This window comes from Malania oleifera, chromosome 3 (assembly GCF_029873635.1).
Source record: "Malania oleifera isolate guangnan ecotype guangnan chromosome 3, ASM2987363v1, whole genome shotgun sequence".
NCBI classification, from domain to species: domain Eukaryota; kingdom Viridiplantae; phylum Streptophyta; class Magnoliopsida; order Santalales; family Ximeniaceae; genus Malania; species Malania oleifera.
Genome location: NC_080419.1, coordinates 27,102,872 through 27,174,960, shown reverse-complemented (window position 1 = coordinate 27,174,960; position 72,089 = coordinate 27,102,872). Strand labels below are relative to the sequence as shown.

General features: G+C 33.2%; 2 protein-coding genes and 1 non-coding gene across 3 annotated transcripts; 1 reads left to right on the top strand and 2 right to left on the bottom strand.

Annotated features, from left to right (window-relative positions):
* Positions 1 to 36,545: 36,545 nt before the first annotated feature.
* TRNAT-AGU (transfer RNA threonine (anticodon AGU)) lies at positions 36,546 to 36,619 on the bottom strand. Its single transcript has one exon. It is a non-coding gene; the product is annotated as a tRNA-Thr (tRNA).
* Positions 36,620 to 42,605: 5,986 nt separating this feature from the next.
* Positions 42,606 to 46,122, top strand: LOC131150763 (protein DEHYDRATION-INDUCED 19 homolog 4-like). Its single transcript, XM_058101698.1, has 5 exons — positions 42,606 to 42,887; positions 42,988 to 43,133; positions 43,949 to 44,026; positions 44,747 to 45,009; positions 45,724 to 46,122. Exons 1-5 carry the CDS (start codon positions 42,815 to 42,817, stop codon positions 45,830 to 45,832), a joined length of 669 nt encoding a protein of 222 aa, XP_057957681.1. The 5' UTR covers positions 42,606 to 42,814; the 3' UTR covers positions 45,833 to 46,122.
* Positions 46,123 to 54,205: 8,083 nt separating this feature from the next.
* LOC131150762 (uncharacterized) lies at positions 54,206 to 60,100 on the bottom strand. Its single transcript, XM_058101697.1, has 6 exons — positions 59,152 to 60,100; positions 58,588 to 58,799; positions 55,545 to 55,818; positions 55,366 to 55,451; positions 55,176 to 55,267; positions 54,206 to 55,087 (listed from the first exon to the last, which is right to left on the bottom strand). Exons 1-6 carry the CDS (start codon positions 59,443 to 59,445, stop codon positions 54,831 to 54,833), a joined length of 1,215 nt encoding a protein of 404 aa, XP_057957680.1. The 5' UTR covers positions 59,446 to 60,100; the 3' UTR covers positions 54,206 to 54,830.
* Positions 60,101 to 72,089: the final 11,989 nt, after the last annotated feature.

The window sequence follows — 72,089 nt, the reverse complement described above, 5'->3', positions numbered from 1 at the left end:
AGGATTTGTTTAGGCTGGCAGGGGAGGCAAGGTGGTAGAGCAGAGTGGAGCAAGGGTCAGACTAATGGAGTTGTTTGAGGCAAGGGGTTGGAGTGGGGGAAAAGGACCCCTATGGGTAGTCTTGGGGGGATGGGGTCTTAGAGGGAAATGGGCCTAAGCGGAGTTGGGGCTTGGTCTAAGCACAAGCCCACTTTGGGCCTGAATTTCCTAATTGAGCCCATTATGGGCCTTAAACTCCAAAATAAACCCAACTGGGCTTTTACTAACTTGGGCCCTTGTTTTTGTTTGTGCAGGTGCTCGGAAGGCTAGCCCGTCGAGTTTCGACGATGGTTGAGAGCGGCCTATTGGCCTTATAAGGCTTAACATCTTGTTTTGATGCTAGCAAACAAGAGAAACTTAACATATTTGGTTGAGTAATGATATTTCATGACTCACAAGGATCAAGCATGTAAATGCAAGGTCAAGGATCCATTGCAAGCTTATACTTCAAATAAGGATGATCATATGAAGCTTAAAGCATGGATTTCAAGATGATATTTTAAAGCTTGAAGAATATGAGAACATGGACGTTAAAAAGCTTGAAAGTATATCAAAGCTTAAAGAAAAGCAAAAGAGCCAAAAGAAAGAACCAGAGAAAAGCAAAGCGAGAAAGCTCAAAAGACAAGGATGAAGACTTAAGCTCCAAGAATGTTCAAAGTGCTAGAAGTCTTTATGTAAGTGCTTCATATTTTAAATATCTTTTGAAATATTTTTGAAACTCTTTTAGGGTTAAAGATGGACTTAGAGACCAGTATTTTAAAACCCTAGAAAATGTTTTTGAAAAGTCACATTCAAGGTTTTCAAATAACAAAAGGTTTAAAAGCTTTAAAAAATAGAAGTTTTGTGAAAATTGATTGGTCAGTCAACTGACCAGAACACACTGAGTTTTCCCAGCCAACTGACAAATATAACCATTGATTAACTGCCCAGCCGACTGACTATTTTGAACTGAGATCAGTCAGCCGACTAACAAGCCCAGTCAACTGACTCTTTTTGAACTGTGTTCCGTCAGCCGACTGACAATTTTCTGGAATTTTTTTCTAACAGACAGAAGGGTCTCAGTCGCCTATCCAACCGACTGACCCTACGAGAATTTAAATTTTGAACTTCAACAGGAAAATTCTAAAAATTAGTTTTTCAAATATGAACGTTATAAAAACTTGGTGGACACTCCAAGTAACTTGGGAAACAAGGAAACTCACTCTTAAAAGTCTATAAATACTCCTTTAAATCCAAGAAATCAATTAATTAACCAAGTAATCACACAACATTCAAGCATTCAACTCTCAATCTCTCACAAAGCTCTTTCTTGCTCACACTCTTGTTGAGAGAATTCTACTGAACTACAGCTGATATTCATTTAGAGAAGGAATTGGTGATATCTTATAATTAAGCTTTAATTCTATTTCATCTTGATATTTAAATTCTTGAAGTTTATAGTGCTGAATATTGTACTAATCTGCTCTGTTTGAGAATATTCTTGTACTCAACGTTTACTTTGTATTTCTTGTAGTTCTTAGATGATTTAAGGTGTTCGGATCATTGACCAAGTGTAGGGTATCGCTTGGAGAGGTGACTACTCTAGCCTATTGAAGGAGTGACAGAGTGTGGGGTATCACTTGGAGAGGCCGGCTCTGACCTTTTAAAGGAGTGTGTAACGGTTTTGTTCCACCCGAAAAGGAACTGGTTTAGTGAATCCTTTGGTGGTTTGCCAAAGGCGAGGACATAGGTTGGGATAAGCCGAACCTCGTAAAAAATCTGGTCTCACTCTCTTTCCCTTACTCTTTAATTTTCAACAAACATATAAACAGTGTGGATGTTTTAAATTCCTTAATCATAAAAACTACATGGATTGGAAATTAAATAAAGCAAAATTTAATTTTGATTTGGGATTGCGAAAATCGTAAGGGAGTACGCTGGTTGATCAATACTTTGTGGAAACCTCAAAGGGAGTACGTTGATTGGTTAACACCCAAAGACAAATTAACTAAGAGTTTATTTAAATTTTGAGTTGTTGGGAATTTGAGTTGTGGTTTGCATTGAAGAATCAATTTCATTCTCTACAAGACTTGCATAAAATTCATATACACAGGGTTGTTAACAAACGCTGAAAGGTGAATATTATATTTTTTGGGTTGAACACTTTGATTGTTGAATGGTTGGTTGATTGTTTAAGATTTATTTACTTGTGTTGTATTGGTTACTTTTTTGGTATACGGTTGTGGATTGAATTTTGTTTTAAGTATTTGTTGTGTATTGGATAAATCAACCAAAAGTCAAGAATTCATTAAAAGAATTAAAAGAGGTTAAGGATTCTTGAAAAGAATTAAAAGAAATTTTAAAAACCCAATTCACTCCTTCTCTTGGGACTACACCTTAGTTTTCAATTGGTATCAAAGCGGGATTATAACAAATCCTAATAAGTAGTTATATAATGATCTAGATGGTACGCTTAGGCGTAGCTCCCTTTGGAGAGGAACAATTCTCAACTAGGTCTCCTATCTTTTGTGGTTTAAACTATACATTTTGGAAACAACGCATAAGAATCTATCTACAAACCATGGATTGGAAATCTTGGAAGGTTGTCACACATGGTGACTTAATTCCTACTAAAATCATAGATGGTAAAGAAGTACCCAGAGAAGAAAAAGAATGGACCGACCATGACCATAAGATGCTACATATAAATTCTAGTGCTATGAATGCATTGTATTGTGCCTTTGATATGAATGGATTCAATAGAATCATGGCATGTAAATCAGAAAAAGAAATTTGGGATAAAAGAAGTAACCTATGAAGGTACTATTGATGTAAGGGACAATCAAATCGATATACTCACTAGCGAGTATGAAACTTTAAGGATGAACCCGGAAGAATCCATCACTAATATGTACACTAAGTTCACCCACATAATAAACTCCCTAAATGCATTAGGAAAAACTTGTACCACTTATGAAATAATTAAAAAAATTCTTAGAGGGTTGTCACCTATATGGGAACCAAAAGCCATTGCAATAACCGAAGGAAGAAATTTGAAAAACACTTCCCTAGATGAATTAATAGGTTCTCTCCTCACATATGAAATGACAATGAATGAAAGAAGTGGTAAAAACTAAAGCCCAAGAATCTATAGCCTTCAAAGTTTCAAAATAAAACTCTAGTAGTGAAGATGAAGAGGATGAACTAGCCTTCATATCTAAGAAACTTACAAGAATACTAAGAAGAAAAAAATAAATTCAAAAGAAGAATCCAAAATTGCGAATCAGATGAAGAAGAAAACAATACAAATAAGTCAAAGAATAAAATCCCCACATGTTATAATTGCAAGAAGGATGGACACATAAAACCGAAATGTCCACTACTTAAAAAAGATTCTAAAAAGAAAAATAAAAAGACAATGAAAGCCACTACTTGGGATAATATGAATACAAGTAGTTCCAATAATGAATCAAGTGACCAAAAGGTTTCTTGCCATATGACTTGGGACGATGAGGAAAGCTCCTTATCCAAATCCTTAAATAGTTCTTGTGATGATTTAGTAGAAGAATCTAATAATGAGTGTATGTCATCTTATGAAGAACTTCAAAATGATTTATTCAAGGTGCATAAGATGTTAGTTAATGTGACTAAACAATACACATCATTAAAAAATCAAGAATGAAGGAGTTATGAAAGAGTTAGAATCCCTCAAACTTGTTGAAAGAGAAAAAGATTCAAAAATCAAGAAAATAGAAAATAAGAATGAAGCTATGATGAATGAATTAGAATCTAAAAATCTTGTTGAAAAGGAAAAAAATTTGAAAATCAAGAGATTAGAAAGCAAGAATGAAAATTTGATGAAGGAATTAGAAGACTTGAGATCCCAATCCTCTATGGAAAATGAGAAAAATCAATATATCTCTGAATTAGCGAATAAAATCACAAAAATGTCTCAAAATCAAGAAAAGGGTAAAAACATACAAAATTCAGAAATTTATGATCTTAAGAAAGAAATTAAGGATCAAGCCAAAATCATTTACAATTTCACAAAAGGAAAAGAAAATTTTGACAAAATGATTGGCTCACAAAGAATGTCTTTAAATAAAGAAGGCATAGGATTCAATGGAATTGAAAATAAAAATAAAAAGAATCTCTACATGAGATATTTTACAAAAGCATCCAAAGATTACGCTAGCACTTCTTCAAATGCTTACACTCACACCACATGCTACCTATGTAAGAAAAAGGGACATATAAAGTTTGAATGTCCATTAAAGTGAAAGGGTGTGAAAACTAAACAAGTATAGAAAGTAAAAGAAACATCTTTTGTTAAACCATTCGGACCCAAGAAAGTATGGGTACCAAGATGAAATACTATGACTAAATCCTTCAATTGATATCAAATCTATGAAAAATCATACAAGGATATTGAACAAAATTGAAATATAGAATAAGGATAAAATTATTTAAGCTTATTAATGCTTATCTTATTGAAACTGATGAAAATTGTTGGCCTCAATCAATGAATGAATCATGCAAGGCTTAAATTAGAAAGCATTAAGATATATGAAGTTTGGACGTTTATATGAAATCAAATGAAAAGAAAATCTGAAGCAAATTGAGCTTATCGCATGAGTATTTTGATAAAGAAAAGAGTTTGGCGAAAAAATTATGAAAGAAACAAACTTTAAAAGAAAACAAAGGTCACTCAACTGACCATAAGCTAAGCCGACTGACATAACAAACACCTTAAGGAGAAAGATAGGTCAGCTGACTGACCATAAGCTTAGCCGACTGACTGAAGGTAAAATTTTTAAACTAGTTTAATATCAAATACTTGAGCAACATAAGAACAATCTAAGCAAAAGTGTAGTACAATGCACATGATAATGATATACTCCATGCTTATATGATATGCAATATGCTACATGTGTATATCATGAAATTGGTATCTTGAAAACTTTAAAGACAATGAAAATATTGATGATTTATGGCTCACTATATCTTGAAAATCTGAGCATAAAGTTATTAAGCATAAATTTTGGTATGATATTGATATATGAATGTGAAATTATTTCTTGACCATGTATGCTAATAATGGATCACATGGATAAATTGAAAAATTTGCATCTAATTAGTTTAGTATCCATGAGCAGTGCATAATGTGACATTTAGATTGGTATCTATAAAGTATATTGGTATCCATGAATATATAAATTAATGTTTGAGCATGACAAGCATAATTATATCCATGAGCATGTTATGACATTGACATGATATTGGTATTTGATATTAGTATCCATGAGCATATACATGATATGAATCAAATGTTTGAAATATGGATGATAAATTTAGAAAGCATAATTGGTATCAAATCTGAATGTATTAAATTCAGGGGGAGTATTATGACTCATTGCTTGTATTATGATGTCTCCCTAATTTTTCAATTGATATCATGAATTAATGAATTGTTCAATCATTATTATTCTTTAATGTTTTAATTGGTATCACAAAAGTTCAATTAGTATCATGAATTAATGAAATTTTAAATTAGTATCATGACTATTTGACTATACACATGCTATATTGAAAAATAATGAATTGAGTGTGTACATATGCTTGATATGCATGTTTGATATTTATATGCTCAAAATATGATTTTATTTGAACCTAATCATTTTTTATATCTTACCCTTTTTTATTGATGTCAAAAGGGGGAGAAATTTTAAGCAAAAATTGAGCATGATATTGAAAAGTTTGAATATAATATATGTATTAAAAGGGGAAGAAGTATTTGATATGGAATGATCTTGAACTTGAATGATGTAATGAGCATGATAGTAAAAGAGTTTTTGAGATTGATCTTTATATTGCTAAGTTTTTCAAGATGATGCTCATTGTAAGAGGGGGTCTTTTAAAGGCTCACTCATATTTTTGCTCCTTATTTATTATCATCAAAAGGGGGGAGATTATTGGCCTTACAAGGCTTAACATCTTGTGTTGATGCTAACAAACCAGAGAAACTTAACATATTTGGTTGAGTAATGATATTTCAAGACTCACAAGGATCAAGCATGTAAATGTAAAGTCAAGGATCCATTGCAAGCTTATACATCAAAGAAGGATGATCATATGAAGCTTAAAGTTTGAAGAATATAAGAGCATGGAAGTTAAAAAGCTTAAAAGTATATCAAAGCTTGAAGAAAAGAAAGAGAGCCAAAAGAAAGGAAAGCAAAGAGAACCAAAGAAAAACAAAGTGAGAGAGCTCAAAAGACAAGCATGGAGACTTAAGCACCAAGAATGTTCAAAGTCCTAGAAGTCTTTATGCAAGTGCTTTATATTTTAAATATCTTTTGAAATATTTTTGAAACTCTTTTAAGGTTAAATATGGACTTAGAGACCAATTTTTTAAAACCTTGGAATATGTTTTTGAAAAGTCACATTCAAGTTTTTCAAATAACAAAAGGTTTAAAAGCTTTAAAAAATAGAAGTTTTGGAAAAATTGACTAGTCAGTTGGCTAATCAGAATGCACTAAATTTTCCTAACCGACTAACAAATATAATCATTGATTAATTGCCCAGCCGACTGACCATTTTGAACTAAGATCAGTCAGCCGACTGACAAACCCAGCCGACTAGCAATTTTCTAGAATTTGTTTCTGACAGACAGAAGGGTCTTAGCCGCTTGTCCAGCCGACTGACCTTCTGTAAAATGCCTACACATTTGCCTGTCCAACCGACTGACCCTACGGGAATTTAAATTTTAAAATTCAACGGGAAAATTCTAAAAATCAGTTTTTCAAATATAAAAATTATAAAATCTTGGTGGACACTCCAAGTAACTTGGGAAACAAGGAAACTCACTCTTAAAAGTCTATAAATACTCCTTTAAATCCAAGAAATCAATTAATTAACCAAGCAATCACACAACATTCAAGCATTCAACTCTCAATCTCTCACAAAGCTCTTTCTTGCTCACACTTTTGTTGGGAGAATTATACTGAACTATAGCTGATATTCATCTAGAGAAGGAATTGGTGATATCTTATACTTGAGCTTCAATTTTATTTCATCTTGATATTTAAATTCCTGAAGTTTATAGTGCTGAATATTGTACTAATCTGCTCTGTTTGAGAGTATTCTTGTACTCAGCGTTTACTTCATATTTCTTGTAGTTCTTAGATGATTCAAGGTGTTTGGATCATTGACCAAGTGTGGGGTATCGCTTGGAGAGGTGACTACTCTAGCCTATTGAAGGAGTGACCGAGTGTGGGGTATCACTTGGAGAGGCCGGCTCTAACCTTTTAAAGGAGTGTGTAACCGTTTTGTTCCACCCGGAAAGGGACTAGTTTAGTGAATCCTTTGGTGGTTTGCTAAAGGCGAGGACGTAGGCTGAGGATAAGCCGAACCTCTTAAAAAACCTAGTCTCACTCTCTTTCCCTTACTCTCTTTGATTTTCAACAAACATATAAACTACGTGGATGTTTTAAATTCCTTAATCATAAAAACTACATGGATTGGAAATTAAATAAACCAAAATTTAATTTTGATTTTGGATTTCGAAAACCGAAAGGGAGTACGTTGGTTGATCAAAACTTTGCGAAAACCTCAAAGGGAGTACATTGATTGGTTAACACCCAAAGACAAATTAACTAAGAGTTTATTTAAATTCTATGTTGTTGGGAATTTGAGTTATGGTTTGCATTGAAGAATCAATTTCATTCTCTACAAAGCTTGCATAAAATTTCATATACACAGGGCTGTTAACAAAAGCTGAAAGGTGAATATTAAATTTTGTGGGTTGAACACTTTGATTTTTGAATGGTTGGTTGATTGTTTAAGTTTTATTTACTTGTGTTGTATTGGTTACTTTATTGGTATATGGTTGTGGATTGAATATTATTTTAAGTATTTGTTGTGTATTGGATAAATCAACAAGAAGTCAAGAATTCATTAAAAGAATTAAAAGAGGTTAAGGATTCTTGAAAAGAATTAAAAGAAATTTTAAAAACCCAATTCACCCCCCTATTGGGACTACACTTTAGTTTTCACTACCCTTTTGTTGTTTTTTTTGTTTTTTGTTTTTTGTATTTATCACTTTTGTTGAGAATTTCACTTGTGAGTTTGTCCTACAATAGAAAAATTGAGTGGATAATGGGTGCTTATATACATGGTTTGGCCCAAGACCCAATAGGCTTAAGCTTTTGGGTCAAATTGGTGTTCACCCATGTGTATCAAGCCCACCCATGGACTCCTCCGGTGCTAACAAGTGGTATCAAAGCCGATGGTTTGTAACTCCGGGTGAGTGACATCATAAAAATCGAGACGTGAAGTTAATTCTCCTGACGTGCTAATAGTTGGAGGACCAAGTGTGTGACTGAGGCAAATGAGGTGTTGTTTTTTGTCCCACATTGGTAGAGTAGTTCCACATTAGAATAAAAGGTTGTTTTGAATTTGTTGACCTTATAGGTCACACCCTGGTTTTGATAATGACAAATACAATTGTATTTAATAAATATCTAGTTCATGTGCAGGTTCATATTAGCATATTTTCAGTGGCACGTGAAAAGCTTAAAGACTTGAAGACAATTTCATACTCTTAATTTTTCATATTAGCATATCTTCAGTGGCACGTGAAAAGCTTAAAGACTTGAAGACAATTTCATACTCTTAATTGTAATAGTTTTTAAATGAAATTTGTCTGTAATAGTAATTAGGGTTTTCGGTTTGTAATAAGCTCACACACATCACATGCATGATTTAATTTGTAAGCTCAAACCGAACCATAGAAAGACCTTAGGGTGAACCATCGGTCGACCGACACCGGACTTTTTCGGTGTTTCCAAATTGGACCCAAGTGACCTTAGGACACTCACTTTTGCACTTGTATGTAATAGGCACTTGAATAGGGTTTGAATGTTGCAAGAAGGGACCGAAATGCACACTTGGTGCACTTTCGATCGACCGACCAACTAAGTTCAATTTGGCCCGGTCGACCGAAACCGGTCCGGGTCAACTGTTTGACCCAGGCCCGGTCGACCGAGCCCTTATAGGTCATTTAACCTCGGTCGACCGAACCTCCTGGGAGTCAACTTTTTGACCTCCCGGTCGACCGACCATATTTGTACTACAGCTACCTGGTCGACCGAGGGGTCTTGGGAGAATTCCCAACAACCTGGTCGACTGAGCCCTGTAGTTCAAAAAGGCCCCGGTCGACCGAACCTCGGAAATTTGGCAAATCGCCCTTTCTCGGTCGATCGACCATTCAGTTCAAAATGTCCCCGGTCGACCGAGCTACTTAAGTCCCGATCGGCCGAAACACTTTTGGTCGACCGGACCTCTCGGGTTGCTCCCATTTTTTTTACCGCAGTTAATAATTTTTTAACGGGGTTAAATTATCTTAAGTGTCATTAATCTTTTCCAAAAATCTCTAATAAGTCCCCAACGGTCAAAATTTTTAGTATGTATATATATACTCCTTCATTTGGTGATTTAAGCACGGATTAGCAAAAAGATTAACAAAATTTCTCTCAAGCCAAAATACTCATTTTTGCCTCTCATTACTCACACTTCTTTTGAAACCTACTCAAGCTTACACTCTTCATCCATCTAAATCATTTTTGTAAGTGTATTGAGTACTTTTACTTAGAAGTTAGCTCTCCATATTGTTGCATATTTGAATCGATTTTTGAGAGCATAACCTAAGTTTTCTTAGGAGGCTTTGCCAATAAGCCTGCCCTAAGAAAGACTCTTTGTGACATCTCAAGTATTGCATTCTCGTTGCAATATCTTAGGAAGTTCATTTTTGTTTGGAGATTGCAAAAATACTTTCAAACATATCCGAATATCTTGTGGTGTTCATATTGATATATTTGTGAAAAGATATTTGTGTGTGTGATATATAAATCTTTGTGGTATTATTTATACAAGTATATATATATCATTTGCCGAAAACAAAGATTATCTACTTCGCAATACAAGCATATACGCATTCTATTGATTGATAATATTGAGGCTTGTTTGATATTCTGTGTGAACACTCTTGACTGAATATTTTGAAGTATACAGATTATTATTGACACTCTCACATACTTGCTACACAGATAGAAAACATTGTTGAGAGATTGACATATTTAGACCACACAGAGCTTACATTATTAAATCATCTGTGGTGTTTGTGTTTGTGCGCATTTGTGGTACAAATCTGCTTTACGTGAAAGCACTCTTGTATTGTACCTTTGATTGTATATCTGAGAGATTCCAGGCGTGGTCTGAGGGGGCGGTAATCCAGCCCGGTAAGGATTGGTGTAAAGGTTGAGGTCAGCCCTGTGTTAATTTGACCTGGTTTGTATAGGTGCCGCTCCACCCGTTTAAGTGAGCAAGGTATTGTGATAATCCTTGTGCTGGTTAGCCAAGGCGGGGACGTAGGCAGTTGGCCGAACCTCGATAACATATCTCTGTGTCATCCTCTCTTTACTGCTTTCTAGTGCTTATATGATTGTTAAACTGCCTTATTTAATTTCAGGTATATTTACATTAATTGCATTAGATTGACCCTAGGCTTGTGAACATACTGTTGTTAGAAAGGAATACCTAGGAGGTAAAATTAAAAAATACCAATTCACCCCCCCTCTTGGGATCACGGTAAAGCTAACAGAATTTTTTATATTATTTATGCCACATTGGAGAGAAGTGTTTTTTGGACTTGAGGTTGAAGCTATATAAAGAGCTCAACTCTTCATTTGTAAAACACACCTCAAAGTTGTACTTTGTCAAGAAGTAGTAGATTGATCATCGGCGCCCGAGGACGTAGATAATTTTATACCGAACCTCATAAATTTCTTGTCTTATCTTTTTACTGTTTTATTATTAGTTTCTGCATTACTTTAATTTCTTATATATTCAATAGCAATAGCTGTAGTATTGGTGTTTGGAACAAGTGGGGTGTCTGATACAACAATTGGTATCAGAGTTAGGTTGAATAGTGTTAATACAAAGGTGTTCCTCTATTAGTATCCTTGATTCCACGTTTGATGCCTAAGAAAGACCTTGTCTAAGTAAGTGCTTAGAGACCATTGCGGCTTAGTCGCTCCCTGAAGGTCGACCTGGTCAAAGTGGAATTTCATAAGATAAAACAGAGTAGACACAGTTGGTATGTACTATTCATCCTAGGGCTTTTGTTTTGTTGGTTGCTATTGAATATATAGAAGATGGCAGAAACTAGTGCAACAGTAGAAGAAACTCTGTCCATACGAACTCCAACCCCTTCGGCTTCGACATCATCATCGAAGACGATAGCTAATGCTCGATTTGAAGTGGAGAAATTTGATGGTACCAATAATTTTGGTATGTGGCAATGTGAGGTGATGGACATCTTGTATCAGCAAGAACTAGATATTGCTTTGGATGATAAACCAGTAGATATGGGTGATAGAGATTGGGAAAAGATCAATCATCAGGCATGTGGTACTAACAATAAGGGGACGTTCTCAGAGTCGTAAGCTTGGAAGGAAAAGTAAATCTCATGGGAGGAGTAAATCTCATGGGAGACCTGCTAAAGATGAATGCGCTTTTTGTCATGAGAGAGGGCATTGGAAGAAAGATTGCCCTAAATTACAGCAGAAGAATAAAAGAAAAGCACATTCTAATGCCAATATAGCCAATGATTATGGAAGCGAGTCAAATTTTTCTTTGGTTGGAACATCTTCGTTACATTATTTTGGTGAGTGGATTTTGGATTCTGGTTGTTCCTATCACATGTGTCCCAATTGGGAATGGTTTTCTAATTTTGAAGAATTAGATGGTAGGGTTGTTTTTATGGGAAATGATAATACTTGTAAAACAACTAGAATAGGATCAATATAGTTGAAATGTCAGGATGGAACTATTAAGACCTTGACTGATGTTAGGTATGTTCCAAGCCTAAAGAAGAATCTGATTTCATTGGGTGCCTTAGAATCTAAAGGGTTCACTATCACTTTGAAATATGGAACCTTAAAGATTAAATCAGGTGCGCTGGTGGTGATGAAAGGAATAAAGAAAAATAACTTGTATTATTTACAAGGTAGTACGGTTATTGGCTCAGCAGTTGTTGTATCTGAGAAAGAAACAGGTTCAGATACAACTAGGTTATGACATATGCGACTAGCACATGCAGGAGAAAAATATTTGCAACAATTAGCTAAGCAAGGTTTGTTAAAGGGTGCAAAGGTGTGCAAACTTGAATTTTGTGAGCATTGCATTCTGGGAAAACAAACTAGAGTGAAATTTGGCACAACAATCCATCAGACTGAAAGTATTTTAGACTACATCCATACAGATGTATGGGGGTCCACAAAAACGGCTTTGTTGGGTGGTATGCATTATTTTGTCACTTTTGTTGATGATTTTTCCAAAAGAGTTTAGGTGTATTCTATGAAGCATAAAAATGAAGTGTGTGATATTTTCCTTAAGTGGGAAAAATTAGTTAAAACTCAAACTGGAAAAAAGATTAAACAGCTCAGATCAGATAATGGTGGTAAATACACGAGTGACCCGTTTATGAAGGTATGTCAGGATGAAGGTATTGCACGACACTTCACAATTCAAAATACACCACAACAAAATGCGGTGGCAAACGTATGAATCAGACTTTACTGGAGAAAGTTCGATGTATGTTGTGTATGTTGTCTAATGTTGGGTTAAACAAAAGGTTTTGGGCTGAGGCTGTTACATATGCGTGTCATCTCATCAATCGTCTACCATCATCTGCAATAGGGAGAAAAACACCCAATGAGGTATGGTCTGGAAAGCCTGCTAGTGATTACGATTCTTTACATGTATTTGGTACTATGGCTTATTATCATGTTAAAGAATCTAAGTTGGATCCAAAATCCAAGAAAGCAATATTCTTGGGGATAAGTTCAAGAGTCAAAGGATATCGTCCTTGGTGTCTAGAGACGAAAAAAATGATTTTAAGCAGGGATGTGACTTTTGATTAACTTGCGATGATGAAAAAAACAATATGCAAGTAGTCACGAGTTGAAGAGAAGACCAGTGGTACTCAATAACAGGTGGAGGTTAAGACAATTTTGGGAAACCCAGTGAGAAATGAGACTACATTAGGTAACTCTCCAGTTACGGTGGGGAATAGTGTACAAGAAAAGGATATTTCAATTCGAGAATCTTTACAGCAACTTGAATTAATTGTTTCTCAAAGGCCAAGACGAGAAATTCGAAAACCTGCTCGGTATATTGATATGGTGGCCTATGCACTTCCATTTGTGGATGATAATGTTCCTTACACTTTCAAAGAAGTAATGAGGAACTCTGAATCAGACAAGTAGAAAAAAGCAATGGATGAAGAAATGCAATCTCTTCATCAGAATCAAACTTGGGAGCTAGCCCAGCTACCCAAGGGTAAGAAGCAATTGGTTGCATATGGGTTTATGTAAAGAAAGAAGGATTTCCATATACAAATAATGTTCGCTTCAAAGCTAGATTGGTAGCTAAGGGCTACGCATAGAAGGAAGGCATTGATTATAATGAGGTATTTTCTCCAGTTGTTAAACATTCTTCCATTCAAATTTTGTTGGCTTTGGTAGCACAATTTGATCTTGAACTAGTTCAGCTCAATGTAAAAAATACATTTTTACATGGTGATTTGGAAGAGGAAATCTATATGACTCAGCCAGATGGATTTCAGATTGCTGGAAAAGAAAATTGGGTATGTAAACTGGGTAAATCATTGTATGGTTTAAAACAGTCTCCAAGATAGTGGTACAAACAATTTCATTAGTTTATAATGGGTCAAAAGTGCATCAGAAATGAACATAATCATCGTGTTTATTTTCGTAGACTACAAAATGGATCTTTTATATATTTACTCTTGTATGTTGATGATATGTTGATAGCTTCAAAAAATAGGGAAGAAATCAACAAGTTGAAAAGTCAGTTAAATCAAGAGTTTGAGATGAAAGATCTTGGTGAAATAAAGAAGATACTTGGCATGGAGATTCGCAGAGACGGAATAAGAGGAAGAGTTAGTTTGTCTCAGAAACACTATTTAAAGAAGGTAGTACAGAGTTTTGGCATGTCTGAGCAGTCAAAACCAGTAAGCACTCCTCTTGCTCCTCATTTCAAACTTAGTGTGGCTTTATCTCCTAAATCAGATGAGGAACGTAAGTATATGTCATAGGTTCCTTATGCAAGTGTTGTTGGTAGTCTGATGTATGCAATGGTTTGTACTAGACCTGATATTTCACAAGTTGTTAGTATGGTGAGCAGGTATATGCATGATCCAGGTAAAGGACATTGACAGGCTGTGAAATGGATTTTGAGATATATTATGAATATGATTGATGTTTGTATAGTATTTGAGAAAAATAATACTATTGATCAACGTGTTGTTGGATATGTGGATTCTGATTTTGCAGGTGATTTGGATAAACGTCGATCAACGACTGGATATGTTTTTACATTTGCTAATGATCCAATGAGTTGGAGGTCTACCTTATAGTCTACCATTGCCTTGTCTACAACAGAAGTAGAGTAAATGACAGCTTCAGAGGCTATCGAGGAAGCTATTTGGTTGCAGAGTTTACTTGGAAATTTGGGAGTTGTTCAGAAACACATTGTTGTGTTCTGTGATAGTTAGAGTGCTATTCATTTGGTAAAGAACCAAGTCTACCATGCACAAACAAAGCACATCGACGTTCAGTTTCATTTTATGCGGGATGTTATTGATGGAGGCAAGATACTTCTTTAGAAGATTGCTACAACTAAAATCTTGCAGATATGTTGACTAAGATTGTGACAACAATCAAGTTCAAACATTGTTTGGACTTGATCAATATCTTGCAAGTCTGAATATTTTTGGAAGGCGCCGATGATGTGGAACTCCAGAAAATGTTAGTGACTGAAAAATTTGTTGAATTTATCGTCAAGGTGGAGATTTGTTGTTTTTTGTCCCACATTGGTAGAATAGTTCCACATTAGTATAAAAGGTTGCTTTTAATTTTTTATATTATTTGTCCCACATTGGAGAGAAATGTTTTTTGGACTTGAGGTTGAAACTATATAAAGAGCTCAACTCTTCATTTGTAAAACACACCTCAAAGTTGTACTTTGTCAAGAAGTAGTGGATTGATCATCGGCGCCCGAGGACGTAGGTAATTTTATACCGAACCTCGTAAATTTCTTGTCTTGTTTTTTTACTATTTTATTATTAGTTTATGCATTATTTTAATTTCTTATATATTCAATAGCAATAGTTGTAGTATTGGTGTTTGGCACAAGTGGGGTACCCGGCACAACATAAGGATCATCTAGGCTAGGGATGGATCCGAATAGGGTCAAGATGTGGGAGGTAGGATTAGTTCGAAGGCACATGGAATGCAATCTAAGGCACGTAAGGCTTCAGTGGTAAAGCCCACTTAAGCAACTGTTTAGGAATGGTGCTTACTCCCATAACAGAGACAGTTTCCGTTCAAGGGGAAGCAGTTAGAACTCACCAGTAAGGGGGAGATTGTTGAGAATTTCACTTTTGATTTTGTCTCACATTGAAAAAATTGAGTGGATAATGGGTGTTTATATACATGGTTTGGCCCAAGACTCAATAGGCTTAAACTTTTGGGTCAAGTTGGTGTTCACCCATGTGTATCAAGCCCACCCATGGGCTCCTCTTTTCCTAACAACTTTTGATTGTTTTGCCAAAAAAAAAAATGCCACAAAAAGTTTGTACAAATCCTAGTGCATGGACACTTAAACGAAAACGATGAGGTTGAGTGAAATGGAGTACCCAGTCGGAGAGTGTTCGCCGCTTAGGCAAAGACTTTAGACGATGCTCCAAAACATTTTTCAAAAACTAAATTTCAAAAACAACCTAAAATGCCTTAAATTGAGATGAAAATAGGATAAAAAAAACCTTAACTTTTGCTCTATAATGACCGAACCAAATCGAGTGTCTACAGTCTTCATTTTCAATAATCCTTGTAGACACCCCATTTTGTTTAGGGCATTTATATAGCAAAATATTTTTTTCTAATTTAATTTTAGTATTTTTTGGAATCTTTTATTAGGTATAATTTCTCATTCAGTTTTGAATTTAGCATACGGTTTTTTAAATATTCATTATAATGAAAATGGAAAATATAGGGAAAATGGAAAAAAGAAAAACTAAATACTTGGAAAATGAAAAAATATAAATACATTGAAAATGTAAAAAACAAAAAAAGGAAAAAAAATGAAACAAAAAATTTAGTGAGCTAGCATCTTCATCTTTAAACTTGCATGCCCAAAAAGAAAATGATAACTAGACATGTAGGAAATTGTACAATTAAACATGTAAGTGAAATCAAATTTTAAGGCAAACATAAATGGATCAATTCAACGTAAATTTGATTGATCAATTGAATTATGATTAATCAAATCATAATTAATTGAATTGTTTCCCTAGGCCTATAGTGCGTATTTAATTCATAATATATATCATATTTGTTCGTGTATTGCTAATGGGTAGATAGGGATAATAAATAATTTATTTTGGAAAACAACAAGTGAGAATTGGAGAGAATAAATAGGAAAGAGTGATGAAGAAAATTGGACCCTTATTGATTAGTTTTAGATTTTTTTTTCATTTTAATATTGCTTTAGGATTAATGTTTTAATTGTATTATTATGCTTTAAATTATTTAATGTTGGAAGAATACATTTTTAATTAAACTACAAGCATTGAAGATTGTTAATATGTTTTTTTATTAGTAGTGGATATTAAGTGGAATTCTATTAGTAAACAGTTAAAAACTACTTTAACGAATTTTAAAACATTTCTTTTATTATTATTATTATTATTATTATTATTATTATTATTATTATTATTATTATCAATTTTTGAATTAATTTTCTATTACTCACCTTATAAACAAGTTAAAGAAATACTTTCACATGCAAATTATTTTTTTTTTTAAGTCGTAACGCTATACATTTTTTTTTAAAAAAAAAAAGATAATATCTCAAGAAAACAATCTCGAATGGTGTCCTCATTAAACACGGGAGTGAATCTCACACCTACACGAATTCTGCCTATCTTATCAAGAAAAAAAAAATACAAAATACACTAATTACACTAGTCGGAATCAATCGTATTCTCATATATATAAATATATGTATAATAGAAGGGAGACTCGTTGGTTTTGATTAGACTGCTCATTGACGCCTGTGTATGGTTTGATACAGCTAACATGTATCGATCATCGTGTTAATTCTTACATCAATCAATATGTGTGATATTTTTTTCAAGTGTTCGAGATGGACTTTTCGAGATAATATGGCTAATTTTGCTTTGAAAAAATGTGGAGGGAGTGGTTGGGAGAGGAGGCAAATGCTACAAATCCCGTGTGTGGTTGTGTCATGGGGGTGGGTTGATTGGGGTCACATGGACTCATCAAGGCCACGGTGGGGGTTGCTTTTTGCCCACACCTTAAACCATTTTTGGAAACATTTGCCATTAGAAGCAATCCTACAATTATGAAATTGTGGGGGACGGTCGGTTGGGCATTCACCACGTGGCAGTCCAAATTTTTTGTGCCCCCTAAATTATTGAACTACCAGTCAAGAAAAAAAACACACATTTTCTTTTCTTTTCTTTTCTTTTCTTTTCTTTTTCTCATCTTTGAATGGGCAGCAATTGGAATGCCATTTGAACACATTTTGGGTTTGACAAGTTAAAAAAGTGACACCACTTTCGTATAATGTTCCCAATGGAAATGGGTTTTTTGTCGGCAAAATTGTAAACCAAAGTTGTGAACAAAATTTAAAGGTTGAGAAGTCAAAACTTGGGGATTGATTTATACTTCCACTTGAAAAGATGAAGTTATGTGGACAAGATTTATTATAGTTTTGGATTTTCTAATTAGTCAAAGCTAATTGACAAAGTAAGTGTATAAACTTTTTGTACATGAAATTAAGCGTATTCACCTGTTATGAGTCTCATTTAATTATATATTTAATTTAGAGTTTTTCTTTTCTTTCTATATTTACATATGGATGCATACACGCATTTTAAAGTATTTTCTTTCTTGTCATCACTAATCACGTATTTTCACTTATCTTTCAATTTTTATTTTATTTTATAGAAACACAAATCCAAATACTAAACTTTCGATTCCCAAAAGACTAAAAAGCTCGTCTGTTTATTTAATTAGGTTTAATTTTAAAGTTCATTAGTATAGAATGAAAATTTAACAAGATTAAACTTGACTTATTTAGACTTGTTTCAATTTTGATTAATAAATGAATCGAACATGAATAAGGTTGAGTTGAGCACATTTAATTAATGAGTCCATCTTGAGCTTAATTTTAGAAGTAATTTTTTTTTTAAAGAGTGGAACCTCGACACGCCAAAACTCGGCTAATCTTGGCCGAATTGCTGCGCAACTCTAATTATATGGTCATATGAGACGCATTTTATGCATGTTTGGCTGTAGCAAATGAAGGGGCCGGAGTAATGATGGCAAGTGATTATTACGCATATACACAAGTTTCGTAGTGAAATTATGAATAACTAGAGCCTGTACTCTACTTTATCCTAGGAATATTAGAATGTTTATAAGAATTTAGGAAAACGAGATGCTTATTGGCCTTTCAAGAAAATAATTTAGCATTTCACCTTTATTCTATGATATAGTGAGTGGCATAGTAACCCTTTTGTGCCTACAATTATTCCAACCTTGCATGAGTGAGTAGACATTTCTCCCTACTATTCTTATCCCTCTTCCACTTTCGCCATTAAAAAAAAAAGAGAGAAAGTAATAGTGAAGTGAGGAGAGTTGGTAATCATGTTTAACAAGAACTCTCTCTCTCTCTCTCTCTCTCTCTCTCTCTCTCTCTCTCTCTCTCTCTCTCTCTCTCTCTCAACTAGGCTTTGACCTATATTTATAAGTGATAAGACTATCTATTCGTTAATTAATCACAGTGCACCATATGAATATAGAATTAATAATCTTTATATTATTGACCAATTTATTTTTGTAACAAATGATCATATTTAATTATGCCACACTTTTATTCAAAATCTCCCCATCATTCTTTGTCAAATTTTAAGTCTTTTAGAATAAAGACTGACTCGTAGTTACAAAATTTATCCTTTCATTCTTGGAATGACAACAATGCTTTCCTAAAAAAAATAAAAATTATAATTGGAGAGGGAAGAAGTTCGGATAGCATTGTAGCAAGTCTAGGCGTCATCATTTTATTGGAATGCCACTTATCATATATAGCATAATATACATGTGGACTAACTATTTTTAACCTTAGTGTATAAAAGAAAAACAATTATGAAGGGAAGGTTTAAAATTTTCCTACATATATAGTTTAGTGAAAAACAAGAAGTGATCAAAGATTATCATGTTGGCAAATTTTTTTTTTATTTTTTTTTATTTTTTTTATTTTTTTATTTTTTTATGTTTTTATTTTTTTATTTTTTATTTTAAAGAAAAGAGGGCAGCACCTCCATTTATTTATTAATATATCCTCACTTTTGGTAGAGAAATACCGTGGTTACAAGATAAAACAAAAAAGAGAGTATAGAAAAACCCTTCCAAAAAAACCAACACCAGCAACCAACCAAACTTTGTCAACAAAACTAAATATAACTAACAAAGAAGATAAGAACATAAATACAACCAAAATCAAAACAAAATACACCAAATGAAACTCTAGAGATGAATTACCGACGAATAGAAACGAGACCCCACATATCCATTCGAAGAATACCTTTCAGATAACGTGATAGAAGGTGTTGTTCTTCGTAAATTACATTATTTCTCATTTCTCCTTCTTTAGTAAGAAAATCAGTCGCACTATTGTCTTCCCTATATTGATGCATCATCATGACGTTCACTCCTTCTAACTCCACCACAAGCTTCTCCCAAAATTCTCAAAGATATCACAAAGTACATCTACCTTTCTGAAGTCAATCAACTACAATTCGCAAATCACTTTCAATAATCACATTAAAATAATGCAAACGTTTGCACAAATAAATTTTTTCCCTAATTGCTTTTAATTTCGCACTATTATTCATACCATTGTCAAAAATACCTTGAAAAAGTCATTTTTACCATGCCATGGCAATCCCGAATAATTCCTCCACCTCCTGAAGTACCCAAATTGCTCCTACAACTCCCATTACAATTAAGTTTTATCCACCCTACTGAAGGTTTAACCCACGAAATAATTTTTCCAAACTTGTCACAAACTCCCTGATGCTTAATTTGAAACTCATTCAAAATCTTAATGTCTGACTTCTTCAATCTTTTAAAAGAATTGGTACTCTCAGTAATAAAACTAACCCAGAATCAAACATTTCTCCATATCTGATATACACTTTGATAAACTCCTTCCATTCTCGTTTTACATCTTTGATTCCAGAGGCACCACGTAATCAAACACGGAATCAACCCGATTAAAATACCTTTAATAGACGATTTTTGAGCATAGTGGAACCAATTTGCCATTTTATTTTTCTAGGGAAGGGATCGTTGGAAAGGAATCCCCAATGCCACACTAGCCCGACGCCAAACCTCTGAAACCACCTCACCTAAAGAAAGAATATGATCAATGTTTTCTTGACTTCTCTGAACGCAGCAATCACAAGTCGAAGTCATCGATATACCTTTGACCTGAATTCTATCATCTACCGCCAAACGTCTAAACTAGACTCTCCATAAACACATTGAGATTCTTCTGGGTAATAAAGAATGCCAAAACCAGTCATTCCACATAAAATTATCACTTCTTTTCCTCACTGCCTCCCAAGCCATTTTTGTAGAAAAATTACCGTCAGGGGCAGGCTTCCAAACTAAAATATCCTGCCCACTTTTACCCGCCGGTACCTAGTGCAAAATTTCCCTTGTTTTATCGGCACCAACCAATTCCAGAACTAAATCAGAGTTCCAATTATTATTTAGCCTGCAATCCTTAATACACAGTTTCTTATTCAAAATATCCTCAGTGCTCACAGATAACGGGCCTGATGACAGTCACCTGTCGAACCAAAAAGAAGAGTTCTCACCTCTCACCAAAATTTTAACATTATTCATAACTTCTGGAATGATAGCTATAATTGATTTCCAAAACGGAGAGTCATTTGGTCTCCTCTTTCTTATTAATAAATGATCATTTCTGCAATATCATGTTGGCAATTTGGAGCATAATAAATTATAGTTTTTAGGTCTCTCCCTCTCTCAAATGCATATTTACTTTAATTAATTTACAACAGTAAAAAAGAATTATGTATTCCATTAAGTATGTACGTGGCATGCATTAAAAGTAGAAAAACTTTACCTGCGCCTTTTTAGAAGTCTGTGCACATTCTTCTCTTAATTTCTAATTTTTATAGGAGGAAGAAGATTTGAAATACATTTGTTTGACTCCGAGCTCGATCTGTTGTATCTAAATAGAATCACTATTTAATGGGATCACATCGAACCTACATAATTGGAGAACAAAGAATTTTTCTCTTATTAGAATTTTAACTCTTTCTGAATCGAAAACATCGATATTTTACTACATCATGCTTTTTGTTCAAACTCTAAGCTCTCTCAATTTCAATTTTCAACTACTGTCAAAGAAAAATAAAAAGAAAAAAAGTTAGAACAAAAAATCAAAGAATTCATAATTTTTTATAGATAAATTTATCTTTTCATTAGCTAAAATACATAAACGAAGTGTTAATTTCTTAATCAGACCGATATCAATTGATCTAAGCATATATTTTTTTTCCTCTAAATCATCACATATAGATGGATGGATAACCTATTTTTGTCCTCAACAAAAGAAAAATACAAAAAAACATTATTGAAATTTAATTAGCTTAATGAAAAGAGGGTGTTAGGACCATAGCCCATAGAGTCATAGTGTACCCTAGAGGGGGCACGTGCAGTTGGAAAGGGCAAGGTTAAATCTCACATGACATTGTCCTCAAGGTAAGGACCAAACATGGCAGTTGGGGGATGGTGGCCTGCATGCATGCCCCAATTAATGTAGTGTAGGTACCCTGTATCACAACTGTTCAGGAATTCATCATGTGCTTAGTCTACTCTATATATATATATATATATATATATATATATATATATATATATATATATATATATATATATATATATATATTCATGGTGTCCCTTTTCTAAAATTTTCTTTAGGCCGCCCTAAGGGATTTATTCTTCCCCAATCCCATGCAGATTAGGTTCTGCTTCCAAATGAATATATATATATATATATATATATTAGGTTCTGCTTCCAAATGAATATATATGGTAGCTAAGGGGAATAAATTGGAACCAAAGGTGGATACTTTACGCAACACATTGCTTTTTATACCAACATGAATCCTTATGTTAGTAACATTAATGTGTTTAAAAATTTTGGGTTTTAAAATTTTGAATAAATTATTTTATTAAAATGCACAAAAATTTAAGTTTGAGATTCAAAATTTTTAAATTTTGAGAGTCGGTTTGGATCAAAAAAATTTTATGAGAAAGGAAAGAAAAGAAAAGAAAATTAGGAAGAAAATTAATTTTTCATTGTATTTTTTCTTTATATTAAATACCATTAAAAATGTAAAATTATTTTTATATGATTAAAAATTAAAAGAACCTGTAAGATCAAAATTTTTTTCATTGACTTGGTATATTTTATTATTTTATTTTTTTTCATTTTTGTTGACAACAAAAGATGAATAAATATAATTTTTTATATTTTTTTTCTCTTTCTAATATTTTTCAAGTTTCAAATGGGTGGTAAAAGAAATTGTGAGATTGAAAGTGGGTATCCTCATTTATATGAGATTTAAAAAAAAAAAAAACTTAAAAATAATATAAAAACAAGTTTTGAATTCTATTTAAATGTGAGGTAGAAAAATCCATTATCAGTTGAAAAATCTTATGTCCTAAATATGACTTTAGGAAACTTTGAAATATAATTTTTGTCACAATGTTTACAAATATAAGTTTAGGGTGAATTGGTTCTTTTTTTAAAATAAATTTGTTTTTTATAAAATTAAAAATTGGATGCAATACATTTCCCAGATATTCTTTAATATTTCTAAAAAAAATTATATTTATTTATATTTTATGAAATATTTCAAAAATTATGCATTTTAAATTTCAAAACCAAAATTAATTTTTCTTAGAGAGATTGTTCTACATGTTATCCTTACTTTTTTTTTTTTTTTCAAATATTATAAAATTATATATTTATTTCGATGATCTCAAACATTTCAGTCAATTTATGACATCTTTTTAATCGGACATTTAAAATCACTTTTTTCAATCAACTTCTTTTCATAGTGACTTTTTATAAATTTTATAATTAATTGGAAATAATTTTTTTTTTTTTTTTAATGAGCAACGTGGATGCAAAATAAGCCACAGTGGTCAGCGATCAACTTAAGAGGGCATGTTACATGTTTTGCTTTCTAACAACATGCCCATAATCTACTAATGAATAAGATTATGCTAATATTTCTTTTAAAAAAAATTATATTTTTAAGTTCTAGCATTTTAAATATTAGTGGGCAGAGCACATGCTCTGCACGTGTAAAAATAAAAAAAAAAAATTTTAAATGTTATTGCTTGAAAATGGGGCTTTAATTTAATAAGAAATTAAATTGTCATTTGTTTAGTTGAAAAAAAAATTGTTTTTTCCTTTTTTAAAATTTTATTTTCAAATAATTTCAACCTTGCTAGCACTATTTTTCCCAAATTTTAGTATGTACGTAACTACTTGAAAAATTGAAAATAAAAAAAAAAACGAGAAGATATTTAGTTTCTCTTACTTTAGCAACAAAATCTAATCCAATTCCACATAATTTGTGTTTGTCAAATATTCTTAAAATATAAAAAATTTAATTTTTTTTTCCAAAGTCCATATCGAATAGGAATTGTTAGTTTAAGTGTAATATTAACATTAATCTTAAGCTGAAACATTAACTGAAAATCATAATTGTAATACCTAGAAACAGTCAACAACACAAGAGGAGAATATAGATGGACTATTGAGTCCAATAACCCCCTTCAAAGAGCCCATACTTTTGTTGAAAGCCCAATATCAGTATTAGTTTGGCCCAGCAACAAAGCCCATGAGTTCAAATGATCAATTTCAATAACTCAACGGCATTTGACTTTACTCGAATTCAAGTTAAATTCAGAGTATTCGAGTAATATGACAAACCCAATTTAAAAGAATTGATATAGCATATGTTTTATATATAATTTATAATTTTTAAAAGAATTTTTACTTTTTATAATCAAATGAACTTAGTCGAGTCAAATTTGAATCTTGAGAACTTGCAGCGAGACGAGTTTTTTAGTTCGAATTCTAGGAAGAATAAGAAACGGGTTAATGTGAGAAATAGGTAAATGAAATGGGACTCGAGAAGTTTGAAATCGTACAGGCAGGTCGACCTCGCTTACAGCAATATGGTACCCATTTTTTTCTTCCCTAAGCTTGGTCAAAGCAATCTTAGCCTCATGGCATAAGGTAACTGAAATTTACACCAAAGAGCATGAATAAAAGCTGAAGTTTAAGAGTATAAGAAAATTTTGGAGACCCTTCAATAATGAGAAACCACAAACTCAAATGAAAAACACAAACCCTTTAGGAATCAGAACCAAGCCATGGCAGAAACTAAACATGCATGCATGCATGATTTGATGCAATACACCTACAAATCCTTCAGCCAGTTGTGTTATTCTTATACATGCTACTACTTTTTCCTACCACAAATTCTCAATCCCTCGAGTCAAAAATCACAACATCACAGCTGAGGAATAGAAGAAATTAGCTAGAGTCCATACAATCATAGAGTACCACGTACATCTAAGAATACCCAACTCAGGAATACTACATATCTTAGAATATGATTTGATGGGACAAACAAATAATTATAGGACAAATAACACATTTAGTAGGTAAGAATGAAAGTAGAAAATTAATAAAACATGGATTCCGGACCTAAATTTAAATTTGAATCAATTTGAACAAATTTTAATGCAATTATACATTACAAATTATCTAAATACAAGACTTTTCCAAACATAAAGAGAATGGACTTTGAATTACAATAATTAACAAAATAATTATAATAATTTTTATTTTTACTATAGTATTTTTTTTAATTTGTATTACTTTGTAGTTTGATTATTTTAATCGTGTTTTATAATTATTATTTGATTCGAGGATAAAATGAGCATTTGTGTTATTAAGTTTTAAGCTTGTTTTAGTTTTAGAAGTATTATCTAAGCATGTTGTTGGTTATGGTTTTTAATTTCTATTTTTGCATTTGAATTTTCGTTTTCAGTTTCATTTTCATAACTTTTTGACAATGATACAAATGATCCCTCAAATTCTTATTTCATTTATTTTCTACCATATTCCCTTTCGCAACCAAACATGACGTAATTATAGATATAAAGTTTAACACTTAGGTCAGCACAACTCAAACATAAGACTTATTATTGTCCAAATATGAACATAACATTTCCAAACATTAATATAGCATGTTGTAATAGTTGAGTTTGATCTAAATCTTATGTAAAGAATTGTTTCTTGCAATAACATAAAAAAATTTTCAAAAAGAATTTTGAAAAAATATATATACCTTGTAAGCAAACTTGCGAAGCATACTTTCGAGGACCTCAATGTAGGAGACATCATCATCAACAACTGGCACCCAAAGACTTGTTGGAAACTTGGGTACGCCAAAGTCGAGCGCCTTCCACCCATTGCTCAGATTCATCTCTATAGTATGTCATCCAAAAATAGATGCACACACTCAAATTACGTGATGTTGAATAAATTGTATTTGCACAATGGAATATTGAATGAATCAAATGCAACAATCAATGAAAGACCAATTACAGAACACAACCACGCAGTATGTATAAAAAGCAATAGAAACAATACAAGGAATTACGTAGTTCAAAAATGTCTACATCTACGGGAGCAATCGGCAAAGAATTTTACGATCTTGTGTCTAAAGACACTTACAACACTTGCAACATCTTAGATGCATCATAAATGACATATAAATAGTCTTCCCGAAGGCATTCCCTCCAAACCCCTAACCAATTTTAACATCCCTATTCAACATTGGAAATCTGCACTAGGTTCCCGAACGTATCTGTCGATGATTTTCAATCATACCGTCAACAGGAAGATACCGAGAGCAAACCTTCTCTGAAAGTTTAGACAAACTGTCGATGACAAATTGACAAAGCATCGACGATTTCCTCAATAATCTCCAACACACTGATTTTACCATGTTTTCTCCTTGCACATGTCATCTACTCAATTATATGAGCCACATATCAAAACAATCTCCACCTTGGCGAATATAAGCCCCTTAGGAGAAACCCGAAAACATAACCCACTGCTCCACCTTGACCTTGGGACGTTAGGTTGGGACTGTCTCCCTTCTAGCACTTGGAGACATGAAGTAAGTCCAAGCAATGCTTGAACTTTTCAGTGGTAACCGGCTTTATCAAGATATCCATTGTGTTCTCAAATGTGTGAACTTTCTCAAGTACAAGTGTACCTGAAGAAATAAATTCTTAGATCTTGTGGAACCTTACATCAATATGTTTGGTTCTAGCATAATACACTTGATTCTTCACCAAATAAATGTCACTCTGACTATCACAATACAACACAACTCCACCTTACTGTATACCCAACTCCTTGACTAAACTCGTAAGTCATAACGCTTCCTTTGTAACTTCAGCGACTGCCATATATTCAAACTCAGTTTTAGACAATGCCACTAGGGATTGTACTATGGACCTCCAACAAATAGGTCCTCCTACCAAGGTGAATACATAACCCATTGTAGACCTTCTATCATCCATATCCCTTGCATTATCAACATCCACAAACTCCACAACTGATGGACTATCTTGTTGCTTACCGAACATGATACCATAGTTAGAAGTACCCCCATAAGTATCTGAAAATCCATTTGACGACTTCCCAATGTTGTCTACCTGGATTAAAGAGAAACTTACTCACCACACTTACTGCGTATGCCAAATCTAGTCTTATATACATCATGACATACATTAAACTCCCCATAACACTAGCATAGGGGACCTTTGACATGTCCCGGATTTCATCATCCGTCCTTGGGTATTCAGTGGTAGACAATTTAAAGTGATTCACTAGAGGTGTACATATTGATTTAGCATCAGTAGTGTTGAACCTTTCCAACACCTTCTCCATATAACTGACCTGAGATAACCACAACTTTCCTATAGTTCTATCCCGACGAATCTCCATCCCAAGTATCTTCTTGACTGCACCAAGATCCTTGATGTCAAACTCTTTATGCAATAGAATCTTCAAATGATTTACCTCAATTATATCCTTCGTAGCTATAAGCATGTCATCGACATACAGCCATAAGAAAATAAGAGAACCATAATCAAGATCTTTCATATACACACAGTAATCATACTCACACCTCATGTAGCCTATCCGGATCATATAGGAATCAAACCTTTTGTACCATTGCCTCAAAGACTGTTTCAGCCCATAAAGAGACTTCTTAAGTTTGTCATTGGATCCCACAACTTGAACCCCTTCACACATTTCTCATACCATAGAAAAATACAGCATCTAGACTTTACGTCAAGCTTTGATCTCTCCTCACTAGATACGTGTACATAGGCTAGACAACCAAATACCTTCAATCTGGAATAGTCTACCACATTTCCCATCCATACTTCCTATGCCACTTTTCCCTCTAGTGATGCCCCTGACGATTGATTTACCAAGAAACAAGTCCTACTAACTTCCTTGAACCAGTAGTTCTTCGGTAACCCTGCATTAAGCTTGAGACACCGATCTCTCTTAACCAGAGTCTGATTCATCCTTTCAGTCACATCATTTTATTGAGGTGTCCGGCAAATAGTGAAATGCCTCCTAATGCCCTGCTGCTCACAAAACTCCATGAACCTCGAATCAGCGTACTTAGTCCCATTATCTGACTTGAGACATTTAATTCTCCTCCCGACCTGGTTTTCCACTTCAGCTTTCCATAACTTAAACCTGGAAAACGTATCTAACCTGTGTCGCATAAAGTATACCCAAACCTTCCATAAGTAGTTGTTAATAAAACTCACAAAATACACATGTCCTCCCTATGATGCTACTCTCACTGGCCCCCAAACATCAGAATGTATGTAATCAAGAATACCTTTCGTCTTGTGAACAATTGTTTTAAACTACACTCTGTTTTGCTTCCCAAGAACAAAAAACTTGCAGAAGTTTAGCTTACATGTTTTCATGCACTTCAAGAGTTTCTTCTTGTGAAGTTCTTTCATGTCATGCTTACCCATATGCCCAAGCCACATATGCCACAAAATGGTATCATCAAATTTAGAATCTACAGCTGTAGCTTCACCTACAACTGTAGTGCCCATCAATGTATAAATGTTTCCATCTAACTTTTTCCCTTTCATCACCATTAGATTGCCTTTGCACACTTACATAACTCCGCTTTTGGATTTGTAACTGAATCAATTACAGTCCAAAGTGTCTAATGAAATTAGACTCTTTTGTAGGTCTAAAATATGTCTTACATCACATAGAGTTCTTACAGCACCATCAAACATTTTAATTCATACATTTCCTATTCCAATGATTTTACATGAAACATCATTTTCCATAAGTATTGAACCTAAATTAACCAACTAGTGAGTACTGAACCACTCCTTATTTGGAGTCATTTGGTAAGAACACGCCAAGTCTAGGATCCAAGAGTCCGTGAGGCGATCCAACCCCGACGAAACTAAAAGTATGTCACCATCACTACATTCTTAATTTCCTTCTTCAACTACATTTTCTGGTTTTGAAGTGCATTCTTACTTTTTTGCATTCCCTTTCTTCCAATTCGGATACTCCAATTTTATGTGCCCCCTTTTTACCACACTTAAACACTGGACATCCTTTTTCTTCTTGGACTAAGATCAGGACTTATTTTGACTTGATCTATTTTTGAATTTTTCTCTCCCACATTCATGGTTACTCTTCACTACAAGCTCTTCACCGTGTGAAATTTCACCACAGACTTTATTTCTTTGATGAAAGCCCAACAATACGCTTGTTACCTCTTCCAAATACAAGTTTCTTTACCTTATGTAAAATTCGTAACCAAGTTTTCATATGTGTGAGACGCTGGTAAGGAATTCAGTAGCATCAGCACCTTATCATCTTCCTCAAATTTCACATCAATCCACATTAAATCACTTCTAATTTTATTGAATGCATTGATGTGTTGGTTCAAATCCGAACCGTCCATCATATTAAGCCAATATAACCTTTGCTTAAGAAAGAGTTTATTCGTAAGAAACTTAGACATGTACCAGCTTTCAAGGTTTTGTCAAACAGTCGCAGGAGAATCCTCTTCCATGACGTGATACAGCACGTCATTAGCCATACACAATTTGATAGTAGCCACCGTTTTGGCCTCCAATTCTTGCCATTTTGCCTCATCTATTTGTTGTATAATTTGTATTTGCACAGCGGATTATTGAATCAATCAAATGAAGCAATCAATGAAAGACCAATCACAGAACACAACCACACAATATGTATATGAAAGCAGTAGAAACAACACAAGTAATTGCATGATTCGGTAATGCCTACATCCACTGGAGCAATTGACAAAGAATTTTACTATCTGGTGTCTAAAGACACTTACAACACTTGCAACATCTTAGATACATCACAAATGACATATGAATAGACTTTCTAGAGGCTTTCCCTCCAAACCCCCAACCAACTTAACGTTCCTATTCAAAATTTGAAATCTGCGTTGGGTTCTCGAACATATCCGTCGACAGTTTTCAGTCATGTCGTCGACAAAAAGATACTGAGAGCAAACCTTCTCTGAAAGTTAAGACAAATCATCAACGGTAGCTAGAAAAATTGTCAACGGTTTCCTCAGTAATATCCAGCACACTGATTTTACCATGTTTTCTCCTTGTGCATGTCATTCACTCAATTATATGAGCCCCATATCACAACACATGATTAATACAAGGATACGCTATTTGAAACTCAAGACAAAGTGCACAGCACAAATGAAGAACAGTCTGATGAGTCTTCCACACTGGGTCTCTGCTCATCATCATTATCATCGTTATCCTCATTCTCAATCTTCTTATTCTTCTAAACCACATGCTACCCTATTTTCCATCAGTCACACTCTTTAAGATGACAACTTTCCATTGTTGGCCGACATCACTACAAATATAATTAAGTTTCACAATTCATGCATTGGGTTGTAAATGAGTCCAGTCGTTCATGAGCTACTCAAGCGCCCAATTCAATAATGACTTACTCAAACTCGCTCGAGCGAACTCAAGTTAGTTCATACTCAACTTGTTAGGCTAGCGAGTCAATTTGTTTGGCTAGCGAGTCAACTTGTTTATTAATTCGTTTACTAGTTCGCTAGTAACTCGTGAACTAAATTTATGCTAGGCTTGTGATCCTAGCTCGATATTAACCACATTAAATATTTGACTTTAAATTTTTTACTTGAATATATAATTTTCTCAAATTATACTAATTAATTATTAATTACTTTAATTAGTTTTATGACTTAATTTGTTTACTAGTTTGAAATGAGCTTTAGTTAAATCGAGTTTGATCTTGAGCTCAAATTTGACTTGTTTATTAATGTGAAATGAGTTTTAATTGAACTAAAACTCAAGTCGAACTTGAGTTATATATATGTTAAATGAGCCGAGTTTGAACACAAAATTTAAGTTTGAGTCAAACTCAAGCTCACTTATAAATAAAGGAGCCGAACTCAAGCTCGCTACAACTCAGCTTGGCTCAGCACGTTTGCAGCCCTGTTCATGCATGCATGTATGTATAGAACTTACGTTCAAAAACATATGAACTTTGTGCATTGTATTTGGGGCTATTAATTATAAGAAAAACGGTTGCTCCACATATGATTTGGAACTTACCGAACTTTATATTAATATATATTTGAAATCATTAAAGTGTTGTGAGATTTGCGTTAATTCATAAATTATTAGGTTAAATAGTCTAATCACATTACTTTTTTAATAACCAATAACTTTTTTTAGATTTTGAAGTATTTTAACTAAAAAATTAGTCATTTAATTTGAACTTTGCTAAAATCACTCAAACTCATTTCAAAAAGTTCAAGAATATGATTAATTATCTAAATATGATATGATTAGAGTGTTTAACCTAATAATTTCTTTCTTACTAAGACTCATATCAAATCATCTCTTACTTATAAAGGTTCCAATGTCACATTAACATTTATACTCATAGAAGTGACAAGTGAGAGATATGATTTTATATTAATTGGTCCTCATAATGTGAGTTTCGTAACACTTTAGCGGGTTTAAAAAATTAATATTAGATCATGTAATTAGTGGGTACATTCCAAAACCATTACTAACCATAATGTGAGTTTTATTTAGTATCAATTAATGCTTGTAGTGATTCACATTTATTTTTAACATATTTACCATCGGCTCGCACTAATTTCGCATTTTTTTTTACTGAAATTTTATATTTATATTGAGAAATTGATTGTAGAGAAAATAAAAATGAGAGTTGAATAATTTTTAAGTTTGTCTAAAAGAGCTGTTATGATTAATTATAGGACATTTTAAGATAGTTACGACAGAGTGTTTAGATATTTTTAGATAGTTTATAATCCATTAAATTAAAAAGCAATAATAATTAATTATAAGGGAATTTTGGAGTAGTTGTAAGTAGTTAAATTAGTTGGATAGAGACATCACGTATAAGTTAAATTAGTTGGATAGAGACATCACGTATATTTCTATTTCATTCACAAAAGGTCTATTCTTAATAACAGATTAGTTATATAATAGGTGAGTTATAATTAGTTTATACAAAAGCATATGTTGATACCATAAAACAAATAATACTATGAAAATTTTTTAATATGTTTGAAACTTAGAAATTTTTTAGAAAAGGAAAGAAAAATAAGAAACATTCTACTTTTTCATATGCGGTTAAGAAAGAAAATCTTTAAAAAATTAGTATTATATCAACAAACAAAAATTTGTTTTCACATGTTAGTAGCATTTCATTTTTTTATTTTTTAATTAAATTAAAATAATTTTTTATTCTCAAATCTATTTCATATATAGAGAGAAAATTCAAAAAATAATATTTTTCTTCTTATTCTCCTTTTTTTTTTTTGTTCTTGTAAACAAAATCCTTGATCCAAAAAGGTCCTTTAACCATAACAAGGAATAAATAAAGAGTAATTATTCCTAAACGAGCGTTATCATATTAGAGATTAGAGATAGAGATTATATGCTTATTTTATATTTACTTTTTTTATCACTTAAGGTTTATTTTACGAGTGAAAAAATAAAAAGAGAAAGAAAAATTATTAAACACTCTTACCTTACGTTTGGAGAGACTTAAAATTGAATTTGTAGTGCATTTGAATAAGATATAATATAAAATTGTATTAAAATTTGTCAAAATTTACCCAAATTTAAAATTGAAATTCGAAATTCATACTCTCAAATACAATGTTAGCGTATCAATTCATACATCATGATTAATTTAATTTTCTATATGTAGAAATCCCATTTTGTCCATGGCTTATATAATAGAATTTTGAGTCGACCTAAGTCTAAGTCAACCGACCTGAATACCCAACCCAGGTTTGACTCAAATACTTGAACCACAAATCAATGTTGACTTGGGTCAACCTAGCCCAAATGGGTCTGCTCGACCTACCCTGGTTTGAGCCCAATTTAACTAAACTCATCACAAGGCCTAGTTGGACCTCATCCAAATAAAGCCCAAAACCATGGCCCAATTGGTCAAACCCAATCTAACCCAACCAATTTCTGCTCAAAGCCCATCCAAGTCATTTGGCTAACCTAATTAACCTAGTTAGGCTTGGATTACTGCCCAGGCCAACCAGCCATGTTTGGCTCACAGGAAATTGCTAGAAAAAACTCAAGAAACAACCAGAAAATCCAAAGAAAAAAAAAAGAAAATGTACCAATGAAAATAATAAAAGGAGAGGGATATCTTATCTTCAGAGTGTTTGATCCGAGCTTGGATTTGAAAACAGAGAACCTAAAGCTCTCTACTCATGCTCACCTTCTGATCAAAACTTGCAAAATGAGAAATGGGAGTGAGAATGTGGGGAAAAAAAGGAAGAGAAAGAAAACATTAAAAAAAATAGATATAGGAGAGAGAGAGAGAGAGAGATTTGCACGAGGTAAAGAGTGAGGAGCAAGAGAGAGAGAGAGAGATCTGTGCGATAAAATACACACACAAAGAGAGAGAGAGAGAGAGAGAGAGAGAGAGAGAGAGAGAGAGAGAGAGAGAGAGAGAGAGATCTATGCGAGAAAATATAGAGATAAGAGGGAGAAAGCAGTGTGGGAGAGAGTAGAGGGAAAGAATGGGAGGATAGAGAGAGAAGTAGAGAGAAAGAATGGGAGAAAAGAGAGCATAGAGAGAGAAGCAAAGAGAAATAAAAAATAAAAAAAGATTAATATTAAAATTTTGGGAAAAAATTCCCAAGTGGGACACGTCTGAATGGACGATGACACATAGCACATGAATGACATGTTTAGAGAGCGGCGTTGCACGATTATGGTCGTTCAATATTTATTTGCTTTTTAAGGAGTTAATTAAAGACCAATAGATTCAATTTAGAGATAATTCATAATTAATTAAGTATCATTCGTTGAATGGGTGTGTAGAGAGTGCTAGTATTTTTTCTCGCATAACTAAACTTTCGATCTCAATTCTAGTAAGTGTAGACCGAAACTACTGGTTTCTTGACTTTAGGATTAGTCTAGAGACCAATCAACGAGTAGTCATTAGATAAACTAACTGTATCTAGATAAATAACAATTTAGTGTCGACTCCATCAAACTTATATTATTATTATCACTCTCCATTCCAGACCCTTCTTTGAAATGTTGTGACACTATCTATATAATCTATTAAATAAAAAAAAATATAATTACCCAATACATTTAAAATAGTAAAGTTTATGTTAATTAACAAAAGTAATTTTTTAAAATAGATTTTCATATGGTTACTAACCAATCACTTGTAAATAGTTTCATCATTTTTAACAATTTTAAGTTTTACAATGCTTTTAGCGCCATTACAGATAAAATGCAATTTGTAAACTAATGCATATGATAAATCCTTTTGCGAATCCTCTATTGAAAACCAATCTAATTTATGTCTTTTAAGAAATATTTTAGTAGTAAAATTTTAAAATTTTGACATTTGAGTTATTTGATTTGAATTATGAGAGAAACAAAAAAAAGTGCGAGATAGGAGATATTCCAGCTCTTGTTCATGTAAATTCGATAAAAGACATAATCTAATGTGTTGAAACTCACTCATTGACTATGTTGTATAATTTAAACATTATTTTACTATCTTCTAAGTAGAAAACATGACTCATAATCAAAAGTTTATGAAAGGAAATGGTATAAAATTAACATAACACACATTTTAGTCAAGTATATATTATTTTAATGTTCTATAAATCGAAAGCATGATTCTTAGAAATAAGTTATAACCATACTTTTTCTCAAGACAAAGAAATAATATGATGTAAAAATAACAAAATAATTATAGTGCAAAATCAATCAAAAAAAAGACTAAACGACAAATACACTTATTTGCAATGAGCAAGCGAAAAAATATAAATAGAAAAATCACATAAAAGTTTTGAAGAAAAAAACAAGATCAAGTTTTAACAATTCACCTAAAAAAAGAAATCACGATTTACTATGCAAATTTATGATGCAACAAAAAACCTAAAAAAGTTGCTAAAATATAATAGAAGAAAGAAGGGACTTCATATTTATCACAATAGTTAAATGTTCAATATTTTTTTATATTATATTTTATATAATTCATTCGATCTAAAAAAATATGGCTAAATCTCAAGCACTTTAATATAGGATAAGAGGGTAAAAACTTGACAATTTGGATTTATGAAATAACATCGCGTTTGGTAATTTGAAAAATAGATTGAGTTGAAAATGGAGTGAAATTAAAAAAATGAATATAGAGATCATGAAAAAAAAAATGAGCGATAAATTTGACTTTGTTCTATTTGGTTTTATCCCATTTTTTATGTACCAAATGAGTGACAAAAAGACTAAATAATAATGATAGTACATATTAGAAGAAATACAACAATTCTCTGAATTTTTGAGACTTCTTTGGAAGGATGACTTCTGATATAAATTTACGGCCGCTAACCTTTTGCAAAGATCTATTGGGATTGGTCAGATCTAGTATGGATTGTAAATGACGGTTTTTGTGCCTTTTTCCTTTCTTTTTATTTATGTGTTTATTTATTTATTTATTATTTATTTTTTTAGAAGAACAACAACATTAACAACAATTATCCCCTCTATTTTTTTTTAAATATTTACTTTTCACTTGTAAATTGAAAATAAAAGAATAAAAGTAAACGCTTAGGAGTAAAATTGTAATCTAATGCATTAAAAAATAAATATAGAATATAAATAGTATTTTTTTTTTTAAGATCACCCATAGAGCTCCTGTTTTATATATAGTAACCTTGTAATTATTTAATTAACCTCCAAACTAAAGCCACTTTATTTTGTAAAAGTACTTATCAAAAGTTATAACCTTATGTTTAGAGGAATTTTAAATTTAGATTTGTATTGATTTGGATGAGATGCAATATAAGATTGGAATTAATTTTTTTTCAAATTTGCCAAATCCAAATTCAGTGCTTTCAAAAGTAGCATAAATGTTTTGTTTTCCTAGAGAGAGAGAGAGACAAGTGTTTTTTTAAGCGTTGTCAAACTAAATCAATACTGGCACTGAGTATGGAAGTAGGAATTTTGCATATTAAATTTAGATTTGAATAGATTTGAACAAATTTTAATATCATTTTACATTACAACTTATTCGAAATTTAATACAAACTCAAATACAAGATAGAGAGGATAAAATTCATTTGGACACATAGAGACACACCCAAACACAAAAGATAAAAAATAGCAAAAATGTCCATCAATGCATGCCAATTAATAGTGGTGAAAGTTGTTCACTTTCTGCAATTCTTAATTATATAAATAAATGAATTAAAAATTAGAATAAAAGACATTGACCTCTTTGAGATTTGGTAAAAAGATATTGACCTCTTTCTAGATTTTAAAATTTTTAGAGATCATAATTGATGTTTCAAAAATGTCGTAAACTTTTCCTGAAATTTGATAAAAAATTCATCTTTACAAAATATATTAAGAGATTTGTGTGGGCGCGCGCGCGTTTTAATCTCAAAAGAAATTGCTGAATATATATAAAGTAAAGGTGTTTTTAGCTTACCAAAAAAGGAAAGTGATGAAACAAAAAGCTAAAAAGGGGGAACGGAAAGTGCCACCCCTAACTTTTCTAACATAAAGTGGAATGGGAATTGCAAAAAAGTGACTTGCTTTCGTTGAGAGTCGAACTCAAGACCTCCCGCTTACTAAACGGGTGCTCTAACCAACTGAGCTACGAAAGCTGTTTGTTTGAAAATTATGTATTTTCTTTACTATTTGACTATCTTTATTAATGTCTCTATCTGGAACATTGTCCTTGCCCCCACTTCCCCATCTTCCGCCTTTCGATGACTTATACAAGAAGCCTACTTCATTTATTTTGGTCCAGTTGGACATGTGGACTTGCGCGCTTGACGTGCACAACTTGCAGCCTCTAGCTCACACCATTTACTTCATAGTTATTTATAACCTCTATTACTTCAAATAAATAAATAAATAAATATATATATATATATATATATATATATATAGTAGTTGTAAATTTTAAGATGGGCCGAAAAAATTCAGATCATATATTATTTATAAGTATTTATCATCTCTTTTTCCTTTTTTTTTTTTTTGATTTTATATTATATATTATTTATGTTTAGGTATCGATATGGATTGTTCATCCCATTTCTTTGTCAATGTGTCTATAGAACGAGACTGTTTCAAGTATATCTATCTTGGAAATGATGTTTGTCGATATCATCCGCATAAAGAGGCAATGTCATCTTTAAGATAACGATTAATCCAAAATCTATGTTCCTAAATACAATCTTAATTACTTCCTTTGCACATTGTCAATTTTTTTTTTCTTTGAATCCATTTTCACTTAAACGTATATACATTTTTGGAAGATGACCCATGCGTAAGCTCCAATGTACTAAATTGATGTCAATTTTACTTTTTATTAGTTCTAGAAAAACATGAAGAGAGGGGACAATAATATGAAAAAAAAAAAAAAAGAATTTTTAATTTTGGCTATAAAAATGTGATAAAAAATAAAATATAATATAAGTCAGTGATTAAAATTTATTTTTATCATCAACATTTTACTCTTCTATTACAAAAAAATAAAAATAAAATTTACTTTTAATAGTATATGCTATATGTAAAAATATAGAAAAAAAATGGTTCTTATTTTCTTCTCTCTTAAACAAAATTCTTATTTCAAATGGAGCCAAAAGATTTTTCTTCTACCTTCCATTTATCTATGATAAGTATAATAGATTTTTAAGAATATTTATATTAGTTCTATTCATGTAAGAGAAGGTAATGCTTAATCAATAAAAATACTATTTTTTGATAGTATCTGACGCCCTTTGAACACTTGACTAATTTATTAGGATAATGAGTTCGTATGAAAAGTCATAATCCCAAGACTTGAATCTTGATTATTTAACCGGGGGAATAAAATTTTTATTCCAAACCGATCCTAAGGGTGAAAAAAAAAGAGAGAAAAAAAACAGGCACAAAACAAGAAATGAAATGCGGCTTCCAAAAAGTTAAACACGTGAAGGATGAAGCTGGTGCACGAGCTAGAAAATTATTATTAAAAAGGTAAGAAAAGATTCCAATATCTTTATTTGAATGTTTTGAGCAGCCTCAAACTTAACAAAGTACATGAATGGATTGCATGATTAAGATTTTTTTTTTTTTTTGCAAACAACTTCATTTCACCAGCTCATGAGATTGCAAGTGGGCAAGAGGAGAGATTGGAAGGACTAGCAGGGGCCTACTTTTACCTTCCATTTTCTTCTTGTTACCTGAATTTGTGATGTTCATGACCCCTAACGTATACTATCTATTTTATTTTATTTTTTTCATCTAAAGATGCAAGTTACATAGAGACATAATTAGGGCAGCAAAATGGTTTAATGGGTCGGGTTCGAACATATTGTAAACGAGTAGGGGTTAAACAGGTTTGGATTTAGATTGACCTGTTTATTAATGTATGACTAATATAAACTAAAATTTATTTGTTTAATAAACAGATCATAAACAAGTGATCCGTTTAAAAATATAATTTGTTTATTTTTAAATTTTTTTAAACATTTCAGGTAAGTGATCAAGGCAGTACAACAAGTGCCAAAAACAATTCAGCAATGCCCAGAGAGAGAGAGAGCTCACCAAGTAAGGATTGATTCATAGATTGATGGCAGTAAGGATCGAATAAGCAAGGATCGATTCACGGGATTGATGACAGCAAGGATCAAAGAAGCAACAAGCAAAGATCAATTCACAGATCGATCAATTCACAGATCGATGGTAGCAAGGATCGATTTACAGATCAATCAATTTGCAAATCAAGATGGCAACAAGGATCAATGAAGTGGCGTTTCGGTGACTCAGCCACAACCTTTGCGGCAGGCTCCAGAGACTCTATAGATCATAAGTGAGTGGAGAGAGATAGATGACGGTCGTCAGCCAATCGCACTGCAAGTGTGCAACCTAGAAGGCCAGAACGGAGAATCCCAGCCGCTTGCTACTTCGAACTTTCGTTTATTGTTTCACACTTTCACAGTTTTAGCCTCAGGGTAAGCATAACAGGGTTTCTGGGTTAATGAGTTATATATATATCAAGTTAGGTACTTGATCCAACCCATCCAACCTTTTTATTAAACAGGTTGAGTTCGAGTTGATCCATTTATAAACAAGTCACTTTATGTTAAATCCAAACCCAATTTAAACGGGTTGGTTATGGGTCACATGTTGGGTTGCGACCTGTTTTGTTAGTCCTGGAAATATTGAATCTTACATCAAATACTCTTTTTCATTTTTCAACAACATTTAAATTCAAAATTCTTGGTATAAAAAATTTAAACTCTCTTTGGCTTCAAAACCTTTTAATGTATTTTTTATTTGCATTAATGATTCAATTTTTTTTTCTTAAGCATCACATTTGTACCCTAAAAATGATTTTGTTTAAATAAAATAAAAAAAGCTAGCATCAACGAGTCCACTCTCTCTTTTGATTTTCACCATACCTGCACTTTGTTCCATTCATAAATAATGTTTCAAGACAACTTTACAAAAGCGTCCCCATTCTTCTACTTAATTAAATTAATTAATAGGGGTGTTCCTGGAATTGCTCAACACGTGTCACCCGTCCAACTCGACTCGAATTGCCTGGCGAAGTTTCAAAACTTCGAAATGAGAGGTAGATTAGAATTTTATAAAAGTGGAACGAATGGAAATAAATATTGTTCCATAATATAGATTCCAACTAAATTGAATTTAAAGCAACAAAGTCAAAAATACAAATAGAAAGAAGAGAAGGTTATATGTTCCATTTTATTGTTGTCGTCCTAACTTCTTAAGGACTCAGTAATCTAAAGAAATTGTTTAAAAATTTTTAATTTATTTATTTTGAGTCAATAGAGACTTGACTTGTTCTTTGTGTTTAGAGCAATATTATATAAAATTTTGTTAAAATTTATCTAAATCTATTCAAAATCCATGCTTTCAAATATAACATAGTTCTTTCAATTGAGTTTGCCAAACTTACTTTCAAGTCGAATGAGTTTATGTAGATATAGTAGTGATAGGGGTGAGCATTCGGTCAGTTCGTCGAATTCGGTTAATTAACTGAATTAATCAAAAAATTTTGGTTAAAAAATCTAATTAACCAAACTAACTGAAATTCCCTATTTGACTGAACTCAAAACTAACTGAATCGAATTTTGCTTAAATCAGTTAACCAATTTTAATCGATTTACTATATATATATATATATATATATATATATATATATATATATAGAGTTTTAATATATATAAAATATAAATAAGATATATAAAATTTTAATACATATAATATATAAAAAATAAATAAAATTTTAGTATATGTATATAATATATAAAATATTATAATATATATATAATTATTTAGTATTAGTTTATAATATTTGATTAATTTGGTTAACCAAATTAACCGAACCCAAAAATTGAATTGAAAATCAAAAATCAAAATTCAACGAAAATAAAAACCAAACCAACCGAATTTACTCGGTTAATTCGATTTTAACCGAATTATGCTCACTCTTAAAAACTTATACCCTCAATTTTTTTTTTTTTACCAAATATAAGCGGAATTTTGTGTTTGTTCACATCTAATATAGCCAGACTTCTAGTTGGATCTTTTCTCAAATCAATTTAATTGAAATGGATAGAAATTAGAGTCTTAACCCTACTCATCTCAACCATTGTATAAAATAATTTAATAAAAATTGAAGGCATGTTTGGAGTGTGATAAAAAAAAAACAACCAATGTCCAAAGGATACACTAATTCATGTATAGTATGAGTTAAATAATTATAATTTACATATTTTCAGACCAGCCCAAACCTAGATGGATAAGACCAAGTCTAAGCCTCTGTTTGGAATGTCTTTCTAAAAAAATGATTTAAGTAAAAAAGTACTTAAAACGAGTACTTATGTTGATTAGTATTATTTGGCTTGCAACTAAATAAATATTTGTTTCATGATTACCATTTCAGAATCATTATTTTTTTCGAATAAATTTAAGTACTTTTTTGATAGATAATATGGAACTATTTCTTGATCCTTATAAATACTTATCATTGTAAAGAAGGGATGACAAACTCGTAACGTTTAACACTGTTGTAGCCGAAAATTGAACAATTTTCACAAATCGATCCTTGATCACAACCACTTGAAAAGAGACAAATAAAAGTGGTTTGGAGGACCTAGGGTGTACTCGGGGGACCTCTCCAATGCCTAAGTAAGGGATGGGCTTGAGAGGTTTTTAGGCAACAGACAACTTTTTCGCAGTATAGAAGTTTTAATCTTCTTTGTCCTTCTCCATTCTTCTTGCGTCCATCACCTCCTCCATTGACTCGAATGCCTCTCATCCTCCTTATCAAATAATTACATCTTATTAATTCAAAATGTAAACACATGACACTGTTAATCGCCACAACAAAGTTAACGAGAGAATATTAAACTTTTATGTTTAATTACTATGTTATTCTCAATTAACAGTATTATTAATTACTTTAATTATTGAATTGTTATTGCATTAATTTTTCAATGTATAATTAATGTCAATTTTACAAAAAATTAATATTTGAAATTTTCATTAAAAATTTTAATTAATGTGTTAATTATACAATTTTTAAAGTGCACTAGTATGTTAATTAGAAAAAAATGAAATGTCAAGTAACATAAATATCAATTAAATAGTTAATTATAACATAATTAAAATATTCATTAAACGAATTAATAAAAATTTCATTTTATTAACATAATTGAATAATCAAATGTCATTATATTATAATCTTGAGAATCTTTAATACTTAAAATTAAAAGTACTTTGAAAGAAAAATAATAAATTGTTTATCGATTGCAATTACATTTATTAAAATATATTAATATAATGAATTTACCCTAGTTCTTAAATAATCTTTATTTAAATTCTTTAACTCAATTCAACATATATATACATATTTATTTGGATAGTATTTGAAAGCATATATTTCAAATCTTGAATATATTAATATAATGAATTTACCCTAGCTCTTAAATAATATTTATTTAAATTCTTTAACTCAATTCAACATATATACATATTTATTTGTGTAGTATTTGAAAGCATATATTTCAAATATTGAATTCAAATTAAATGAAATTCTATTTAATTTAATTTTTAATTTTTAAAATTTGCACTGCCCAGATTTATTTGAAATTCGTTTTATTAGAAAAAGACAAGGTGACGAATAAATGTAAATATTTACCTAAAATTTTATTACGATTAAAATTTTAAACAGTAAATTCTTTTAAAAAATTCATAAAATTTTACTTACCGTTCATATCTTTATAACTTAAAATCTAAACCAAGAGGCATATTTGAACCCATCTTGCTGCGAGCGGAGTCATTGCCGACTTGACCCGTCTTGTTGGAAGAGTGACAAGGTGACGCGAGATGCCACGTGTCTGCACCATCACCGTCCAATCCACGCGGGAGGGTCAATTAGGTCACCGTCCCGTGATGCAATCGCTCCTCTTTATTTCCCCTCACAATAAATAAAATAAATAAATTACAGGGCCCAAACTAGTCACAAGTCACTAGCAGTCAGGTTGTTAGTGGCATTTCCGTTATTCAACGCGGTCTCGCGCCCATTTCCATAAAGCTCCGACTATAAATATTCTGGGCTGCTGCCTTCTTCCGCGAAGGTGGGTGGAGAGTTCCTCTTCTTTCTTTCTCTTCTTCTTCTTCTTCAGCACCTTTCCTCTTCCATCTTTCCTAGGGTTTTGTTTGTACCTACTAATTTTGTATGAAGTTGTTGTAAGATTCTCAGTATCTGTATCTAAGTTCAATTCTGCAGCTCAATTCGTGAGTTTCCAAATCAAAACAGAGAATTAATCATTTAATTCATGGACGCTGCCGCCGGTGACTCGTGGAGTGCTCGTCTCTCGACCGCTACAAGGCGCCACCAGCCTCGATCCGGTCAGTTTGAGCTTCGATTTCTTGAGTCTCTGTTTCTTAGTGCTTCATTTGCGGTAATTTGGGTTTTGATCGTTGTGTTTGTTTGAGCTTTGATTTGCAGATCCGTTCCTGGGAGTGGAAGAATTCTTCGATGGAGACGAAGAGTCGCGGCCGGAGTATCTCTGCCCGTTCTGTGCCGAGGACTTCGATATCGTCGGCCTGTGCTGCCACATCGATGAAGAGCATCCGGTTGAAGCCAGGAATGGGGTACTTCATGATTTTATTATTGTTCTTTTATTTGTCATCACCTTGAGCTGTTGTATTTTTCTTGTTATATGGTAATCCTGAGTGGGAATGTAGTTGAAGCTGAGAACATCGTACTGCAAATTTACTGCTATTTTCACTTCTCAGCACTTTTAGATGTTTTGATTTGCTTATTGTTTTTTATGTCCTTGCGGGAATCTAGGATGTTTTGGAGCAGTTCTCTTTTATCAAATTCAGTCCATTTTCTTATGTTTAATTCCATTATTTTTGCGTTTTATTGTGTGCTTATTGGGTTTTTCATTTTGGTGAAGCGTGTAAAAGGGGATGTTTTTAATTTGCTGCGCATCTACATAGAGAGGTTGCATGAATGTGTCTCTATTAGTTTACATGTATTGAGTGCTGTGTAGGATTATTTGCTCTTTTGTGGTCGGGTTGCATAGAATACCTCGTAGCTGTTTTAATGACCTGCATTGCTCATAGGTGCTTCGGTTGGCTTATTGCTTGCTGGCTTGAAAAAATAAAATCTTTGCATACAATAAATAATTCTGTAGTACTCTATGAACTCTGACTAAATGAATTACCTTGGTCATCCACACAGCGACAAACCATTCAACAAATCATTTGCATTTAGAAATTTTAAATTGAAAACAAGAATAACATTGCACCAATAACATAATTGGCCTTTCCAAATCAATATCTAGTAGTATAACCACCATTGCTGAAGGGTTTGTTTATTTGGGTGCTTGCCTTTTTTAAAGTTACTTGAGTAATCTGTTTGCTCTCAGCACTAATATTGCTTATTTTGTTTGTCTTTTCAGGTATGCCCTGTCTGTGCAAGAAGAGTGGGGATGGATATGGTTGGGCATATTACCACGCAACATGGAAACTTTTTTAAAATATCCTTTCAGAATCAAGCTGGCTGTGATTGTGTTTAGCCTTTGGAGTGTTTTGGTTTCATTAGGATCTAGTTTGATTTGTAGGTTGCTTGTTATGCATGCATGGACACATGATATAATTTCACATCTATTTTGTGTGTGCATTGACCGTTGCTTTTCTGGATGAGATATTTTGCTTTCTGACTGACTACCAAAATCCTGAGGTTAGGTGAATATAATTCTTAGGTGCTAGATAGTCAAAATGTGCCCTAGATCTAAAGGAAATGGTTGGCAAATGCCGAGTGGATTTGCGCCGTGCATCTATGAGGCTTGTTCTGATTTCTTTGAAGAGTTAATCATTGTGCATCTCTGGGGGCTGAATGATGTATTGTGGCCAGGTTTGTTCCATTAGGATTGCTTTAGGTTCTTAGGCATTTCTAGTGTTTGTGAATCCCAGGAATAGAGTACATATAAAGTTTTGTCATATTTGCTTGTTACTGCAACTCGTATTTTGTGTTCAATATCCATGACAATCTAATAATCTGCCAACTTGAAAGACAGTATACAGGTGAGTGTGTCCTGCATATTTGCTTTCTTTAAATCCCTTTTCTTAAAAGTTTGGTGAGGAGTTTTATTTTTTCAAATGCTGTCAAGCTTCTGGCTCCATTTGCCGCTGTTTAATGAATGTTGATTGTGTGGGTGTGTTGATGAGCTGAAAAATTTTCCTTAACTGAGGGTTACGTACAGCGCAAGAGAAGGTTCCGTAAGGTTGGATCTAATTCGACATTTTCAATATTGAGAAAAGAGCTGCGTGAAGGAAATCTACCATCCTTTCTTGGAGGGCCATCTCGAATGGTCTCATCCTCCAATACAGAACCTGATCCATTGTTGTCATCATTTATATTCAACCCCCGCATGGTTGGTGAACCTGTAAGTTCACAACCTCATTCTACAGTTGAGCCCACATTGGTAAAGGAAAGCTCAGAGGATGAATTCTTAGAAAGGTATGAAGTCAGATATTCTTGGAGGACATAAAAGTCTAGCATTCTTCTTTATTTTTTCTATGCTTGTTTCTCTATATGGTATCTGTGAAATTATGAGTATTACTTGGAGCAACAGAGTGCATTCAAAATTAAAATAAACAATTCATGGGGCCAGATCTTTGCCATGACTTTATTAGGCAATATTGTTCTTCTTTAAAACACGTGGGTGGGTACTGGTGTGATTTTTACAATATCAGAAGCTACATTCAGTCCTATTATCAGGATTAGTGACTGAACGTTAGAAGCTTGTTCCTCTACTTCTCTGCCTGCGTGCGTGCGTGTGTGTGTTGTGTTTTATGCTGTTCTGTTTTTTAGCTATCAACAAGTTGTATGTTTCAAAGAATAAGAATGAAGTGAACTTCACAGATTAGAAGTTATATATTCTATAATTTAAAACCTTTGAATGGTCCAATATCTACGAAGTTGGAAGCAGGTGTAGGTGTATGTGTATGTGAGTGTGCGTGCCTTAAGTTCACAGAATCACAAGGCAGCATTTCTGTATCCCTGAAAGTTGTGTATACTACCCGGCGGTGACTTGAGCCATCGTCGCCTTAATGTGCCTGGACTATTCTGTCCTGGCCGTCTCCCTATTTGTCAAAATTAGGAATGGTGATCTTATTTGCTAATCAGCCTTATTTTGATTTTAACCTTTTTTTTTTGGCTTCTTGTGAACAGAAAAGGGCAGCAGGGAGTGGTGACAGACAAGGAGCAGGAAGAGAAGGCGCGGAGGTGCGAGTTTGTGGGAGGGCTGATGCTGTCGACCATTCTTGATGATGGATTATGAAGCAGGAATTGAGAGATGAGAGAAGTTTGACCATGTGAGGGAGGATTTTACCCTATATATAATGTATGTATTTGTAGCAGTGATGGAGAGAGAAGTTCAAAAGAGAGGAGGAAAAATTGTGTAGCTGTTGAATGTTACAGTGGGAGGGAGGGAAATAGATAGCAGATAGCAGCGGCTAGGCCCAGAGTGTTGTCTTTATGGGATTCCTCCCCCGCCACACCCCCACCCCTATTGTACTTGTAAGTTACCCTTGCATAATCATAATGGAAAGATGGAAGAACTTTGCTTTATTTTTTCCCCCACTTCATTCTACTTTCTCACTATTTTTTCTTCCAACATTTTTTTTAAAAGAATAAAGTGAGACAAATGGCTTTTTGTGCGCAGGTGGTGAGGAAAAGCCCTTGTGTTTTTTTTCTGGTGGGAAGTAGAGTTGTATCACTGTCATTTGTCATCAACTCCCAGTGGTTTCCCCCATCAGCCATCACCTTTGGTCCACCACTGCTTCCACCGCCACCATCCCTTTACTCCCCTTTAGCTATGTAACCCGGCCCCCCTGCCCCTCCTAACCCCCTCTACCACCAAACCCTATTTCTCACTTAAGAGTGGGAGACATCGACTTCTCAGCAAAAAGCCCTTTTTTATGTTTGGGTGAGGATTCTAATACTACACACATGTCTTCACATTTATTTTTGAGGCACCATACCCCTTTCACCAATTGGTTGTCCAAGTAGTGAAGTACGATTTTCATAAATGGACTATTTGTCCTTGAAACACATGGGAAAATTATTCCAAGGTATAAGCTATCATATCGTTGGGATGAATATCTACTCATTATTAAGTGTTTTAGAGAAAATAAAACTAAATGATATTTTAGAAAAATAATTGATTACTTGACAGTAGATTGATGGAAACAGTGTTAACACCTTGCACTATAAAAATATAGAGAAATTTAAAAATTTTAGGAGCTTGTTTAGCTGTTGAAATATTTTTTTATTTTTCACTTTTTTAGTGTTTCAACAAAATTATAAAAAAATTTAGCTCATTTTTAATTTTTCAAGATTTGCAATAAGAAAGTGGAATAAATAGTATTAGCCTTGTAAATAGTTTTAAATATTTTATTTCTCCATTTTGAAATAAGTACAAGAAAGGACAATTTGTTTTTCAATTTTCTAATATATATATATTAGGGAATATTTCATATTCAAGATTTAGACTTGGATTTGGATCTATGTTGATTTTGAAGAAACTTAATGCATAACTCAAATTAAAGTTGAAGATTTACATTTCATGGTCCCTATTTAAAGTTAAAAATCAGAAATCTCAATAAATAAATAAATAAAATTTTCAACTATATTTTGCAAATTTAATAAATTTGAAGAAAAGGTGATATTTTTGTAATATAAAAAAAAAATAAAAATACAATTATTTTTACAGCCAAATAGTATTATTATTATTTATTCTATAAAGTGTTGTAAACTTGAAAAAATAGATTTTTTAATAATTTTTTGAATAAATAAAATAAAAAATAAAAAATATTTTCCATGACTAAGTCCTAAAAAACTTCAGAAGTTGTCTGTTTTTATTTACTAAACTTTAAAGAAGATCAGTGCCTACTTAATTAAAGCAAATAAAGAAAAAAAATAAAAAAATATGACAATAAACTATGAAGATTATTTAATTATCACTCAAATATATAAGCCTATAATCCAATTCTAGACTTCTTGTGAACAATCATAATGGAAATTATGAATAATTTTCATAATTTTGATAAGATACAACAATAACCAAAATAAATTAAACCTCAAGTTCCATTAAATGGAATCGATTATATGAATTCAGTTTTATCAAATTACACGATTTTGGACAAGTTTGGTCATGTTGTTTATGGTAGCTCTTATACTTTGAAGTTTTATAAACAAGGAAAGAAAGAAAAATATAAGAACGGCTACACAGCAAGGACTCGTCAACGAGTGCCCCGACGAGAAAATACCAAAAGCAGGAAAAGTTCAAAGATTTAGACTCGTCGATGAAAGTCTATTCTCATCGACGAGTGGTCTTCTTGGTCTTGTCGATGAGCAGTTTGGCGCTACGAGCAGATTTTTTGAAATTTAAATTTGGACGTTATGATAGTTGGTCATTTGGAGGGAAACCTCCGAGTAACTTTCATATATTGTATTTCTGAGTGTATTTTCTTAGAGAGATCATTGTAAAAACTTGTGTATTGTAGTGTTTCACATTGTAATGAATATTGAATGCCATTTGCTTTCATTATTGTGTTATTAATTGTCGTTGTTCATTCATAAATTGGTGTTATTTGAGAATTGGTGGTTCACTTGTTGTAAGATCTTCCGTTGTTTGTGTGTCCTATAACCGAATTTTACAACAAATTAGTATTAGAGCGATTGTTGTCATGGCATCGGGGTTGTGTTTAGCAAGATTTGACATTGTCAAATTCGATGGAACCAGAAACTTTGGTTTATGGTAGAGAAGAGTGAAGGACATTCTTGTGCAACAATGAATGGTTAAGACTCTACTTGATAATCAACCAGAAGGAATGAATGAGGCAACATGGGGAGATTTGAAAGCAAAAGCTGCGTCAACAATACGCTTGTATTTGGTCGACTAAGTTCTTTATCGGGTGATGGAGGAGGATTCTCCAGCAGCTATCTGGCAAAAGTTAGAAAGCCAGTACATATCTAAATCCCTTAATAACAAACTTTTTCTCAAACAACGTTTATATTGACTTAAGATAGTTGAAGGATCAAGTTTGAATCAATACATCAATGTCTTTAATCAAATCATAAGTGATTTGATGAGAGTTAATGTTAAGTTTGATGAGGATGATAAGGCTTTGATGCTGTTAAATTTTCTGCTCTCGACTCATACCTACGAAAATCTTATGACCACTCTTACGTGGGGAAAAAAGACTCTTATCTAGAATAAGTAACAAGTGTCTTGTTAAATTTTCATCGAAGGTTGAAGATATGTGATGAAGAAGGACTTGTGGTAAAGGGTAGTAATGAGTAAGACAAAGGAAAGTTTAAGAATAGGTCTAGTCAGAAATCTTGACATCAATCCAAGAAGAAGAAGAAAATTCGGTATTATAAATGTCATAAAAAGGGGTATGTGAAACCGGAGTATCCAGATTGAAAGAAGGGAAATGCTGAAAAGCATGAGGGGATTTCAAAATCTGTGAATGTCGTTCAAGAAGAAGATTCAGCGGATGATAATGTTCTATCAGTTTCAGCGGAGTCGGATAATCTAACGGACTTTTGGATACTTGACTCGACATATTCTTATCACATGACTCCGAACAAGGGGTGGTTCAGCACTTACAGGTTAATGAATTCTGGATCAGTTCTTATGGGTAATGATGCGTCTTGCAAGATCGTTAGCATAGGAAGTGTAAAGATCAAGATGTTTGATGGTGCTGTAGGAACATTGTGTAATGTAAGACATATACCTGAGTTGAGAAATAGTTTGATATCTTTTGGCACTTTAGATTGTAATGACTTCAATTACAAGTCTAAAGGTGGAGTCTTGAAGGTATGGAAAGGTAATCTGACTGTAATGAAAGGGCAGAAACTGGATGAGAATATTTACACGTTGCAGGGAACTACCGTTATAGGTGGAATTGCAGCTGTGGATGCTGAATTAGATGAGACCATCTTGTGGCATATGCGTCTTGGGCATATGGGGGAACACGACATAAAGGAACTACACAAGAGGAAATTCTTGAAGGGTTTGAAATCATGTCAGCTGGAATTTTGAAAGATATGTGTTCTTGGAAAACAGAATAAGGCAAAGTTTAAACCAGCTATTCACAAGATAAAGGGTATTCTTGACTATGTACATTTAAATGTTTGAGGTCCAATTAGAGTTGCATCAAAGGGTGGACATGTGTAGTATGTGAGTTTCATTGATGATTACTCACGGAAAGTCTGGGTTTACTTCATGCGTCACAAATCAGATACGTTTGCCAGGTTTAAGATTTGGAAGGCTGAAGTGGAGAACTAAATGGAGAGGAGAATCAAATGTTTGAGGTCAGATAATGGGACCAAGTACGCTGATTCTCGGTTTATAGAGTTTTATGCGGAGCAAGGCATCAAGAGATATTTTACATTTTTTCGGACACCTCAACAAAATGGTGTGGTAGAACGGATGAACCGGACTATTGTTGATAGGACTTGATGTCTTAGATTGAATGCAGGGTTACGAAGAATTTATGGGCCAAGACAGATAGTATGACTTGTTTTTTGCTAAATAGATCACCAAGAGCGTCACCAAAGGGTAAAGTGGCGGAAGAGGTATAGACGGGAAATGCAGTAGACTATTCCGAATTGAAAGTATTTGGGTGTCTAACCTATGTCCACGTGTCTAGTGAGGAGAGGTCTAAGCTTGACCCGAAGTCTCGTTGTTGCATCTTTTTGGGGTATCCAATGGGTGTAAAGGGGTACAAGTTATGTAACCCAGTGGCAAACAAGGTGGTGATCAGTAGGGATGTAGTCTTTGATGAGAAGGCTATGGTGAAGCGTACTCAAGAATGTGATGAACAGAAATAGGAGCCAAAAAGCTGGGGTAGTGATGAATATATCGTGCAGGTGGAGTTGGAAGCTCAAGGCAATGGAAATGATCATGGTCCTATGGTTGCAGGGAGCTCTAACTTGGAAATCCAGAAAGTTGACAATATTTCGTTAAGAAGATCCAGATGCACTATTCGGCCTCCGTCAAGGTATGGGTTTGAAGAGTTAGTGTCTTATGTTTTTCTTACTAGTTGCAATGATCCAACTACATTTCAAAAGGCAGTGCACAACCATGAGAAAGATAGATAGATGGGAGCAATAATTGAGGATATGAAGTCACTACGTAAAAATCAAACTTGTGAGTTGGTGGAGCTTCCAGATGGGAAAAGACCGATAGGCTGCAAATGGGTTTATAGGAAGAATGAGACAATATCAGAAAAGGAAGGTGAGAAATTCAAGACACGGTTGGTGGCAAAAAGGTACTCACAAAAGAAGGGGATAAACTATGATAAGATCTTTTCTCCATTGGTCCGACATACTTCTATTAGAGTTGTGTTGGGATTAGTAACCTATTATGATATTCATTTGGAACAAATGGATGTGAAAACAACATTTCTTCACGGTGACTTGGAGGAACAAATTTACATGGTATAGTCTGAGGGATTCATTGTATCGGAAAAAGAAAAATTTTGTTTGCAGGTTGAAGAAATCTCTTTATGGGCTGAAACAGTCTGTAAGACAATGATATCAATGTTTTGATTCTCACATGATCAAGATTAGTTACAAACGATGTGAGTATGACTGCTGCGCATATGTAAACAAACTTGATGATGACTCACTTATTTTCTTGTTATTGTATGTCGATGATATGTTGATAGCTACAAGAAATTTAATTGAGGTGAATCAGTAAAAGGACTTGTTGAATAAGGAATTTGACATGAAGGATCTTGATTCAGCTAAGAAAATACTTGAAATGAATATTCATCGTGACAGAACTGCAGGGAGGTTATGGTTATCTCAGGGCGGTTATGTATAGAAGGTGTTGGAGAGGTTTAGCATGACTGATGCAAGACCGATATGTAACCTCGAGTGAAGCATTTCAAGTTGTCTACTACAAATTGTCCAAGTACGGATGAAGAAATCTGGGACATGTCAAAGGTCCCCTATGCTAGTGCTGTAGGGAGTTTAACGTATGTCATGACGTGTACGAGGCCAGATTTGGCTCATGTGGTAAGCGTGGTAAGTTAGTTTCTTTCTAATCCAGAAACAACATTGGGAAGCTGTAAAATGAATACTTAAATACTTGCAGGGTATATCAGATTATGATATCATGTTCGGCAAGTAACAGAATTGTCCTTCAGTTATGGGATTTGTAGATGCAGATTATGTTGCAGATATGGATGACATAAGATCTACAACGGGTTATGTCTTTACCTTTGTAGGAGGACCGATATGTTGGAGATCTATGGTATAGTCTCTGGTAGCATTGTCCATGACTGAGGCAAAATATATGACAATTGTTGAAGCTGCAAAGGATTATGCCTTACCGGTTTAGTTAGAAAGCTGGAGTTACAGCAAGATGGAGTGATGTTGCGTTGTGATAGTCAAAGTACCATTTACTTGGCAAAGAATCGGATTTATCATGCTAGAACCAAGCGCAATGATGTGAGGTTTCACAGGGTTTGGGAATTGATTGCTTCGGGTGAACTTATGTTGGAGAAGGTTCACACTTCTAAAAATGCAGCAGATATTCTAACTAAATTAATTACTTCTAAAAAATTCAAGCATTGCTTGGACTTACTTTATATCTCCAAGTGATAGAAGAGAGACAAACCCAACCTAGCATTTTCAAGTTCAAGGTGGGGCAGTTCATATGTTTTTCAGGATTCTCCTAAGGGGCGTATAATCGCCAAGGTGAAGATTGTTGTTTATGGTGACTCTTTGAAGTTTCATAAACAAGGAAAGGAAAAAAAGTATAAGAAGGGCTGCACAGTAAGGACTTGTTGACAAGTGCCTTATCCTCGTCGACGAGAAAATACTGAGCAGAAAAAGTTCAGAGATTTGGACTCGTCGACAAAAGTCTATTCTCGTTGATGAATGGTCTTCTTGATCTCGTCAATGAGCAATTCTGGGCTGCGAGTAGATTTTTTGAAATTTGAATTTGGACATTATGGTAGTTGGGCATTTGAAGGGAAACCTCCGAGTAACTTTCATATATTGTATTTTTGAGTGTATTTGCTTAGAGAGATCATTGTAAAAACTTGTGTATTGTAGTGTTTCACATTGTGATGAATATTGAATGCCATTTATTTTCATTCTTGTGTTACTTATTGTTGTTGTTCATTCATAAATTGGTGTTATTTGAGAATTGGTGGTTCACTTGTTGTAAGATCTTCCACTGGTCGTGTGTCCTATACCTGAGTTTTACAACAGGCTTACAGTTTAATGCATTAAGTTATATTTATTGTATGAACAAATTAATTATAATAAATTAGTTTTAATTAGTTATACAAAATTAAGAAGTTTTTTCAAATAAATGGAGACTAAAGCATATCCATGCAGTAATAAAAAATAGTAACAGATTAAATAAAATAAAAATTTACACAAGGAAATCTGGAAAGTGTGAAAAAAAAAAATCAACTTTAACCTTTATATATTGATGGTCATTAGAGTACGATTATTAGAAGTGTTAAATAAGTGTCTCAACGGAACGTAGTTAAAATCATTATTGTATTTCTAAATGAAATGGTTCATTAAAAGAACATAAATAAAAGAGTAAGAACAATATATAAAAGATGTATAGTGACCAATTAGAAACATTATTAGTGAATCTAGAAAGATTAAAAATATGTCAAAGCAAAAGAAATTGCTTGAGCCTCCACTTTTTCATCCCCAACCCCACACTACTTAGCATTACTCTTTCTTTCAATCCTCATAATTTACCTTCTCACACAGCCATTTTTATTTTATTATTGTAACCTTTTTGGACTAGTTGGGTTGAATTTTGATAATAAAAAAAACCTTTCTTATCAATTCCATCAATTATTTGATAATTATTAGTCCCATTGGTGCCGACACCGATCCAACACTCAATATCCCTAATTGATAATTCTCCGATCAAAATATTTTCTATTTAGATTTTTCTCTATCATCTTCTCCTAGAGAAATTTTGAAAGGGATAGTCCCCAGCATATCAAACAATTCATTAAAAATGGTGTTCTTTATCATAGCTTTTTCTTTTGAATTACTTATTATTATTTTTCTTTTGTTTTTATGAAGACAAATAAAAAATTCAAATTTCTCTCCTATTTACCGAGGAACCGAAGAACACTATATTTATTCCTTTTTCTTAAGATAAATTATATAATTCCTAAAGTTTGACAAGATTCTATATTTTACTTAAATAATGTACAACTTCGACTTGGCATCATCCATCGGACCACATGTTACGCATTATTGCAATATGAAAAATGTTTCTTTTGCCCTAGTAACTATACCCAATAAGAGATTTATCTCATATCAATAAACAATAATTCTTTTTATAAGATTCAATTCGACGTCTATACAAAATTAAAAAGTGTCATTTTACAAAATGCAACCAAATACTAAACATATTTGAATCTAAAGCAATTCATATGTTGCAATTACCATTCATACAAAACTCAATACCACAACTTAAAGTTTAAAGGACAATATGCGACAAATAATGCATATAATGAACTACGTAATTAACCCATACCCTAACTATAATTATTCTATGGGCTTAAGATCTTACCATTTTAATCAAAACACATCACTTATGAAACTCCCCATAAAGCAAAAATCAGGAAACTTAACATCCGAACATAAGTGAAACAAAAAAGCCCAAAAGATTTAACATTATCATACTTTAGTAAATGTTTGAAGCTTTTCAACAAGATAATGTGCAAAAGCATCAGGGAATCAATGATAACTGACTCCTATATCAACAGTTTCACAAATAATATACACTTATTCAAGTTATTTTTTCTTCTTTTCGTCATCATCTAACCTTCGAAAGAGTATCTTCAGGCCATAAACTGCCTCCCATGCTTATCCCAACATCATATAACATGATGATTCTTATGGGTGGGATATCAGAAAGCCTCACCGGGTGCCTCAGAAACATTACATTCACACCTACACATCGTTTGATAACACCACAAAAATAAAACCACCATACATACTCATCGATTATCACCATTGCCAAGGCAATGGCCGCTGCTATCCTGCCTAGCAAACAAAACTTTCCCCAAAACATCCACAACCACAGTTTTGAAGTACACTTTCTTAAACAGGGGCATAATTACCGAAAAGCAATATGCTACACAGCATGATATACCAGAGTCCCGCTTCACTTGGTGGGGGAGGGGGGGTTAGGGCTTCTTTTAATGGATAAAAAACATCAATTTCCCTGCATTTTCCAAGAGTAGATTGCATGCATTCAAGGGGAATCCTCACCTTTGGTAAGGGCTATGGGAGATGAAGAACCTGTAGTCTGGGTGATTAACTTGTGAGTGCCTGAGAAAGTTGTCAGCAGCTTGCAGGAGAGAATTAGCTATCTGACATTCTTCAACTCCATTAGGATGCCAAACAGAAGCTTTGAACTTATAGGAAGCAAGCCCAAAGATGGGCAGCGACAGCTTGAACGAGTCAGCATCAGGAACCTCCCTAGCATTTGAACCAGGAAAATGCAGCCAATTGACACTTGTACCTATCCCACATAAGCCAAAAACATTAAAATCTACACACACTGGATGTGAGAGAGAGAGAGACAGAGAGAGAGAGAGAGAGATGTTTACTTGCAAAGGGTGTGGACAATGAATGGTAGGTAAGGAAGCAAGCATCCAGATTTTGTAATGTTGGACCTGTTGGTATCCTATAGATGGGATACCTTTAAGAATGCACGCAGCAATAATCTTAGATACAAAAAACTACAGTTGTACTACACCACCGAAGAAAAATCTTTTGGTCACTGGAGAAAAAACATACCAAGCTACAGAAATCCAACTTGAAGGCAATAGATCACAGCTCCAGAATGTCCTAAGATCAGGGAATCGAGAAGCAAGAACTGAAATCTGTTGGGGCAAGGCAATGCATGAGCATCATCACAGAGGAAACATTTACAAGTTCAAGACATCATATTATATCACAGGAGATGATGGGATTACCTTATCAGCCAAAGGTTCCCGACTATATGGCGGATCTTGCTCAAAGTATTCAAACACAAGCAGACCAGCATGCTCGCTTTTATCTCTTGAGAAATTCGTGACGGGTTTATTTCTTAAAGAGAGTCTTCTCAAGCTCTGGATATTCGCATCTGTAAGGTCCTGGTTCCAAGTTCCTGGAGCAACATTATGGGGTCCTTTTCCAGTTTCGAAGTCACTGCTGCCGTCACTACTTGACTCCCTGGATGATTCAGTATCACTATCCTCACCAGCCCTCCTGTAGCAATACAGAAGCAAAAAACATGTCATGCAAATAGTAAATTTATGACTCATAGGGTAAAGTCTCTGTATGAGCAACTGTCATGAAGGCTAAACTAGTTCTAGCAAGTGATGGTAGACAAATAAATCACATTCTAGTTCAAGTCATATCCTCAAATACAATTAAACAGATTTGATCCCAATACCTGCACTTCCTAACTGCCAGATATAGGAAGGCAAATGTTGAGGGCACGAACTAAAACACAAATTAATCTTCTGGAACATGTAAACACAAATTACCTCCAAAAACAGCAGGCTCACAAAATAAGTTGTGCTGCCCAGAAATGTATAAAGCATGTGCCTGTTGATACTTAAAGAATATTGCAAAAAAGAAATGGGAATTACTATTATGCTAAAGGATCAGAAGCATACATACACTCAAGGGGCATTTTCTTTAAATTAGCCCATCATGATTTTCCTCACCACGTGGAGTGGAGTAATTCTATTATGTTAGAAAACTTATTTTCCTATAAGGAGTTATTATAGCATCCACAACTGCAAATCTCAAGAAATCTACAACTACAAGCATTCCTCCAACTTCCATTATGGGGAAGCATAGTTCCAAAATAAGAACGCAGCTCAACCTCCAGTTTGCAGAATATACTGGGTAACTCAATGTAGTTTTTTCCCTCCCGAAATATAGCTGAACTTGATGCATAATGGTGTCTGGAATTGCTGTTGAGAAAAAAAAAAACCTCGACTTCCTGAGAAAAGCACTCAATATAGGCTAGATGACTCAAGTGAATTCAAGCAAAGCTCAAAGCAGGTTTTTTTTTTTTTTAAATATTTTTCTTTAATTTTTGGTAGGAGGGTGAGCATTAAGGGCCCTTAACCAAGTATCTTTTCTCTATTATTAAAGCATGAGTTTGCTGTTATAAGAAACTACGCACTGGCAACTTCCAGTGCTTGTTATCCTCCCTGACATGAGATGTCCCACAAACATTTATCCATATTTTTCCAAAATGGTGGGACAACCTGTTCATCAAATCCTATTTGAAATGCATCTGCTCTTGCTTATATTAACAGTGTTTCTATACTTCAATTCATTTATTGAAATGGATTTTAATTAAATTTCTTCACTAGTGGTCAAGATAATTGCAAGAACCAATAGTATTTTTCACTGAACTTTGCAGAGGTACTCAGTGGGTGTGTTCCACCCATGTCATGTTGGTGATTTAAATAGGTTGAACTTGAATCTTGAAAACTTTTTGATGCTTTAGCATTTTCTCTTGATTCCATATGTTAATTTCATGCATTCTCATCAGAAAAAATGGTGCTGAGAATATCCTTTGTGTATTTGTAAGTATTGAAAAATACATAAAACTGAAAAAAAAAAAAAAAAAAACTTCCAAAATTAGGTAAAGGGAGGTCCACAGTGCACAAAGCACTGGATCCTCGGCCAGTTACCAGGCAGAAGCCAAGGGGAGATGATTGCCCAATACAAGACTGCCAAGTGCACAACACACTGGGCCCCTCGAGACATAAGCAAAAAGGTCAACCTGCCTCCCTCTAGCGTTCAATCAACTTGTTTGGTAATTGCCATTTTTCAGCATTTAACGCTAGTAGGTGGTCAACCAAGGAATGAATTTACAACTCAGTGATTCCAATGGGCAAAAGTAACCTAGTTTCACCACCAAGCCTATAAAATAAATCCCCAGAGCCTCAAGAAACATCTTTTGTTATCTCGAGTAAATCACCAAACTACAAATCTTTTCTACCCTCCAACTTACAAAAACTCAAATAGTTTTTTTTTGGATTAAAAACAGTATCCCAAACATTTTTGCCCAGATTAATCTGTTGCCTACGCCAGCCATGCCCACAGCCAACACACAGGAAGTAAATCACAGATGTGCAGCGCGAGGAGAGCAGCAGGAATCAAACCCGGACCACTGGGGTTATAAGGTTCGCCCTTACCACCCAGCCATATGCCCGGGGGCATTTCAAAAACTTAATAGTTGCTTGTATAAAAGGTATCCACATGCCACCATGGGCCGCAGATCAGGGTTGTTCTCTAGCAATCATTTAGTCCATATTCACTTACATAGTCACTTAGATGATGATGATGACGACAATAATAATAATAATAATAAATTTAGAGTCTAATCCATTTTTTTTATTTTAAAAAAGCTGCATAAAACTTGCAACAGTCAATAAACAATCCAATTGGGCTTTAAAAGAATCTGTAACAAGAATTATCCTTGCATTCTTTCATTAAAATGCAGCATTTTCAAGAAAAATTAATTGGCACAGAGTCGGCAGTCAAAAGGAAACCAAGAAGTATCTAAGTAACACAAAAACATAACTTCTGTTCAAATCCCAATGGTTGCACACTTCTTTTTCTTCTCCCCCCCCCCCCCCCCCAAACACACACAAGGGAAAAAGATACTTCATCAGTGCAGCATGAGGAAAGTCATGCCTTCTATAGATTTCTTTCCTATTTATCTTGGTGCCTCAAGGAAGAAGAAGAAACATTCATCATGCTTTCAAATATTTAAAGTTGAACTCTTTTTTCTTCAAATACACTTTCAGGCAATTGATCAGGATAATCACAAGGAGGTCAATGATAAGCCACAAAGCCATGGGTGATACAAATATTTTACAAAGCACTTAATTTTGAAACTCAAACAAACTAAACAAACAAGAACAATCAAAATCAAGCAATGAGAAGAAACCAAATCAACCAGAGCCACGCACAGGGCATTGAACTGAAGGACGAATTTTAACTCACCTTCCTTTCGAGGGAGGCCTCGATGGATCAATATAAAGCTGAATACCAGACAAGTAGGGGACATAGTACTGCACAACAGAGTCCTTCCCGTCCAACAAAAGAGGCACACCAGCTCCATATGCACTCCACTCCTTGAATGACTCCCATAGATCTCCAAGCACAAAGTATGGATGAAACTCCTTTTCATGACTTCTCCAACTCCTCGTGCAACTCTAAATTCCCAAGTGCCACAAAAAAGTTAAAAACCAAAATCATAATCATTATAAAATAGAATTAATCACATCTTTCAAAATAAATCTCAAGTTTTGTCCTTCAATTACTCTGTCATAGAACTAAAATTTTTCTCATCATTCCAATATTTTTTGGAGTTGCGAGGCGAGGAATCAAAGACAAATCAACATAAAAAGAAAATTAACAATTCTCAAGTTTGGCCTGCCAACACAACATCAACAATTCTCATTTTCTTTCCATTTCCAAGTTCCCTCAGCAACCAAACAGAAACACGAACACAAGAAGCAAGAAAGTGAGAAAGAAAGAAACCCTAATTCCCGTCTCCAGTAGTACCTTAGGGAAGTACTGAGCCGCAACCACCGGAGTCGTGTACTCCAAGAACCGATCCAAATTGGAAGCGCCCGTGGGCCCCGCAGAAGATGTCAAGGACGACGAGGATGAACAGTTGTCGGGCCCCGTACTGGTCTCCGACTCACCCGACCCTGAGCCCATAACCGAACCCATACCCGTTTGCTTCTGAAGGTTACGCTGCTGCAACATCTGGTGGTGCCTCCGCACGGCCGGCGGGCTGTAGAACCGGTCTCCGCTCCGATTGCGAGCCACGGAAACCCCACCGGAACCCGACATTGCTGGAATCGCAAGGATTTCGCCGAACCAGAGAAGAGCACTCGCCGGCGACAATTGCCCAGAAAAGGGAAAAAAAATTTCGGTGTGCGAGGAGTCTGTACAGTTCAAATTTCAACGGTTCTAATCAGTTCCATGTTCTGGGTCAGTAGAGTGCGGTTAAGAGTTCCAGTTTCTTCTGCGAGACAAGGGCCGGCTAACAGAAGCTATAGAGACGACGAAGGAAGAAGAAGAAGAGTCTGAGAGAAGAAAGAGAGCAAAGGGAAAACGATGAAACACGGACACGTTTTATTGCCTCTCTGGCTTTCTGTATGTATGTATGCGTGTGACCTATTTCGAGTTGAGGGTCTTTTTCGCCCTTCCATGCTTGTATGTAGTTACGATATTGCCCTTCTCTATCTCCAAAATGACAATCATGTTCACCTGGGAAATCAGATTCCTGCGTATGGGAAAAAAATTGAAGGTGTTTGGGGTAGAAATTACAAGGAAAAGAAAAAGGAAAGAGGGCGAGGGGGTGCCAAGTGGCTGAGGCTAGGGTTGGGTCAGGGTTTATAGTGGAGTGAGGAAAGGGAGTAGGTAGGGATTTTGAAGAGGGGGAGTGGAATGGAAATGGTGTCAAATTTGGCGGTACGCTGGCGAAGATGAAGATGAGGAGTACAGATCAGAAACTGATCTCATTCATTTGTATTTTGACTCTTCTCTACAATTCTGTTCATGTACCAGCCCAATAGTCCAGTCTAGCACTCCTTTAAAAAAAATTTTCCCAAACAAAGAAGAAAAGAAGGAAAGAAAGAAAGAAAGAAAGAAAGAAAGAAAGAAGGATTTCGGTCATTTGGGAATGTAGTTTTCTTTTTCTTTTTTCTTTTTTTCTTTTTGGTCGGAGAAAATTACAAAACACACCTTCAAATTTTTTACTCCACCCCCATGTTCCAAACTTCTGTTCTTGTGTTGACTTACATCCAAAAAGTATACATTCATTTTTGTCTCGTTTATTAATTTATTTATTTCCCTCTCTCACCAAGTGTCAAGTGTCGAAATGGCGGTCTCCTTCTCCGTGTAATGAGTGGATAATGGTGCCCCATTGTCATCTGTCGCATACAAATTAACCAGGTTTCTCTATGATGAAGGTAGCAAGTTGTGGTCCGATTTAGTCTGGTTAGATACATGGTGTCTTAGAGAGGATTAAATGCCCCAAAAACATGATGTAGGACTAGATACAATGGCTAACACGTACACAGGGAATATTCGATTTTAACGGTAACAAAGATGAGGGCAGTGTACTAGCAATTAATTGCAAATTAGGGTTTTGTTTGAGCTTTTTCAATGATAGATTTGGTTCCACTATGTTTGACTCGGGAGACAAATTAGCGCTGATAATCAATATTGGGCAGTAAATATTATAAAAAGAGTTGTTGAAATTTGTGCTCGTAACATGCCAACATCCTAATAATTGGTGAATGGAATGATCGTCCATGTCATGCCAACATTCGGGTAGTAATTAGTTTTATGAATGAATTGAACTCTAACTACAATTTCAAGGTTATATTCAATTTGCACAATATAATATATAATAATTATTGCAAACTGATTTTTAAGGTCATTATCTTTCCCCCCTATTAATTAAAAGCTTATACCGGGCTTGAATTGCATAACAGAAAGTAGTCCATCTCTCATCCCTCCCACTATTGGAACCCGAGACGTCCAACAAAAATGTCTCAAGTTTTGACCACTATAATGTCTCTAAAAAAACAATTTCATATTATTCTAACTAATATTATACCATGGATAAGAAACAACTTTTCCAAATCTGATTATTTTTATCTTATGAAATGTCAGTTTTTATAGGACCAACTCTCGCATATTTATTTACCTAAAAATTAACGAGATGTTAAAATATTATTTTTACAGACTATTTGATTCTTACACAATTGTTTTCTTTCTTTTTTCTTTCTTTTTTGTATTCCTATCATTTTTTTGACAAATTAAATATAGCAGGTGACCAAATTGACGGCACAGTTTTTTTTTTCATTTTGTTTATTCAATTGATAATAACTATAGCTATCTTTTTTTTTTTTTTTTTGAAAATAATATTTGTTACTTTAATAATAGAGATGTTAATAGGAATAATGAGAGCAAACTATAAAAATATTTAAACTTTTAAAATTAAAATTATTTTATTAAATTAATTATTTATTGGCCGTTCATAAATTTTATAACTAAACAATAACTCGTAATTTGTAATATTGAGTGCATTTTAAAATAAAAAAAAAAATTTAACCTTGCATTTGGAGCGAAATTTTTAAGTCTTGTATTTAAATAAAAAAAATTAAATTATATTAATTTTTCTCCAAATTCATAAAAAAAAAAAATCATGCTACCGAATACATAGTAATTAAAAACATTATTGCTTTAATTAAAATAGCAAGGTTTATAATTGGTATTCTTAATTACCACAAAAACAAAGGCGTTAATGTTTTAATTTGGGGATAAAGTAACGGTCAAAATGTTTGAAAATAAGTGGCAAGGTTAAGTATTGAGTTTAAATAAGAACAATTTGTCGTCAATTAAGGTTGTAGAATAATAAAAGTTTCAAAGCATATTCCCATCATATTCTCATCAATCAGTGGTTTCTTTTTTTAAAAAGTCATATTCCAATTTATATGCGGTGGCCTGTTCTAGTATGTTCTTCAATGATATTTTAGGAGAGTACCCCTCAATTGCTATCACACTATGCTTTAAAAAAATAAAATAAAATAATAAAAAACTATGCCTAATTAATCGATCACCAAAACTGTTTGTTTGGTTCGGCGAAATAGCTATTCATTAGAATAAGATATAATATAATTTAAATTTTAGGAATCAAAGGGAATAATTATTCCTTATATATTTTTAATTATTTCATTCAGTATGTAATAAGAAACGAATAGACATTCCCATGATGAAATTTGGGATAATTATTCCTTATCTAGTCTTTATTATGGACTCAAAAAATATTTCACATTATTATTTGTCTTATAGTAACAACATATTTTTTATGTTATAAACATTTCATTCATTCATATAGCATAAATGGGAGAATAACGAATATTTCTAAATTTTACTATATGAAATGTATGCGCTCATTATCATTTTTCACGTTAAATGTAACAAGATAAACTTTTACAAAAGTATTCTCTTGCAAATTATTATATTTTTAATACAATTTTAAGTTTCGTGCACACTTTTTATTCTTCGAACTAGACGTAATGTAACGTAGTTTTCTTTTTTTAGAATTTTAAATTTAAATTTGTATGAATTTGGATAAAATAAAATTCAATACAAAGTTGTATTGATGGAGTTTTTTCTAGATATACTCAAGTCTAAGTTCAATGCTTGAAATTAATGCTTCCATACACAAACTAAGGGATAATGGCATCTATTCGACAAAGTGACGACATATATTGACATTATTAAAAGTAATAATTTCATTAAACAATGCATCTAATCTTTATCTCAAGAGATAATGATACTTATTTTGCTTACACTTAGTGTTATTTTTCACTAAAAAATTATTCACTAGACCTATGTTTGAGAGCTTATTTTCTATTTGGTCTTGTAGAATGGAATTTACATTATAAGGAATCGAGAGACAAATGTAATTAAGACAAAAATATAATCACTTCTAGAATGTAATTTTGTGTTTGGTTAGTAATGGAGCTACAAACGAATCAAACCACTTAAACCTTGACTTCATAAGAGCTTATTCAGACTCGTTCACTATATAATCGAGTTATTCTCAAGCCTAATTTTATAGCACCTTTCAACTCGTGAACAACTCAATTATAAGCTCGATTTGAGTTCATTTCATTAATTTGAATTATAATCATCAAGGGATGGTTTAATAAGGTTGAATTAAACTTGATAATCTGTAGTCGGGTTAAAAATAAGAGTTTATACAGAGGATCATTTAGTTTAAACTTCATAACTTGGATTTAGTGATAAAACTAATACTTAAGGCAATTAGACTTGATATATTGTAATCAAATTAAAAGTACGTGTCTGTCCATTATAGATTTTCTTTCCATTTATAGCTATGTCTCAATTATTAATTGTAACAATTAACTTTATCTTGCATTTGAAAAAATAAAAATTTAAATAAATATAGTATAAAAATTATATTAAACTTCTCAAAAATCAATAAAAATCTAAATCTTTAGTCTTCCATACTATATAAGTTCTTATCTCCAGTAGGTGGCACGTGGACAAGCAACTTGAATAAGCCCTAGTCAACTTATTCTTTTCACACCAAAGAAATGAACAACCAGGGAAAATAAGAAAGGCAAAAAGGAGAAAGAGAAAAATACTCTTGCCACTTATAATTAACGAGCGAGTAATATAACATTTTTTTTTATTTAAATGATTACAAATAATGTGAACACCCTACCAAATTTTATGTCAATTTATCTCTTCGGCCAATTGTTAATTTTTTTATAATCCACAAAAACAAAAAACTTTAAGTATCACGACAATTTCAAATCTCTTTATTAAAGTTGTGCATATATATATATATATATATATATATATATATATATATATATATATATATTTATGTGAATTCACATTGTTTGTATAGTCTAATTTGAGCGTATACATGAGTTAAAGGAAATAAATATTATTAAAATATGTAAAATATAATGTTTCAAAATTATTTCTTTTAAAGTTTGAACTTGATTTAGTATAAAATTATCAACTATGTCTAAGATGTATTTGTTAGGAATTTATACTAAAAGACATGCTTTATGAATTAGTTTCAGTATTTATTAATAGCTTTAGTTATTCCATTTTAATGAGATTCTTTGTAAGTAATGTTTGCCTGACATTATTTATTTAATGATTATGCATGTGTCTTTTATTCTATATAGTAGGTGATCTAATGTGTAGAGTATGACTTATACACATAAGATTAGATCATTAGTTCTTATAGAATATAAGTTTATTGTTCACAGTCTTAAATGAAATTGGACACAATATTGGTAGGTTTGTAGTACAAGATTTTAATAGATCTGTCTTGACTATTGGGAATAGTACAATTCCAACTCCTTGTGCTAGTACACTTGTTAGCCTTGATGACTACACCATCGTAGTTTATTGTGTTTTGATGATACTAACTTACTTGTTGTTCCTAGTGTTTTCCTATCTTTGTAGATTATGTTTAGTATATGTTCAAGGGATGAACACTTGAAGTATTGATCAAAAGGCAAAGATCGAACCGAGTAGATGTCAAGAAGGAAAGATCAAATGGACATGTACTTGTAAGGACCTAAGCATGACCAAAGGAAGCTTAATGTAGTCTTATATGTATTTAGGGAGTGTTTGAGGTAGTCTATGTTGTAACTCTTGCGGGTGTATTTCTTGCATGATTTCTGAGCAAGAGTTGAGCATTGCATATGCATATTATGACACTTGAGTTTATAGGATTGCATTAAAGTCACAAACTCACATTCATGGTTTTCAAAGTTAAATTCAAAGAGTTTGTCAAAAACAATCCTAAACTCAAAATATGTTTTCAAAGGGACAAGTTTTTAACATCCTAATTTTAAGAACATTTTTATACTTGGTCCTGATTTTGTCAAAGCATGGTTAATGTCCTAAAGTTTTAAGAAAGTTAAGTATATCTTTGTAAAATGACATTCTAAGTATATAAGATATCAAATGATCTTTCAATTGTATTTTCATAAATCAAGGTATCTTACATTTGAGGAAAAAACTCACTTGGACATGTTTTAATCTTCATTAGACTTTATATACTTTTGTCCAAGAATGTTTTAAGTGATTAAAAGGTTTTTTGGTTGGGTTTAAAATCTCAATTATGCACCTATCAAATTTTCTGAACACCTTTCGGTATTTGGGAAATAGCTTTTGTTAGAAAAATCCAAAAAGGTCGATCTTGATGTCTATGGAAAGTTAAGAAAAAATCTCACAACTTTCATGTTGATGACTTTAACGGTTTCAGGAAAATCGTTGACGATTTTGGGAAAACTGTCGACTGTTTGTGTCTAGATTTCTGCCCCAATGGCTATAAACGACTAGTTTGCATAGTTTTTTATTATTTTAAATGCCTAATGGCCATAAAACGGCTAGTAGCCCAATTTTCCTATAAATACAAGTCCTTAGACATGTTTAACAATGGCTAGTAGTCCATGTCTTTATTGACATATTTACTTTGTATAATAGCCTTATGACTACCCTTTGACTAAGGTGTATATTTTTATGCTCCATTCTACATCATTAACATTTTTTTTTCTTGATTTTAGTAATATTAAAACAAATTTTAATTTTTAACAACATAAAATATAAAGAAAATATAATGAAAATTGAGTTTCCTTCTTATTTTTACTTTGCTAAACAAAACCCTTGATCCAAACACTATTAAATTTTATCTCAAAATATAATTAGATATTGACTTTGAATTTGTTTCTCTACGTAAAATACAATATAATTGCAATCAAATTTATTTAAAAATTCATATAAGTTCACATAAAAAACCTAAAATTCATGCCCCTAAAAAGGGGTTTTTTTTTTTTAAAATTTTTTCCCCTCCCTCTTGATAATAGTTAGGCTGTTATAGTTAATCACTTAACAAATGTGTGGATAGACCTATCCAAGAGGGGAGGACTTCATGTATGTTGCACTTGTTTGACAGTTTGACTAGGTTAGGTTGACTAAATATCCTTAGCATGGAAAAAAATTAGGCTCAATGTGATTCTCTCATCAAGACTTAACATTTAATGAAAATATTCCAAATAGTAGTTCTCATAAGGTAAGATTCACGTATAATTTGATGAGACTCTCTATTTGAAGTGTTTTTATTAGATGAGAAAGTCTGATTTAAGAACCTAAATTTTTTTCCCTTAATACTAATGTGTGATAAAATTTGTAAGTCAAAATGTCTTAAGTCTTAATCCATTTATATAGCATAAAATTTGTTATGCTTCTCATGGATGAACAATGATTAAGGAATTAAAAGATTAAAATGCCCTTTTTTTAGTTATGTAATTTTTTACTAAGATTATTTCCATCTTTGGAATAATTAACTTGTCCTTTGTACATAACAATCTAAATATAAAATGTAATAATTTTCATTATTCAATTCAGTCCGATCCAATTTTGTAAACCTTTTAATAATAAAATTAAATGCCCTTTGTAATTCAATATAAATAAGAAGAGCTCGTAACCAAAAAAGTAGATCAAATCTAAACCCACACAGTCACACATGAAATTAACTTGAACATATCCATGACTACTTAACTTTTCTATAATATTGTTTTAATTTCTTTTTTTAGTCACATTTAAATTTTATTCTATTTTTATTATTAAAAAATTCCCATTTGTTCATAAAAAAATGTCGGTCCCACATACCGGGATCTGATTATGTTTAATATTTTATTTTTCCCTCGTGAATAAGGATAATATTTTTTAAGCTCATTTGAAAATGCATGCAGCTCTTATGTATATTATATAAACTTAAATATGAATCACTCTTTCACACTATTCCCATATGGTCATATAAAATTTCTTTTTTAGACAAAGGGATCGATAGTAATGTGATGATATCATTGACTATTTATATTCTAATTTTATGTTTTTGATGATATATTTTATAATTAAGTCTCAGATTTTTTTTTAAAATTCAGTTAAAATAGATCCCTAATGAGTGCTTTTTCTTAAGATTTGTTTGGATCAAAGATTTTATTTAAAGAAAAGAAAAAAAAATCAGGAGGAAAATCATTTCCCTTATATTTTTCTTCTTTATTAAATACTATAAAAAATTAAATTTTATTTTAATACGACCAAAAATTAAGAAAAATTAAATATTTGATATGTAAAATTAAAGTTTAATTCATAATTTTGGTATATATTTTTTATTTTCTTTCTCACTTTCCTTAATAGTTACATAACAATGTGAATTCTATAATATTTTTGTTTTCTTTACCTAATATTTTCCAAATTCCAACCAAGCCTTAAGGATAAATTTTCAAAATGAGTCATCATTTGTCAATTGAGTCGATCTGAGCTTAATTCTTCATCGGAAAAACCCGTCTTTAAATAAATACCCAATAACAAAAAATTAAGGTAAAAAATTAATGCATCTCATACAAATAAGGTGTGCAGATAATTAGGATTGATATATTCATCAATGGGATTCGTTATTGAGCTGTTACCAATCATTTATTCACATTTAATCTTGACATCAGAAAATCATGCCAAAATTAATTAGACTGTCAATATATTCTCTACAAATTAAGTTTTGTAACAAATCAATTCAAAAAATATTATGTGCATGACATAAAATATACTTGATTCCAAATGATCATTTTTGTTAAGAATGCGATAATTAGGTTAAATTCTTTAGATAAATCGTAACAATTTAAAAATAATAATACAATGGTAGTGATAACTAAATCTTTATTCTTGGTATTTTATAATCTTTTATGACTTTTTTGAGTTATGGAAGAGTACCGACTAGCAATTTTCATGAGCCCACATGATACTAGAAAAAGAGAAATTATGCTGGTGACCTCCCCTCCACGTGTTCGGGTGATTGTTTGCTTAATGTTAGACATGTGATAAATTGGTCCTACATTCATTGATATCAAAGAGCGACCTATTTTTAGAAAATGTATAATTAAGGAAACAGAGATACAAACATGTGAAAGTGGAGGTTCGCTATATAATTTCTCCTAGAAAAAGTGGAAGATACGCGAGCTAACGTGTCCCTCTACTCCTCTTTTTTTTTTTGGATTACAGACCGGGTTTCCACGTGTCCGTTTTACGGTCCACGTGACTAATCCTGCGCCCCTTGAAGCCGACCCCACAACTCCAAAGGGAGGTAAATTTCAAGAATCCAGGGGCGGAAACGAATTCAGGAGGGTTTGAACACCTGATCTCGTGAGAGACACTCCTCTTCTTTGCTATGACATAAGCGCGTGATAGGAAGCATTTTTTTTTTTGGGTAAAAAAAAGTAAAGGGCTATCTTAAAAATATCTAATGTATTTACATATTGGGATTCAACTATTTTTTAAATGACTAGTAATTAAAATATTCGGTTTTCAGGTGAGAAATTATTAAGCTAGACCTTATAAGAACAGTACGTTTTAGACTATTAATTATTTTTCTTTTCAAGTAACTCTTAGGCCTTGTTTGGAACTAGAAAAGAATGAGAGAAAGCAAAGGAAAACATAGAAGAATTCAATTTCTCATATTTGGTTATCAAAGAAATTGAAAAATAAAATAAAAATACATATCGAATCAATGAAAAAAATTAGTTTCATACACCATTTATGTTTAATTTTCCTTGATTTTTAATCATATTACAACAAACTTTTATTTTTAGTAGTATTTTATATAAAGAGAAAAATATAATAAAAAATAGGTTTCCTTCTCATTTTCCTTTCATTTCTTTTCCCTACAAAAATTCTTGAATCAAACGGACCCTTAGCCACAATATCAGCCAAAGATCAAAGATAAATTATTAAAGTACTAAGAGTTGTATTTTAAAAAGACAAAGGTGTTTTGCATGGTTAATAATAATAATTACTTCTTTCCACCCACTCTAGATGTTGCTTGGTCAAAAGATTGATCAATATTAAAGTATTGAGTGTCATTTTTGAAAATAAAAATAAAAATAAAGGTGTTTTGTATTATTAAATGTTCCCAAATACAATAACATATACAACAAATTTGGATGACTCCAAGGATGAGTTGTTAATGAATATGAATATGATCAATTGAGAGGTTAGGATCTTGAGTGAAAATGAGAGTTTATAATACTAAAAAAAAGATAAATAAAGGGGCGAAGATTTGAATTATATCACATTGTAAATCAAAGTGATGATTCAGTTTATTTTGAACAATATGAAGATTAAATTTTAATTGAATGTACTTACAAGAACATTATAATGCATATGAAACTTGTTACAATAGTACATCTATAAAATATAATTTTGACTTTAGATATAATTTATTAATTTCTTCGAAGTATGTCGATGGCTCCCATAGGAACCCTTGAGAGAAATTTGTTGACTTTGATGTATTCTCAAGAAGGGGGGGGGGGTGAATTGGGTATTTAAAAATTATCTCCTAAGTTAAACTATCAAACAGTAGTGTATACATAACCTAGGGTCTATCTATATAATTTCAAATGCGCAGATAAATATAATGTGCATAAATTAAATCATGCGCAGCATTCATAGACAAGTGAGAATAACATACATGTGTAGTAAATATAAAGTGCTGAAATGTAAAGTGCATGCATGATATGATATTGGGGTTCGACCAATACTGCCTACGTCTCAAGCTCGCAAGTTCGAGGATTCCACTAATGCTCACTTAATAGGTGGAGCGGCACCGATTACAACCAGGTCAATTTGTAGACACCCTATTTTTACCTGAACCAAATATAACAAAGGGGTTATTATTATTATTAGATTTAGGGTTGGAAGCTTGCTACAACCCCCACACACACATAGCCAACCTAAGCTATCCCCCCTCTCTCCTTCACTCTCTTCTCCCTCGTAATCCAGCTCCTTCTTGCGCCCAGCAGCCTCACGGCTCTCCATCACCACCACCACCTCTTGGCAGCCTCCTCTCCTTTCCTCCCGACCACACAACTCCCAGTCGTCACCCCCTCTCCATCACCGTCGCAGCCACGACCTCCATACCCGACGAACTAGCAAATCCTTTCTTCTCGACCACACGACTCCCAGCCGTCACCCCTAGTCTCTCCCATCTCTCCCACCATCTTCCACTCCGACCACCTCCCTCACCTGCAGCGCCTCACCTCTCTAGCTCCCCGCGGCCACCAGCAACTACTCCAGCTAGCCAAACTCCCAACCTCCGTCACCAGACGTCGCGTCCTGGAAGGCTCAAAGCATCGTCGCTCCCTGCACAGCCCACACGCTCACAGCAGCAACCCCATGCAAGCCAGCTCCGGCCACAACAATTGTCACCCACGGGCAGCAACTAACACAGTAGCTGTCAAATTTCTAATGAAACAGAAAACTGAAGCAGGAAACTGAGAATAAAAAATGAATTTTTTACTTGATGAATTAATTAGGTACAAAGAGGTATTTATAGAGTTAAAATACAATAACAGAAAGAATAACTGATTTTCTTCATGTTTGTCTACTTTGACACATGCTTCTTTAGATTTTAACTCCATTTTCTCAATCTGTGAAACTATACTCCAACACCCCCCCCCTCTCAAGATGAACATGTATATTAAGAATGTTCATCTTGCGAAGAGTGTGATGAAACTGAAGAGAGCCTAAAGGCTTTGTGAATATATCAGCTAGCTGCAATCTTGAAGGAATATAAAAAAGTTTAATAATGTTTTGTTGCAGCTTTTCTCTAACAAGATGGCAGTCAATTTGAATGTGCTTCGTTCTCTCATGCTGGACTAGGTTGGTAGCAATAGATAATAATGATTTACTGTCTGTATAAAGTAGTGTTGGTTGTAGGTGGCTGATATGTAAATCTTGCAAGGCAAAAAGGAGCCATTGAATTTCACATGTTGTTGTAGCAAGGGCTCGATATTCGGCTTCTACAGAAGATCTGCTAATGGTAGCCTGTTTTTTACTTTTCCATGAGATCAAAGAGTTACCCAGGAAAATGGCAAAACCTGTTACACTCCTTCTAGTATCAATACACCCTGCCCAGTCACTATCGAAGAAGGCTTTTAGCTGCAGTTATGATGAAGAGGAGAAGAAAAGACCTTGTCCAGGTGTAGCCTTTAGATATCTGAGAACTCTAATAGCTACTTGGTAATGACTAACAGTTGGTTTGGCAAGAAATTGACTTAGAACTTGAACTGAATATGCAAGATCAGGTCTAGTGATTGTTAGGTACAATAATCTTCCAATCATCCTTCTATAAGCTGAAGGATCTTCATAGAGATTAGAATTTGTTGCTGTAAGTTTAAGATTTGAATCCATTGGAAATGCAGCAGGTTTAGCACCAAGAATTCCAATGTCTTGAAGGATATCAAAGGCATACTTTCTTTGACAGATTGATATGCCCTTTTTAGACCTCACCACTTCCAAGCCAAGAAAATATTTGAGTTCCCCCAAATCTTTAATTGTGAACTTGTCATGTAGGAAATTTTTTAGCAAGTCAATCTCTAGTAAACTGTCACTGGCCAGTAAAACATCATCAACATATACTAGGAGTACTATAAAAGAGGATTCCGATTTCTTAATGAACAAAGAACAATCTGAATTTCCTTGAGTAAAACCATATTCAAGTAGAGCAGTGGATAGTTTTGCAAACCATTGTCTAGAGGCCTGTTTTAAACCATAAAGGCTTTTGAGAAGTTTGCAAACTTTGTGTTCTCCTTTAACAGCCAATCCAGGGGGCAATTCCATATAAACTTCTTCATGTAAGTCACCATGTAAAAAAACATTATTTACATCTAGTTGGTGAATATGCCAATTTTTAATTGTTGCGATAGCAAGAAACAACCTTATAGATGTGATCTTGGCTACTGGAGAAAATGTATCAAAAAAATCTAAGCCTTCTTGTTGAGTGTAGCCTTTAGCCACTAATTTGGCTTTGTACCTTTCAATAGTGCAATCTGCCTTGTATTTAATTCGAAATACCCATTTGTAGC

What these genes read in the sequence shown, in the direction of transcription:
- LOC131150762 (XM_058101697.1), bottom strand. Translation starts at nt 59,445, where the DNA reads ATGTCGGGTTCCGGTGGGGTTTCCGTGGCTCGCAATCGGAGCGGAGAC. An exon ending in CGGCTCAGTACTTCCCTAAG is followed by an intron (nt 58,800 to 59,151) that starts GTACTACTGGAG and finishes TTGGGAATTTAG; the next exon opens with AGTTGCACGAGGAGTTGGAG. An exon ending in ATTGTCCACACCCTTTGCAA is followed by an intron (nt 55,088 to 55,175) that starts GTAAACATCTCT and finishes TATGTGGGATAG; the next exon opens with GTACAAGTGTCAATTGGCTG.
- LOC131150763 (XM_058101698.1), top strand. Translation starts at nt 42,815, where the DNA reads ATGGACGCTGCCGCCGGTGACTCGTGGAGTGCTCGTCTCTCGACCGCT. An exon ending in GCGCCACCAGCCTCGATCCG is followed by an intron (nt 42,888 to 42,987) that starts GTCAGTTTGAGC and finishes TTTGATTTGCAG; the next exon opens with ATCCGTTCCTGGGAGTGGAA. An exon ending in AACATGGAAACTTTTTTAAA is followed by an intron (nt 44,027 to 44,746) that starts ATATCCTTTCAG and finishes ACTGAGGGTTAC; the next exon opens with GTACAGCGCAAGAGAAGGTT.